Source organism: Triticum aestivum, chromosome 2A (assembly GCF_018294505.1).
Source record: "Triticum aestivum cultivar Chinese Spring chromosome 2A, IWGSC CS RefSeq v2.1, whole genome shotgun sequence".
In the NCBI taxonomy this organism is placed as follows: Eukaryota; Viridiplantae; Streptophyta; class Magnoliopsida; order Poales; family Poaceae; genus Triticum; species Triticum aestivum.
In genome coordinates, this window is record NC_057797.1 from 267551988 (window position 1) to 267624076 (window position 72089).

The following is a 72089-nucleotide window of genomic DNA, read 5'->3' on the forward strand; positions in this document are numbered from 1 at the left end:
CTCTCTAAATAGATATAAGTGAAGCAAGAGAGTTTAATTCTTTCTACAAAATATGTTCCCATGCTCTAACAAATATAAGTGAAGCAAAAGAGCATTCAACAAATGGTGGTTGTCTATGTAAAGAGAAACAAGCAATCCAAACTTCAAATGATATAAGTGAAGTACATGAAGCATTCTATAAAGCCATACTCAAAAGATATAAGTGAAGTGCAAAGAGCATTCTATAAATCAACCAAGGACTATCTCATACCAGCATGGTGCATAAAAGAAAAGAAAAAACTAAATGCAAAAGACGCTCCAAGATTGCACATATCGCATGAACGAAATGAATCGGAAAACATACCGATACTTGTTTGAAGAAAGAGGGGATGCCTTCCAGGGCATCCCCAGGCTTAGACGCTTGACTCTCCTTGAATATTTACATGGGGTGACTCTGGAATCCCCAAGCTTGAGCTCTTGCCTGTCTTCCTTCTTCTCACATCGAGACCTCGATGATCGAACACTTCATCCACACAAAACTTCAATAGAAAACTCGGTAAGATCCGTTAGTATAATAAAACAAATCACTACTCTAAGTACTATTGCAAACCAATTCATATTTTGTTTTTGCATTGTGTCTACTGTAATATAACTTTTTCGTGGCTTAATACACTAATATAAATTGATAGTTTCATCAAAACAAGCAAACTATGCATCAGAAACAGAATCTGTCTAAAACAGAACAGTCTGTAATAATCTGAACATTCACCATACTTCTGATACTTGATAAATTCTACCAAAATTAGAAAAATAAGCAATTTGTAGAGGAAGACAGTGCAAAAGAGTCAGAACCATTTGACGTTCCAGCTAAAAATGTAAAATCGCGCACTATAGCCAAAGTTTCTGTCCTGCACCGTACAAACCAACAAGCATCTAAATCATCCTAAAGGCAAACCTTGGAACATTATTTTTGTTTTGAAACTTTATAAAAGCACACAACAGAAATAAATGACTCTCTAAAACTTCCGGGTTGTCTCCCTGGCAGCGCTTTCATTAAAGCCATTAAGCTAGGCATATAGTGCTCAAGTAATGAATCCACCCGGATCCCAAGGTATATCAAAGCCAATTTTAATTAACAATGATTTAGCATTTAGTAGTGAGCACAAAGTAACATATATCATGTAACAACGAAGTCTAACTCTCTTCCTATGCATCGGCATGTCATAAAAGAACAATTCATGCACACATAGTAAAGGCAAATGCATAGTATAAACAGTTTCTTGCAATTTTGTCATATTGGAAATATAGAGAGGTGGAGATATAGTTCCTCTCTCATAATAATTGCAAGTAGGATCAGCAATCACATGCATATTATATTCATCAAAATCATCATGTGCAACGGTAAAAGGCAACCCATCAATATAATCCTTAATAAGTGCAAACTTCTCCGATATAGTGTAGTCGGTAGAATTCAAAAAGATAATAGGACTATCATGCGTGGGTGCAATAGCAACATCATGTTTAACATAAGGAACTATAGCAATTTCATCTCCATAAGCATAATTCATATTGGCATCTTGGCCACAAGCATAGCAAGCATCATCAAAAAGGGATATTTCAAAAGAATTGACGGGATCATAGCAATTATCATAGCATTCATCTATTTGTTCAACATCATAGTAATCATATATACCTCTAGCATAAGAAGCCAAGGTTTCCTTATCATTAAACTCACATGAAAAGGGAAGGTGTGGAGCCTTCATCCTAGAGAAACAAGTAATATCATAACTAAAGCATACTTGCTGAGCATACCACTTCAATATATGAATTTGACCCCATAATAGTTTCCCTTTTTGTGTCAAGCGGTAATCCCTAAAGTATTCGTGTTGATCCAATGTTAATCCCATTACATAATTGAATGGGGTTTTCTCAGGATTATTAAAGTAGTACATAATATCTTTCACATAACAGCATCGAGGGTTTTAGGAGGTTCCCCATCTCCATGAGCAGAAAGTACACCTAATTTTTTTGGTATTTCATGTTCCATATCCATAACTAAAGATAAATAACAACTGAGAACAGCAAATAAAAATTACTTAGTGATAAAGCAAACAAGCACACACGAGAATATTCACCCCATGCTATTGCTCCCTGGCAACGGCGCCAGAAAAAGGTCTTGATAACCCACAAGTATAGGGGATCGCAACAGTTTTCGATAAGTAAGAGTGTCGAACCCAACGAGGAGCTAAAGGCAGGACAAATATTCCCTCTAGTTCTATCGACCACCGATACAACTCTACGCACGCTTGATGTTCGCCTTACCTAGAACAAGTATGAAACTAGAAGTACTCTGTAGGTGTTGTTGGATAGGTTTGCAAGATAATAAAGAGTACGTAAATAAAAAGTAGGGGCTGTTTAGATAAAGAAACAATAAATTAAATATAGAGAGTGTGGAAAAGTGGTGGTAGGAGTTGTGAAATTACCACTAAGCAATTGACTACTTTACTAGACTGATAGCAAGTATTACGTGGGAGAGGCCACTGCTAGCATGTCATCCCTGACTTGGAATTCTATGCACTTATGATTGGAACTATTAGCAAGAATCCTCAACTACTAATGTTCATTAAGGTAAAACCCAATCATAGCATTAAGATATATTGGTCCCCCCTTCAATCCCGTATGCATCAATTTCTATGCTAGGTTGAAGCTTCTGTCACTCTTTCCCTCCAATACATTGTCCTATCAACATACAACTAACCTACGGTGTGACCCACACACGCAATCATATGATGGGCACCAAAGTACAGCAACATAACCACAAGAAAATTAAATCAATCATAGCAATTCATCAACCACCAATAGGACAACAAAAATCGACTCAGACATCATAGGATGGCAACACATCATTGGATAATAATATGAAGCATAAAGCACCATGTTCAAGTAGAGGGTACAACGGGTTGTGGGAGAGTGGACCGCTGTAGATAGAGGGGGGAAGGTGATGGAGATGTTGGTGAAGGTGGCGGAGGTGTTGGTGTAGATCGTGGTGATGATGATGGCCCCCGGTGGCACTTCGGTGCCACCGGAAGCGAGGGGGAGAGAGCCCCCCTCCTTCTTCTTCTTCCTTGACCTCCTCCCTAGATGGGAGAAGGGTTCCCACTCTGGTCCATGGCCTTCGTGGCACGGGATGGGCGAGAGCCCCTCCGAGATTGGATCTGTCTCTCTGTCTCTCTCTGTTTCTGCGTTCTCCCCTGGCTCTGTTTCACCGTTTCATGTATATATGGAGATCCGTAACTCCGATTGTCCTGAAACCTTTGCCGTGATTTTTTTCCGAAAATTAGCTTTCTTGCGGCAAAAGAAGAGTGTCAACTGCCTTATGGGTGGCTCATGAGGGTAGGTGGCGCGCCAGGAGGGCAGGCGCGCCCCCCTGTCTCGTGACCACCTCGGGCACCATCTCGCGTGGATTTTTCTTCCGGAATTTTCCAAATATTCCAAAAAGTATCTCCGTCCGTTTTAATCCCGTTTGGACTCCGTTTGATATGGATATTCTGCGAAACCAAAAAATGCAACAGACAGGAACTGGCACTGGGCATCGGATCAATATGTTAGTCCCAAAAATAGTATAAAAAGTTGCCAAAAGTATATGGAAGTTGTAGAATATTGGCATGGAACAATCAAAAATTATAGATACGACGGAGACGTATCATACCTACACAAACAAATAAGAACCTCGCAACCAACGTGATAAAGGGGTTGTCAATCCGTTCATGGTCACTTACGAGAGTGAGATCTGATAGAGATGATAAAATAATATTTTTGGTATTTTTATGATAAAGATAAAAATAAAGGTTGCGAAATAAAATAGATTGGAAACTTTACATGATAAAAGATAGACCCGGGGCCATAGGTTTCACCAGTGGCTTCTCTCAAGATATCATAAGTATTACGGTGGGTGAACAAATTACTGTCGAGCAATTGATAGAAAAGCGAATAATTATGAGAATATCTAGGCATGATCACGTATATAGGCATCACGTCCGTGACAAGTAGACCGACTCCTGTCTGCATCTACTACTATTACTCCACACATCGACCGCTATCTAGCATGCATCTAGAGTATTAAGTTCATAAGAATAGAGTAATGTGTTTGGTAAGATTACATGATGTAGAGGGATAGACTCAAGCTATATGATATAAACCCCATCTTTTTATCCTCGATGGCAACAATACAATACGTGTCGTTTCCCTTTCTATCACTGGGATCGAGCACCGCAAGATTGAACCCAAAGCTAAGCACTTCTCCCATTGCAAGAAAGATCAATCTAGTTGGCCAAACCAAACTGATAATTCAAAGAGAGTTGCAAAGATAACCAATCATGCATAAAATATTTCAGAGAAGAATCAAATATTGTTCATAGATAGACTTGATCATAAACCCACAATTCATCAGATCTCGACAAACAGACCGCAAAAAGAGTTACATCGAATAGATCTCCAAGAAGATCGAGGGGAACTTTGTATTGAGATCCAAAGAGAGAGAAGAAGCCATCTATCTAATAACTATGGACCCGAAGGTCTGAAGTAAACTACTCACACATCATCGGAGGGGCCATGGAGTTGATGTAGAGGCCCTCCGTAATCGATGCCCCCTCCGGCGGAGCTCCAGAAAAGGCCCCAAGATGGGATCGCTTGGGTATCGAAGGTTGCGGTGGTGGAAATAGGGTCTCGTGGTGCTCCTGGATGTTTTCAGGGTATATGAGTATAAATAGTTGCAAGAAGTAGGTTGGTTGAGCCATGAGGGGCCCACGAGGGGGAGGGCGTGCCTAGGGGGGTAGGCGCACCCACTGCCTTATGGACTCCTCGTTTGTTTCTTAACGTCCACTCCAAGTCCTCTAGATCTTGTTTGTTCCAAAAATCACGTTCCCGAAGGTTTCATTCCATTTGGATTCCGTTTGATATTCCTTTTCTACGGAACACTGAAATAGGCAAAAAAAATTAGCAATTTGCACTAGGCCTTGGGTTAATAGGTTAGTCCCAAAATTAATAAAAAAGTGTAAAATAAAGCCCATTAACATCCGAAATAGATAATATAAAAGCATGGAACAATCAAAAATTATAGATACGTTGGAGACATATCAGCTTCCGACCGAGGGACAGATTGTCCCTACCCCGGAGCCCCATGAGAGGGTAGTTTTCTGCCCCCACTTTGTCCGCGTCTAGGATTTCCACTCCACCCCTTGATCCGCGGACTGATGTCCTACTATGCGCTAGATTTCCATGATCTGGCCCCAAATTCCTTTCTCACTATCTCGGCGTTCATCGTCGTGTGTGAGGCCTTCCTCTGCATCCCCCCACTTTGGACTATGGTTGAACACCTTCAATGTGAAGCCAAAGGTGGTGGGCAGCGAACACGCTGAGTGCGGAGGCGCCATGGTGAGAAAAATTTCCAACGTCCCGTGGCCCAAAGGCACCTTCGTGGAGACTGTCAAGGGGTGGCAGAAGTTGTGGTTCTACGTCACAGAGCCCCACGACACTACCTGGGCCGCGGCTCCCGAATTCAAATCCGGGGACCCGATGCGGCTTACCTCCTTGCAAGAGAAGGGCTTGGATTGTTCTTCGTCGGACAAGAACGTCAAGCTTGTTCATGTGCTTCAGGTGATGCTAGTTCGCCGGATCCTTCCATGCCAAAGCCGAGCTTGCCAACTATGGGAGTTTGACCTGGCCGAGCAGAAGACCCTGCAACTGTTCTTCAGAACTACACACGAAGATATCTGGAAGGTGCTCTTCAAGGCCAACAAGATGTGGCCGAAGACAACCGAGGATCGTGGGCACGACCAGGCCCATCCCGCCAGTTTGGTAAGTTTTCCGTTGTTTCAAGGTGTATTCCTTACTTGCTTATTCAAGGAGGGTGTCCGAACTTCCCCATTTGTTTTTTCAGGGTTGGACGAAGAAGGCGGAGCAGATTCAGTGTGCGGCTCCGCTGCCAGAGGATCCATCCATCCCGCGTCTGACAAAGATGTTGGTTCCGACGCCCTACAAGGAGCCGGAGAAGAATGCTGAGAAGAAGGCCAAGGGGACCAGAGGTGGCCTCGGTCCCAAGGGTACTTCATACATGGTGTCCGAAGACGCCCAAACTCACTTCGCGTCGAATATGATGAGGAGGAGGAAGAGGAAGAGGAAAGCAACTCCCTCCTCCCAGAGGGGGGGGGGATGAAGAAAAGGGCGGCCTCCACAAATGTGGAGGCGGAGGCGTCCAAGAAGGGGAATGTCTCCCTCGCGGATAGCTCCGCGTGGGACGTTGACAACATCTCAGAACGGCGCCCCCGAGATAAGCATCAGTCCGAATCGTGAGTATTCAAAGACCAGACGCATTCATATATCAGCCTCTTTACTTCATTATTTTAACATGTGGAATCATGTACTTGTAGTCCGGCTCGTTCCACCCTTGAGCGATCCTCATCCTCGGGGAACTCGTTGGACCCGAAGGTGATGGACAGCGGGTCCCCTCCGACGGCCTCCTCTCCCAGGCCAATGGATGACACCGAGGTGTTGTCCCGAAGGATCCCAGACCAGGGAGAGACGTAGGAGGCCGTCAGGGTGGCGCCAGAGGGCGAGACCTCGGCCATCAGACACATGGGGGAGCAGATCCCCATGGAGACCGGCGATGGGGGCCATGTGTAGTTCGGCCCCCAGCCGAATACGATTCCGGAGACCTATACGGCCCCGAAATCAGGCAAGCAGCCTCCTTCGTCAGAAGGAGGTGTGCCTATTCCGCCGGTGACCTCTGTCCAACCAGAGGAACCGGATACTCTACTGGAAGCGCTGCGAAGTGCTTCCATCATTGAGGAACACCATACCCTTATGGGTGCGGTGATTGAGAAGATTCAGTCAGCGAAGAGCAGACTGACTGAAGCCTGCACAAGCCTTTTAACAGGCTTTGAGGTAAGCAATGCAATTTTGTGAAAAGGAAGTCACAGTATAGATAGTAGCCCCTGAGACTATGTCCGGTGTTCGGGAAGAAGAGCCGAACAGAGGATCAAATATTTTTTCGCATGAGAATAATCAGATTTTTCTATGTGAATAAGCAGGCATTGCTGCTAGCCGCAACTTCTCATGCTGCCGAAGTTTCTAGGCTGAGGCAGGGTCTGGAGCAGGCCGAGGAAGAGCTCAGTCGAGTGAAAACGCAGCTGGCTGACAAGCAGGCTATGTGATGACCTATTCAAATATAGCAAGATATGAATTGCTTGTGTTGATCATATGATAATTGGTAGGGGCTACGTTCGAGGTGGAAACCCTCAAGGCAGCACTGGCCGAAGCCTAGAAGAGGGCGGCAGATGAACAAGCCACCCACGAAAGGCACGAGGCTAGGGTCGGTGAGGTCCAGCAGGAGCTGCATGACGCCATGAAGAAATGTGAGTCCTTGGAGCACAAGAATGCGGACCAAGAGTCTGAACTTGCCAAGGCCTATCAAAGTGCACAAGAGGCCCGGGTCGAAGCCCATAGCTCCCTTTAGGAAATCTAAGAAGCCAAGAAAATTGCGGCAGGTAAGGCTTTTATTATGCAGAGTGAGTATGTGAAGAAGAGATATCTCTTGCTAACCCGGATTTGGAGTTCTCCAGGGGCGTTTGCGGATCTGCCACGCAGTGTATCTGAGGCCGCGAAATTCTTCCGAGCTGAAGAGGGGAGCTCAACGGAGAAGCTGTTCTGGTCGCAATACCTGGCGCCAGAGCATCCGGTGCCCTTTAGCGACAAGCTAAAACAGCTGGTTGAGCTGCACAGGGTGGCCGAACTAGCCATGAAGGATTTAATAATCTGGATGTGGCCTGCAGAAGCTATACCCGGCAGCTACTTCGGACTCGTGAAGTAGCTGGTGAATGCATGCCCTCGGCTTGGCGCCATCAAGAGGTCGGATTGCATAGAAGGTGCGCGAATGGCCTTCGCCCGTGTCAAGGTACAATGGGCGAAGATGGACTACGTCAAGCTCCCGACCAAAGGACCGCCCGTGGGAAAGGAACACCGCACGCCCGAGTGGTATTTTGAAGATGTTCTGAAGGGATCCCACATTTTGGTGGGGCAATGTGCTAAGGACATTATTTTTGAATGAATGCATTCATGTTATCCCGTCCTGTATGATGAAAATAAGGTTGATATGTAATATAAAGCTTTGATGTTTATTATTTAAAAGTTTTACCTCCTGTGCAGCCGTTTTATCATATCTGAGAGTTTGCCTGTCGTCGGCTTCAGCCCCCACGTAGGTAGTACAGGGGTGTTTGGGATGAATCTAAACACTCTTTATCCATGAATTTGGTCCTTGAAGGAGGTGTTTAGCGCAACGAACTAGGCAATCGGACTATGTGGCTTTATCGCCCTCACTTAGGCATAGGAGTTTGACAATAAAAATTTAGGCGCAGCCCCTAGTATCCGTACTAGTGTGTTGTAAACACCTGATCGGATAGGAACCGATTCATCGCACAATGCGGAAAAATCGCTAAAGATTTGAAACCTCCGAAGAGCTGACCGGCTCTCTGATACGTCTCCAACGTATCTATAATTTTTGATTGTTCCATGCTATTATATTATCTGTTTTGGATGTTTAATGGTCTTTAATTTACCTTTTTATATTATTTTTGGGACTAACGTACTAACCAAAGGCCGAGTGCAAATTGCTGTTTTTTTGCCTATTTCAGTGTTTCGCAGAAAAGGAATATCAAACGGAATCCAAATGGAATGAAACCTTTGGGAGAGTTATTTTTGGAACAAACGTGATCCAGGAAACTTGGAGTGGACGTCAAGAAAGAAGCAAGGAGGCCAGGAGGCAGGGAGGTGCGCCCCCACCCTTGTGGTCCCCTCGCAGCTTCAACGACGTACTTCTTCCTCCTGTATATACCCATATACCCCGAAAACATCCAGGGGCACCACGAAGCCCTATTTCCACCGCTGCAACCATTTGTCCCCGTGAGATCCCATCCTGGGGCCTTTTCTAGCGCTCTGCCGGAGGGGGAATTGATCACGGAGGGCTTCTACATCAACACCATAGCCTCTCCGATGATGTGTGAGTAGTTTAGCACAGACCTTCGTGTCCATAGTTATTAGCTATATGGCTTCTTCTCTCTCTTTGGATCTCAATACAAAGTTCTCCTCTATTCTCTTAGAGATCTATTCGATGTAATTCTTTTTGCGGTGTGTTTCTCGAGATTCGATGAATGGTGGGTTTATGATCAACATTATCTATGAACAATATTTGATTCTTCTCTGAAATATTTTATGCATGATTTAAATATCTTTGCATGTCTCTTCGAATTATCATTTTGGTTTGGCCTACTAGATTGATCGTTCTTGTAATGGGAGAAGTGCTTAGCTTTGGGTTCAATCTTGCGGTGTCCTTTCCCAGTGACAGCAGGGGCAGCAAGGCACGTATTGTATTGTTACCATCAAGGATAAAAAGATGGGGTTTATATGATATTGCTTGAGTTTATCCCTCTACATCATGTCATCTTGCTTAACGCGTTAATCTATTCTTACGAAGTTACTACTCTAGATGCATGCTGGATAGCGGTCGATGTGTGGAGTAATAGTAGTAGATGCAGAATCATTTTGGTCTACTTGTTGCAGACATCATGCCTATATACATGATCATGCGTAGATATTCTGATAACTATGCGCTTTTCTATCAATTGCTCTACAGTAATTTGTTCACCCACCGTAGAATTTGCTATCTTGAGAGAAGCCACTAGTGAAACCTATGGCCCCCGAGTCTATCTTCCATCATATTATTTTCCAATCAACTTGCTATTTCTATTACCATTTATTTTGCAAGCTTTATTTTCCAATCTATACAACAAAAATACCAAAAATATTTATCTTATTATCTCTATTAGATCTCACTCTCGTAAGTGAGCATGAAGGGATTGACAACCCCTTTATCACGTTAGCTGCGAGGTTCTTGTTTGTTTGTGAAGGTACTAGGTGACTTGTGTGTTATCTCCTACTGGATTGACACCTTGGTTCTCAAAAACTGAGGGAAATACTTACGCTACTGTGCTGCATCACCCTTTCCTCTTCAAGGGAAAACCAACGCAAGCTCAAGAGGTAGCAAGAAAGATTTCTGGCGCCGTTGCCGGGGAGGTTGCATCAAGTCAAGACATACCAAGTAACCATCACAAACTCTTATCCCTCTCATTACATTATTTTCGATTTGCCTCTCATTTTCGTCTCCCCCACTGCACCCTTGCCATTTTATTCGACCTCTTTTTCGCTCGCCACTTTTTCGTTCGCCTCTTTTTGCTTGCCTCTTGCTGCCATCATGTCTGAAACTGGGGATGTTATCGTTGATAAGGATAGTGGTAATAACATGGAAAATGTTGATGCTTTTGATTATCCTCATGAAGAATCAACTATTTCGCATACTAAAAAGTTTTAGATCGGTAGTGGTAATATTATTGGAAAAGGAGTTATTCAAGATTTCTTTACTTGTGCCAGTGCTTTACCCACTATGGGAGGGTCTATTCTTCATAGAACTAGTAGTTTTGCGGATGTTATATCTTTGCTCATAGTTGAACTTGAAAGACAATTTATTCATATGCACCCTTGCATCCAAAGGATTTTTCTAGAATTTTCCAATATCGAGCATTCTTTTGTTAAGCGAGTAGCTACCATATTTTTAGCTCATGAGTTCAGATCTATAATAAGAGAAGCCAATGAAATTTTTGCGCATTATAGGGTGGACACCGGCCATCCCCCCTCTAGAAGCAATCCTTTTTTATCAAGAAGATATAATGCGTTTACGATCTCTAGATCATGTTGCTTTTAATGAAAACCTTAGAAAAAAGGTTCCTACCGACATTCTAGTTGATAGGATTTCTGAACTTAACAATAATTTTACTATCCAGAACAATGGGTTAGGTTTTTATCTTGAACAAAAGCTCATGACTTTTTTGCCAAAAGAATGCTTATAATGATGAATTGGTTATGCAATATGAGGGGCCAAAGGAGGAATCAATACCACCCGAGCTTGATCTTGGGGACTTTTGTCCCATTAAATTTAGCCCTTTTGAATACTTTTGCTTGCCACAAAGAAAACTTGCCGCTGAATGTAGGGAGTATGAGATGAGTTTTCGCGATTTGCCTTATCATTATCATGACAATACCTAGATCTATTATTGTTTTTATGCCTAGCTAGGAGCGTTAAACGATAGCGCTTGTTGGGAGGCAACCCAATTTTATTGTTGTTTATTGCTTTTTGGTTCTGTTTAGTAATAAATAATTCATCTTGCTTCTATTTATATGTAGTTTTATGTTTTTACTTAGTGTTTGTGCCAAGTAGAACCTTTGGGAAGACTTGCGGGAAGTTTATGTGATCTTGTTGTAAAAAACAGAAACTTTAGTGCTCACAAGATTTGCTGCCATTTTTTACTGGAGAGTGAAATTAGGTTGATCTTTTTGAAGATGATTAATAGAAAAATTCCTCACGTCGACCAATTTATTTCATAATTTTTGGGATTACAAAAGTATTCGAAATCTACAGATTACTACAGACTGTTCTGTTTTTGACAGATTCTGTTTTTCATGTGTTGTTTGCTTATTTTGATGAATCTATGGCTAGTATCAGGGGGTATGAACCATAGAGAAGTTGGAATACAGTAGGTTTAACACCAATATAAATAAAGAATGAGTTCATTACAGTACCTTGAAGTGGTGGTTTGTTTTCTTATACTAACGGAGCTCATGAGATTTTCTGTTGAGTTTTGTGTTGTGAAGTTTTCAAGTTTTGGGTAAAGATTTGATGGATTTTGGAATAAAGAGTGGAAAGGGCCTAAGGTTGGGGAATCCCAAGGCACCCCAAGGTAAAATTCAAGGAAAACCAAAAGCCTAAGCTTGGGGATGCCCTGGAAGGCATCCCCTCTTTCGTCTTCGTCTATCGGTAACTTTACTTGAGGCCATATTTTTGTTCACCACATGATATGTGTTTTGCTTGGAGCGTCTTGTATGATTTGAGACTTTTATTTTTAGTTTAACACAATCTTCCAGGCTGTACACACATTTTGGGAGAGACACACATGAATCGGAATTTATTAGAATACTCTATGTGCTTGACTTATATCTTTTGAGCTAGAAAATTTTGCTCTAGTGCTTCACTTATATCTTTTAGAGCACGGTGGTTGTTTTATTTTATAGAAATTATTGATCTCTCATGTTTCACTTATATTATTTTGAGAGTCTTATAAAACAGCATGGTAATTTGCTTTGGCTATAAAATTAGTTTGAATATAATAGGCATCCAAGATGGGTATAATAAAAACTATCATAAGAAGTGCATTGAATACTATGAGAAGTTTGATACTTGATGATTGTTTTGAGATATAATGATGGTGATATTAGAGTCGTGCTAGTTGAGTAGTTTTGGATTTGAGAAATACTTGTGTTAAAGTTTGTGATTTCCGTAGCATGCACGTATGGTGAACTGTTATGTGATGAAGTCAGAGCATGATTTATTTATTGATTGTCTTCCTTATGAGTGGCGGTCGGGGACGAGCGATCGTCTTTTCCTACCAATCTACCCCCCTAGGATCATGTGCATAGTACTTTGTTTCGATACTCTCACCCTTCCACCATTGCTAGCCTCTTTAGTACCACGCAACTTTCGCCAGTACCATAAACCCACCAATTACCTTCCTCAAAACAGCCACCATACCTACCAATTATGGCATTTCCATAGCCATTCGGAGATATATTTCCATGCAACTTACCACCATTCCGTTTATTATGACACACTTCATCATTGTCATATTTCTTTGCATGATCATGTAGTTGACATCATATTTGTGGCAAAGCCACCTTTATAATTCAGTCATACATGTCACTCATGAGTCATTGCACATCCCGGTACACCGCCGGAGGCATTCACATAGAGTCATATTTTGTTCTAAGTATCCAGTTGTAATTTTTTGAGTTGTAAGTAAATAAAACTCTGATAATCATCATTATTAGAGCATTTTCCCAAGTGAGGAAAGGATGATGGAGACTATGATTCCCCCACAACTCGGGATGAGACTCCGGACAAAATATAAAGAAAAAAAGAGAGAAAGGCCATAAAAAGAGAAGGCCCAAAAAATGAGAGAAAAAGAGATAAGGGACAATGCTACTATCCTTTTACCACACTTGTGCTTCAAAGTAGCACCATGATCTTCATGATAGAGATCTCCTATGTTGTCACTTCCATATACTAGTGGGAATTTTACATTACAGAACTAGGATTGTATATTCCGATGATGGGCTTCCTCAAAATGCCTTAGGTCTTCGTGAGCAAGCAAGTTGGATGCACACCCACTTAGTGTCTTGTTGAGCTTTCATACACTTATAGCTCTAGTGCATTCTTTGCATGGCAATCCCTACTCACTCATATTGATATCTATTGATGGGCATCTCCATAGCCCGTTGATACGCCTAGTTGATGTGAGACTGTCTTCTCCTTTTGGTCTTCTCCACAACCACCATTCTATTCCACCTATAGTGCTATGCAAGGTTGTCAGAATCGCGATTCTATTGTACGATTCTACGACTTTACGATCCAAACTAACCCCTCCGATTCTACGACTTTAGTCTCTAGAATCTACGCTTCTACGATCCTGGTAGTGAAGATTCTACGATTTGCGATCCTACCATCGGAGCTCCGATTCAATTCAGAATCACGATTCTGACAACCTTGGTGCTATGTCCATGGCTCACACTCATATATTGCGTGAAGATTGAAAAAGTTTGAGAACACTAGAAGTATGAAACAATTGCTTGGCTTGTTATCGGGGTTGTGCATGATGTGAGTATTTTGTGTGGTGAAGATAGAGCATAGCCAGACTATATGATTTCGTAGGGATAACTTTGTTTGGCCATGTTATTTTGAGAAGACATGATTGCTTTGTTAGTATGCTTGAAGTATTATTATTTTTATGTCAATATTAAACTTTTGTATTTAATCTTTCGGATCTGAACCTTCATGCCACAATAACGAAAATTACATTGACAATTATGCTAGGTAGCATTCCACATCAAAAATTCTGTTTTTATCATTTACCTACTCGAGGACTAGAAGGAATTAAGCTTGGGGATGCTTGATACGTCTCCAACGTATCTAAAATTTTTGATTGTTCCATGCCATTATATTATCTGATTTGGATGTTTAATGGGCTTTAATTTACCATTTTATATTATTTTTGGGACTAACCTACTAACCAAAGGCCCGGTGCAAATTGTTGTTTTTTGCCTATTTTAGTGTTTCGCAGAAAAGGAATATCAAACAGAATCCAAATGGAATGAAACCTTCGGGAGAGTTATTTTTGGAATAAACGTTATCGAGGAGACTCAGAGTGGACATCAAGAAAGAATCGAGGAGGCCATGAGGTAGGGAGGCGCGCCCAGGGGGTAGGCGCCCCCGCCCTAGGACCCTCGCAGCTCCACTAACGTACTTCTTCCTCCTATATCACTACAAAAAAATACACTTCCGTGATGATATGTGTTTGTCACAATAGGTCACGTTTTTTTGTCATGCATGTACATCCGTGACAAATTTATGATAGAATCAAGATAGTCATACCTGTGATGTCGTAGAAGTGTTCCATTACATTACCAAAATTATCATCACGGAAGTGTCCACTTCCATGACGATAAATCGCGCGTCACAGAAGTGCTTTCGTCAAGGGTGACCGATACGTTGCATCCACCGTAACGGAACGCCATTAAGATATCGGGTCGGGTTTTGGATCCGATAACCCGTTAATAGCCTCGACCAATGGGGATTTTCCACGTGTAAAATCATCATTGGCTGGAGGAAACACGTGTCGGCTCATCGTCGGGACAGATGGCATCCACTCATTGGACATAAGGCGCCTATGATACGTTGACATGTCACGGCCCAATAGAGGCCCATTGCTGTGAAAAGGCCGGCCCGTTTGACTTGGTCAAAAGGTGGCGGGCTGGCCCACGGAAAGCCTGTTAACGGCCTGTTCGCATATAGCCCATTTACAGCCCGCTAATCCAAGGCCTGTTACGCCCTATCCGAATTAGGCCCAGTAGCGTCATTTGGGCCATCCAATATGATTCCAGCCCGTTTTCACTTCTGGCCCATGTATGGCCCATGACGTCTTTCGGCCCATATGAGGCCCTATGTAACTCTTGGCCTATTAACGGCCCGTGGTGAAACTAGCCCGTAATGAACAGTGTATCACTTTACACCCATTAACAGCCCATGGTGAAACTGGCCCGTAATGAACAGTGTTTCACTTTATACCCATTAACGGCCCGTTATTCCGTTGGGCCGTCTCCAGCCCATGTTATCTTTCGGCCTTCTCAGAGCCCATTTATTCTTGGGCTCTGTCGGTGTCAAAACCGGCAGATCTCGGGTAGGGGGTCCCGAACTGTGCGTCAAGGCCGGATGGTAACAGGAGACAAGGGACATGATGTTTTTACCCAGGTTCGGGCCCTCTCGATGGAGGTAATACCCTACTCCTGCTTGATTAATATTGATGATATGGGTAGTACAAGAGTAGATCTACCACGAGATCAAGGAGGCTAAACCCTAGAAGCTAGCCTATGGTATGATTGTAGTATATGAAGTTGATGTCCTACACACTACAACCCTCCGGTTTATATAGACACCGGATAGGGTTAGGGTTACACAGAGTCGGTTACAATGGTAGGAGATCTTGAATATCCGCATCGCCAAGCTTGCTTTCCACGCCAAGGAAAGTCCCATCCGGACACGGGACGAAGTCTTCAATCTTGTATCTTCATAGTCCTGGAGTCCGGCTGAAGGTATAGTCCAGCTACCCGAACACCCCCTAATCCAGGACTCCCTCAGTAGCCCCTGAACCAGGCTTCAATGTCGACGAGTCCGGCACACATATTGTCTTCGGCATTGCAAGGCGGGTTCCTCCTCCAAGTCCTTCATAGAAGATTGTAAACACCAAGAGTAGTGTTCGGCTCTGCAAAATAAGTTTCCACATATTGCCATAGAGAGAATAATATTAACACAAATCAAATCTGCTGACGTATTCCGCAGTGCGTCATCACACTACGGCCAAGTCCTTTACTCGAATCGTTTTTACTTTTCCACCTTAGCACGTTTTGCGAGGCGGTTTCCTTGGCATGTCTTGTCAAAGCAGAGATCGTGTACCCCTTTTACAGGATTCTCATCAATACGGACGTGGGTAACCCGACCGCGCCATTTATCACGGCGCTTGGGAGGCAAGCGAGTTTTACTAGGCTGGTGGGGACGCACAACCGCATCCGCCCATATAAGGGGATAAGGATCCACCTTTTTACCTACGCCTTCTTCCTCCTTTGCCTATCCATCTCCTGCGCACTTGAGCTCCAGCGCCCAAGCCCGCACTTCCCACCTCAACCTTCTCCAGCAATATCCGGAGCGGGAGGCAAGTGGATGGTCTCCTCCGCCACGGAGGGCCAAGTCAAGAAGCTAAGGAAGGCCGGATACCTGTCTAAGGACATCGCGCACCGGCTTCCCGAAAAGGGGTAGCTTCTCCCCACCCCAAGGGCCCATGAGAGGGTAGTATTTCTTCCCCACTTCCTCCACGGACTGGGTTTTCCACTCCACCCATTTTTCCGGGGGCTCATGTTCTACTACGGCCTGGATTTCCACGATCTGGCCCCGAACTTCATCCTCAACATCTCGACGTTTATCGTCATGTGCGAGGCTTTCCTCCGCGTCCGCCCTCATTTCGGCCTCTGGCTCAAGACCTTCAACGTCAAGCCCAAGGTGGTGCGCGGCAGCCAGGCGGAGTGCGGAGGCGCCATGGCGGGCAAGATGGCCAATGTCCTATGGTTCGAGGGCTCTTTTGTGGAGACCCTAAAGGGGTGGCAATCCGGGTGGTTTTACATCACCGAGCCACGCGATCCGAAATGGATCGCAGCCCCCGAGTTCTGATCCGGACCCCCCACGCGGCTTATGTCCTGGAAAGAGACGGGCCTGTCATGGGGTGACGAAAAAGAGGTGACCGGATTGCAAACATGCATCCAGTCCCTGGTGAACAATACAATCCGACTTGTTAATGTAATCCAGGTTATGCTCGTCCGCCGGATCCTCCCGTGCCAACAACGGGATTTTAATCTGTGGGAGTTCGACCGGGCGCAGCACCAAACCCTTAGCAGGCTCTTTGACACGACGTACGAAGATGCCTGGAAGGTGCTATTCAAGGGCACCGAGGCTCCCACATCCGCTTCCGAGGACCGCGGATACAGCTCGCAGCATCACGCTAGCAAGGTAAGCTACCTTCACCTTTTACAGGATGTTGAGCTTTTTTCATAGTTTGACTCTATGCGGGATCTAAACTCCCTTACCTTTGACAGGCTTGGCGGGCGATATCCAGAACGATTAACTATCCGGCTCCGCTGCGCGAAGACCCAGCCCCAGCTCTACTAGTGAAGCTGCTGGTTCCGGCGCCTTATGTGGTGCCGGAGAAGAAGGCCAAGAAGAAAAAGACCACGGGGACTCGAAAGAGTGCCCGTAACGTGGTGGTGTCGGACTCGTCATCTGACGAGTCCGAGACGCCCTCTTCCCATGAAAACGAGGAGGAGGAAGAAGAAAACTCTCCCCCCCCCAGCGGAGGGAGGAGAGAAGAGGAAGGCCGCCCCAATGGGGGAGGCCGAGGGGTCTAGGAAAAGGAAGACCCCTCCGCCGGACTACTCCCCCGACGCCGAAGAGGGCGGAGAGGAGTGGCCAAACAGGGCCAAGCGTCCGGTGAAATCGTAAGTTCGGATATCAGAGTAACTCATGATGTTCCTTTGTTGCACAGCTTTCCTTAATGTCGAACGTAATCATGCAGCCCGCCCTGGGCCGAATTCAACGAATCGTCGGGCGGCTCCCTGGAATCATCGGACGTGAACTCAGTTCCGCCCGCTGTCTCCCCCCGCACTGCAAACGACGCCAAAGTGGCATCGCGACAAGCTCCGGGGCAGGAGGAGGTGGTCCCGGAGGAGCCGCAAGGCAACCTCCCGGACTCCAGGATTGAAGGGAATAAGGCCCCCCAGGGCTCCAAGTCCGGCTTTGTGCCGGACACCGTGCCAGGATCTTCCACAGTTCCGGACCGCGGTAGGCGAACTCCTTCCAAGAGGAGCAAGCCTTCTGAGCCGGCGGCCTCCGTCCAACCGGAGGTGCCGGACAATCTGCTGGAGGTGCTTGACGGCGCCTCCATCGACGAGGGGCACCGTACTATTATGAGTACGGTGATCCAGAAGGTTCGGTCCGCCCAAAGCAGACTGACTGAAGCTTGTGCTAGCCTTCTAACAGGCTTCAAGGTAAGTAAAAATATGTAAAAATATTACCGCATAGACAGTAGCCCCTGATGCTCTGTTTGGTGTTCGGAAAGAAAAGCTGAATAGAGGATCTATTAAATATTGCAGGAGTCTAGCAAAAAAAGAGTCAATATGCGTATGCAGGCTTCGCTGCTATCCACCGCCGCACTGACTGCGGAGGTGGGTATCCTGAAGCAGGACCTCGAGCGGACCGAGCAAGAGCTCGGCCTTCCCAAGCGGCAGCTCGAGGAGAAAGAAGGTAAGAAATACCTTACAGAGAAAGTGCCTATAAAAAGGCGTGATTGAAAAATAAATAACAGGATTGTGCTGCTTATTGTAGGGGCCACGACTGAGGTGGCGACCCTTAAGCAGGCGTTGTCTGAGGCCAAAAAGAAAACTGCCGTGGAGCGCACCAAGCGAGACAGACTTGGGACTCAGGTCGGCGAGGTGCAGCAAGAGCTTCAGGCTCTCATGAAAAAATATGAGAGTTTGGAGCTTGAGTCAAAGGCGCAAGCATCCAAGCTTGCAAAGGCCCTTGAGACTGCCAGGTCTACCAAGGCCGAAGCCCAAAAGGCCCTCCAAAAGTTGGAGGAGATGAGGAAGATAGCAGCGGGTAAGGCATTCTTTATGCAAAGCAGAAATATAAAAGTAAACTACTTGTTACTTACCCGAATCCGGAGCTCTCTAGGGGCATTCGTAGATCTTCCCCGCAGCGTATCCGACGCCGCTGCATTCTACCGAGATGAAGAGGGCAGCTCGACACAGAAGGTGTTCTGGTCTCAGTATTCTGAGGCCGGACACCCTGTGCCCTTGAGCGACCAGCTGAACCAGCTGGTCGAGCTCCACAAGGTGGCCGAACAGGCCATGAAGGGATTCATAGTTCGGCTGTGGCCCGGAGAGGCCCTTCCTGGGAGCTATTTCGGGCTAGTGCGGCGGCTGGTGGAGGCCTGTCCGAGGCTCGAGGTCATCAAGCGCTCCGTCTGCATCGAAGGTGCCCGTCGGGCCCTTGCCCGTGCAAAGGTGCACTGGGGTAAGCTGGACGGTGAGAAGCTTGTGAAGGACGGGCCGCCGCCGGGGAAGGAGCATCGCAAGCCCGAGAACTACTACAAGGATGTTCTTGCAGGTGCCCGCCTTGTGGCGGATGAATGTACCAAGGATGTGATTTTTGAATGAACTCGCTCGTGTTTATCCTGTGCGCTGAAAACTTGTTCATATGCGCTAAGCAATGCTTATTGAATTTAAAATATTACTTTCTGTGCGGCCGTTTATCAAAAATTGAGAGATGGCCAGTCGTCGGCTTCTGCCCCCATGCCACTAGTGCTGGGGTGTTCGGGATAAACCTGAGCGCTCTTTTCCCATAGTTGGGTCCTTCGAGGGAGGCGCTCAGCACAACGAACCAGGCAATCGGACTATAATGCTTGAACACTCTCACTTAGCCATAGAACTCTATAATTTTAAATTTCGGCGAAGCCCCTAGTTCGGAAGACCGAGTTCGGGATGCTATCCACACCTTGGCCGAACAAAGCCAGCTCCTCGCTCGAAGCGGCATAAGTCTTTAGGGACTCAAAAACCTCTCGAACAGCGACCGGTCTCTCGCCTCATCATGACAGTCAGTTTTAGCTTTCTCCACTGAGGTGCTTAACCCAGCTGAACCGGGGCACAATCGCAGTGGTTCTCCTAGTGCTACCTTAGCCGATATAGCGGAACGTAAGGCACCAAAACATAGGAGCCAGGCAAACCCAACTATTGACCCAAATCATGATTTGGAGCCGATGCATATAGTGCTATAAGTTCGGGGTGCCGCACTTGTGAAAGTGTACGGACTTCTCACACCATAATGAGGGGTACTGAAGCCCCTGGCGTGTTTGCCGTACCATGGTGTACGGGTGCAATCATGTTATTTAATAAACATATATGTGAAAAGAGGATAATGCAAAAAATAGACAAAAAGCTATGCATTGTTTATAGAGAGGCTATTTATCAAAGCCGAACGATACAAATAGTGCGATAAGCAAAAAGATATTGGACTATTTAACATGTCCTGACCAGGGGCAGGCCGCGGAATTGTATTCAAAACAGGTATACTTCTCGTAACAGAGACCACCTGGGAGTTCCATAATGCGGCATGGCTTGTCTGCCTCCCTGGATCTTGCATCGTTTGTGCGGCAGTCGAATTGCCGAACAGGTCGTCCGAAGTATGGAGTCCTAAAAGTAAGAAAAAATTAAAAAAAAGAATCCGGCAGCCCCTAGTACGTTTTAAGCCGTATTTTGGGCGTGCCATTATTGTGCCCCTTCCCCTGTGCCCATGGTATTTCAAGGGCGTAATTATGTACGCGAGGCACTGGTTTCGCTATGTAGCGAGAGCTGGGGTTGGGGCCGCATTGCTACGCTTGTTCAGAGCGTGCCAGGCGGTCCTGCTGTGGGTTACTCCGGGCGCGCTTGGCAGTGTCTGGCTTTTTAACGGCCGGACAGGAGAATTGCCTAAGAAGGCTACTTTCTACTCCCGCTGCGAGAGCCGCCTTGTGCTCCTCCGTACGGAGGGAGCGTTCGGTGTTTCCGTTGACCATGATTACTCCTCGAGGGCCTGGCATCTTGAGCTTGAGATATGCGTAGTGCGGCACCGCATTGAACTTTGTGAATGCGGTTCGTCCGAGCAGGGCGTGATAGCCACTGCGAAACAGGACTACATCGAAGATTAACTCTTCGCTTCGGAAATTGTCCGGGGATCCGAAGACCACGTCAAGTGTTAATGAGCCTGTACAGTTGGCTTCTACACCTGGTATAACGCCTTTAAAGGTTGTTTTTGTGGGCTTAATCCTTGAGGGATCTATGCCCATTTTCCGCACTGTATCCTGGTAAAGCAGGTTCAGGCTACTGCCGCCGTCCATGAGGACTCTTGTGAGATGAAATCCGTCGATGATTGGGTCGAGAACCAATGCGGCGAAGCCACCATGACGGATGCTAGTGGGATGGTCCCTTCGATCAAAAGTGATCGGGCAGGAGGACCATGGGTTGAACTTTGGGGTGACTGGCTCCATCGCGTATACGTCCCGTAGCGCACGCTTCCGCTCCCTCTTGGGAATGTGGGTTGCGTATATCATGTTCACCGTCCGCACTTGTGGGGGAAAGCCCTTCTGTCCATTGTTGTTCGGCGGCCTGGGCTCCTCCTCGTCGTCGCTGTGCAGCCCCTTGTCTTTGTTTTCGGCTCTTAACTTGCCTGCCTGCTTGAACACCCAACAATCCCTGTTAGTGTGATTGGCTGGCCTTTCGGGGGTGCCATGTATCTGGCACAAGCGGTCGAGTATTCGGTCCAAACTGGACGGGCCCTGAGTATTCTTTTTGAATGGCTTTTTCCGCTGACCGGATTTATAGCCTCTGAATCCGGCATTGACTGCGTGTCTTCATTGCTGTCGCTGCTAACGCGGCGTTTTTGCTTATTCCGACGTGTCCTGCCACTTTTGTCCTTGGTATCCGAATTACCAGGGTTCTTTGATAAGTTGTTACTGCGAGCTAGCCAGCTGTCTTCTCCCGCGCAAAAGCGGGTCATGAGTGTCGTGAGGGCTGCCATAGATTTCGGCTTTTCCTGTCCCAGGTGCCGGGCAAGCCACTCGTCGCGGATGTTATGCTTGAAGGCTGCTAGGGCCTCTGCGTCCGGACAGTCGACTATCTGGTTTTTCTTTGTTAGGAACCGTGTCCAGAATTGCCTGGCCGATTCCTCTGGCTGCTGAATTATGTGGCTTAAGTCGTCGGCATCCGGTGGTCACACGTAAGTGCCCTGGAAGTTGTCGAGGAATGCGGCTTCCAGGTCCTCCCAAGAACTGATTGAGTCTGCTAGCAAGCTGTTAAGCCAATGCCGGGCCGGTCCTTTAAGTTTGAGCGGGAGGTATTTGATGGCGTGTAGATCATCGCCGCGTGCCATGTGGATGTGAAGGAGATAATCCTCGATCCATACCGCCGGATCTATTGTGCCATCATATGATTCGATGTTTATGGGTTTGAAACCCTCTGGGATTTTATGATCCATTACTTCATCCATTAACCATAGTGGGTGTGCGGCGCCTCTGTACTGGGCTATATCACGACGCAGCTCGGAAGAGCTATGTCTGTTGTGTTCGGCTCGGCCGGATTTGTTGTATCCGGAATGAAGATCATCGTCACGTGCCGTAGGGCGCCTGCGCGATCCGTAGATCGATCTTGTTTGTCTTGCCTTATCCTCCAGTACGTCTCGTAGGTCTGGCGCATTTTCCCATGCCTTAGTTGAGCGGCGTCGGGGCATGGCTTGGGTGGAGGGCCGAGAGGCTTCTCTGTCGCGGTCGCGAGGTGGCCGGTCTTCCATGCCGTGCGCTGGTCATGTAGGTGCTTCCTCCTCTGATCGGGGTAGCGGCCTGCGCTTTGGGTAACTCTTGGAGGGGCGTTCGAGTTCATACTCTTCAGCCGCAAGGAATTTAGTCCATCTGTCAGCTAGCAAATCTTGTTCAGCTCTAAGCTGCTGCTGCTTTTTCTCGAGGCTACTTGCCGTGGCTAAAAGCCTGCGTTTGAAACGCTCTTGTTCGGCGGGGTCTGATGGTACGACGAATTCGTCGTCATCGAGGCTTGCCTCGTCTTCGGAGGGAGGCATATAGTTATCATCCTCGACCTCTCGGTCTGCCGCTCTCTCATGAGGGCTGGCTTCTCCATCTTCCTGTGCCGAATCTTGCTGGGGTGGGTGTTCTTTGGCGCTATCCGGGGTAGTATTATCTCCCGTGCCGGAATCACCGTTTTTGCTTTGGCGGGATTTAGGGCGGCGCCGCTGACGCTGGCGCTTTGGCTGTTTCTTGGAGGTGTCATCCCCCGCTGTTCCATCGCCATCTCCATCTTTTGGAGTATCCACCATATATATGTCATATGACGAGGTGGCCTTCCAGCGCCCTACAGGTGCTGGTTCCTGTTCGTCTCCTACATCGTCGTCCATACCGTCGATGTCTTCGGAGCCGAAGTCAAGCATGTCGGTTAAATTGTTGACAGTGGCTACAAAGTGGGTGGTGGGTGGGCTTTGAACTTCTTCATCGTCCGTATCCCATCCTCGCTGACCGTAATCCGGCCCGGGCTCTCCTGATAAAGAGAGAGACTTGAGAGAATTCAGGATGTCGCCAAAAGGTGAGTGCTGAAAGATGTCCACAGCGGTGAACTCCATTATCGGCGCCCAATCGGATTCGATTGGCCGGGGCGCGGGGGGTTCGGAGTCTGGGGAGGAGTCCGGATCCTCGGAGTCACGGGTCATGCAGAGTACGGGGCTGGCATTCGGCTCGATCGCCTTTGAGATCACAGCCCCCGATGTGACGTCCAACTGCTCATCCTCGATTGGCGCAATAGGCTCCGAGTTAGGGGTCGGAACTGGTGCGTGTGTGGCCTCCAGGACACTGTCCGCAGGCAGAGCTAGATCATGCCCCTCGAGATAGTGCGGTGCGCTTGGCCGTGGCTCGAACCCGTTGAAGATCAAGTCTCCGCGGATGTCAGCCATGTAGTTTAAGCTTCCAAACCTGACTTGATGGCCAGGGGCGTAGCTTCCGATCTGCTCCAGGTGGCCAAGCGAATTGGCCTGCAGTGTGAAGCCGCCGAAGATGAAGATCTGTCCGGGGAGAAAAGTCTCACCATGGACCTCATCGTTGTTGATGATCAAGGGAGCCATTGGGCGTAAAGGCGAAGACACAGAGGAACTCTCAATGAAAGCACCAATGTCGGTGTCAAAACCGGCGGATCTCGGCTAGGGGGTCCCGAACTGTGCGTCAAGGCCGGATGGTAACAGGAGACAAGGGACACGATGTTTTTACCCAGGTTCGGGCCCTCTCGATGGAGGTAATACCCTACTCCTGCTTTATTAATATTGATGATATGGGTAGTACAAGAGTAGATCTACCACGAGATCAAGGAGGCTAAACCCTAGAAGCTAGCCTATGGTATGATTGTTGTATACGGAGTTGATGTCCTACGGACTACAACCCTCTGGTTTATATAGACACCGGATAGGGTTAGGGGTACACATAGTCGATTACAATGGTAGGAGATCTTGAATATTCGCATCGCCAAGCTTGCCTTCCACGCCAAGGAAAGTCCCATCCGGACACGGGACGGAGTCTTCAATCTTGTATCTTCATAGTCCTGGAGTCCGGTTGAAGGTATAGTCCGGCTACCCGGACACCCCCTAATCCAGGACTCCCTCAGGCTCATTTCCAACATTCGTTTACTTACGGCCCGTTATTGTCATTTTCTGCTTGTGGGCCAAATTCAGCCTGTGGTTATAGTCGGCCCGCTTGTGGTCCGTTAATACATTGGGCCGTTTTCATAGCGTCATCAAATACGGCCTATTAACGATGGCTCGTTATGGTCGGCCCATGAATGGACGATTCCAACTCTAGACCATTTACGGCCAGAATGCGGTCTGTTTGGCCCATGTTTGGCCAATCGATCATGCGGCCCGTATAAGGCCCATTGATGATACGGCCCGTAGAAGGCCCATTCATGATACGGCCCGCAGAAGGCCCATTGTTTCTATGGCCCGTAGAAGGCCCACTGTTTCTACGGCCCGTAGAAGGCCCACTGTTTATACGGCCCGTAGAAGGCCCACTATTTCTACGGTCCGTAGGAGGCCCAGTGTCACTACAGTAAATATTAGCCCATTGTTATTGTGGCCTAGTTTAAAAAAATAGGTTATTGCAACCACTAGCAAACCGCAGAAAAAGAACTGCACTGACTACAAGCAAACAAATAAACAAGACAACAAGGAAATAAATAAGCAAGCAACTTACACTAGGCTATAACGGCTATTACACATATTACATCCACTGGGCATCAAAGTTCGCCACCAGTGCAAATATAGGGAATACAACAGCATATAAACGCCGCAGCAAAACAAGTCCAGAACTGAAACCACTTTAGAAGAGCTCAAGAAACAATATCCTGGGTACCCATAATGCTGGCAAGATGCTAAGCAAGCTTATTAACTTTCTCTTGTTTGGCGCTTAAGTCCTCCAGCGCTTGCTGTTGCACCAGAAAGTATGCATCTGAATTCTGCAGGGACTTCCTCAGTCCTTCGGCTTCCTGTCGCATAACATCTAATCGATGCCTTTCAACTTGAAGTTGAGAGTCAATAAGCTGAACTAATTCAAGCAATGAGTTAGAAGAGCTGGTGCCAGCAATGGTAGCCAGTAACTAAAACACTACATCAAGACAGGACTTTGGGGTTGTCTCGGTGTCTTCAATATAGTTTTTATCATCTTTCTTGGAGACCAACATGGATGTCTCACTATCTTGAACCTTATATGCATTACTTCCTTTACCATTGCATAACAGGGTACTCTTCTCCAATATTGTATCCGCTTTCTAAAAGAGAAACAAACAAACACATCTCAGGTTTACAATGTAGTATATGAAACTCATTTTGGTAAACTAGTTCAGTAGTAAGGTGGACAGGATAACAACATGAAACAAACATATATCTATGTAGTATGGTCACTGTATGGTCTATATCATTCTAGTTTATGTTGCCAAATCAAGATAGATACAGTTCGAATCATATCTATTTAAGACAAAGCAGCATAGACAGAATATAAGTGTGGGAAACTACACAGCAATAACAACACTTGTAATGTGCATGGCATGAGAACATAACTATTTATTCAATTGAAAGTGAAATCAACACAGAGCAAGTTACAACAGAAAACAGCCAAACACGATGAAGAAACATGTTTAAAACATACCTGTTGCGCCATTGGAGTTTCAGTTGCATCCTTCAAATTTGAAATTAGTTGGTATCAGTAAATACAGTGATGCAAGAGCAAAGTAGTATGAACCATAGCTACGGAACCTGACCTGAGAACAATTCTTCTTCTGCTTTAAGCGTTGACTTCGGGTTCGGAGTGGTGGTCCTCGTGATTTGGGCAATGCAGTTGCCTTACTAACTGCTCGTGTTTGGGTGGTCTGTGGTGGAGACGGTGCTGTGTCAACGGGAACTGGTTGTCTATCTGCTGGGGTTGGGGTTAGAAGGGGTGTAGCTGGTTCTCTGTCCAAGTGGGTAGGGGTACAATCTGCATGAGTGTGGGTTATGTGTGGTGGGTCTGGTTCCTCGGCAAGTACAACCGTGGTTCTATCTACATTGACAAGTAGCACGATCTTTTCTGAAGACCGTGTTTTTACTCCCACAGATACTGCCATCACTCCCTCCAATTGAAATGGCTGATAAGCAAGAAAAGTAATTGAATGTACAGACATTGTAAGATAGACAGGTGCAATGGATAGTAGGGAAGAAAACAGGGCATGAAATAATTCACATTTATGTTGTCTAAGCAAATAGAATAGCATGACATGATTTCACATATATGATGGCTAATTAAACAGGATAGCATGACACAATTTCACATGTATGATGGCTAACTAAACAGGATAGAATGACATACTTCAAAATATGATGACTATGTAAACAAGATGACATGATATAACTATACGATGTGTCTATTAAAGTGGTTGGCATGCCAAAAATCACAAACATGCCATCGATGGAAACATGATGGCATGATATAATTCACGGATAGAATGACATAATTTAAATATGATGACTATGTAAACAGGATGAGATGATATAACTATATTATGTCTTTAGAAAATGGGTTGGCATGCCATAATTCAGATACATGCTGTCTATGTATACATCATGGCATGACATAATTCAAATATGTGATTTATATACTAAGGAAGTGAGCAGAGGGCAATCGCATATATGATGTGTCAACTAAGGAGATGGCATTCAATATTGTGTATATGATGTAAAAACTAAGCATTGCAATACAACATATGCATTATATGAGTAATATAACCCTGCCAAGTTTGAGCATACACCTCAGGGGGATAATAGGATTGGTCATCTGCCTCTGAATCCTCCTCTGAAGAGCTATCTGTAACCAGCAGGATATCTGCTTCAGCAGGTAGCATTGTCTGCTCTGAAGACCTTGTTTTCACTCCAGATTTCTCCATCACCAATTCAAATGGCTGATGCACAGGTAGAGAAGTTGAATATACAAACATTGTCGACAAAAGCAATGAGAAATACAAAAAAAGGACGCCATGATATAATTCACATATATGACGCCTGCCTAAACAACATGGCATTGCATAATTCACATACATAATGCCTTGCAACAAGATAACATTGCATAATTCACATATATAATGTCTTGCAACAAGATGGCATTGCATAATTCACACAAAACAAGTGGAAATATGGTAATTAGACACTAAACAGGTGGCATTGACACAAAGCATGTCTAAACTAAGCAAATGACATAGCAATACAAGATACCATACGCACGATATGAGCAACATAACCCTGCCAAGTTAGGGCATGCACCTTGTGGGGGAAATATGACTGGTCATCTGTCTCTGAATCCTCCTCTGAGGAGCTATCGGTAACCAGCAAGACATGCGCTTCGTCAGATAGCATTGTCTGCTCTGAAGACCTTGTTTCCACTCGAGTTTTTTCCATGACCATGCCAAATGGCTGATGCACAGGAAGAGGAATTGAATGTACTAAAATTGTTGACAAATTTAACACGTAATAAAAAAATGATGGCATGATATAATTCACATATAAGATGACTGGCTAACCAGGGTGGCATTGCAAAATTCACATATATGATGCCTGGCTAGACAAGATGGCATTGCATGATTCACATATACGATAAAGAAAGAAACTAAACAGATGGCATTGACACAAAGCATGTCTAAACTAAGCAGATGACATCTTTAATGTATACACTAAGCAATGCAAGGCACCATATGCATGATATTACCAACATCAGCATGCCAAGTTAGAGCGAAGACCTCATGAGGTAAATAGGAGAGGTCTTCTCCTTCTGAATCCCCCTCATAACAGTTATCTTCCTCTTGATTATGATTCGAAATGGGTGGAGGGGGGCTGCCTTTGCGCCCACCATGGAAAGACGTCTGCATGAAATTTTATTGCCATGCAAGGCTCGTCTCTTTTGCTCTACATGATCAGTTTCATCGTGTACAATAACTGGCATGCATAGGAATAAAACATAGTGAGATTATGTAAGGAGTGCATGCACAAATCCAGAGTGATGGTAGCAAACTATGGATAGACCCAAAAACAATGATAGCAGGCAGATAATAGCTTTAGTTAAAAATACAGATAATGGCTCCTTTAATGTTTGTTTGCACCCAACATGAAACTCATAGTAGACACCGGAGATTAACCAGATAGTAGACAGATAGTACTGATTGCTGCCCCAATATGTACCCCACAACCATTTAAAAACTCAAGTTTCAGCATTAGTTTGGACCTGACTCGGAGTCTAATAGGTGAACACGACGATAATGTAGCATGTCATCATATTAAGCAACACACAAGTAAGCAGACACGGAAGAGTGCGACCTCTCTTGCGGACCCGTGTAGTCCTCAAGGTCATCTACTCAGTTGATGATGGTAATGCAGTTGCCGTGCCTGCCGGCGGCAGGGAAGAAGATCTGAGGCGGCGAAATACAGTCTGGAGAGCGGATCCCTGCTGTGGTGAACCCTTCCGTCGTTGGAGCAGCTGAGCTGGGGTGGAACACAGCGCCGCAGGAGCATGACAAACCACACAAGGTTTTCTTTGACACATATCTGTAATAGAATTAATTGAGTAAGGGCTTGTTTGAATTTGAGGATTCTAACAATGCAGGGATAGGAAATAGTCAGGAATAGGATAGGAATGCACCTGCAAAACAGAGAATTTAAAAACATAGGATTTCTCCCAATCTGGGTGTTTGATTCACAACAATTGGAAGATCAAAGGATGCAAAAAAGTATGGTGAGATTAAGTCAAACCACAAGAAAATGTACGGTTATAATGCTATTATGCAACTATCTCTTAGTCTTGTGCTTGATGAATAGGAATATGAAAAGGAGGAGAAGTGGAAATTAGAATTCCTACGGTTTTTCTTTCAAGGAGACACTAAAGGAACAAATCCTACAGTTTTCCTTTGCTCCTTTGCACCAAATTCATGAAAAGTAGTACCATAGGAAACTTTCCAATTCCGATGTTTTTCATTCACTTTATCTTTCATACTAGCTCAACTTCCAGGCCCATCGACAAATGCACAGCTCAAACGCGGATAGCTAAGTTGCCTGGTACCTCACTGCTTGTCATATAGTAGGATAAAATAATAGTATTCCCGTTACTACGAGTGCTCAGTGGACAATATATATAACATGTAGAGTAAAAAAGAGCTGCAACAAGTGTACAACCTCTTTGGCGAAGCCAAGTCGATCTCAGCGTGATGGGGTTGGCCGATGATGATGCTCCGACTGACTTGGCTGTCGGAGGAGGGGAAGAAGAACTTAGGCGTCTGGAGATGGAGCCCGTGGTACTGCTCGCTATGATGGAGGGTTTCGTTGTTGGAGCAACTCCGGTGAGTTGTACGACGCCGAGGATGAAGCAGGACAAGAGAGACAATGAACAACGTTAACCTGAGTGGAATTCTAATAGCATCTGCAATACATGACGTAAATACATAACCACAAAGTGCTAGATGTAAAAAAAATCAGCCGCTCATCTCTGAACTTAACTGTCGAAACTGAATTTAACTCTCGAAACTGAACTTAACTATTGAAACTGAACTTAACTGTTGAAACTGAATTTTGCTGTCGAATCTGAACACACTAGCAAGGTGAGGCTACACGTCGGTCGACTGACTTTTTCATCTCTGGTCATTTGATTTTGCAGCCGTTGGATACAAAATCAAGGGCCTGCGGTTCATCTTCAACCTCCACCCGCCTGAGTCAGCCAGACAGTAGCCCCGCCGCCCGCGGCCGGTGGTGCGCCACCCTGCCCGCCCCGAAAACACTCCCCACCGCCGTTCCGCCGCCGCCCCGGCCATCCCTCTAGCCCCCCCCCCGTGCCGAGCTTTTTCTCCTGCAATCCCCACACCACCGCCCCGCCAACGCCCTGCCACCACCGGTGACCACCGCCCCCATCCTAAACCCTAAGATAGATAGTGGGGTACCTCTCCGGCGAGCCCCCCTCCCCGCTGCGGCTGGTTCTTCCTTCACCCCGGCGGCATTAGAGTGAAGTGTAGCTAAATTGTAGTAGCATCACAAGCAAGAGCAACAGCGAGAGCAGCAACGCGAGCAAGAGCAATAGCAAGAGCATACCAGACAGGGGACCGAGAGCAAGAGCAGAGCAGCAGCGCGAGCGAGAGCTAAAGCAGCAGTAGGTCCTATTGATGTGGACGTCGCCGCCGAGGGAGCAACGCTGCGGAGGAAGTGGCCGGCGACTCCGCCATGGATGGAGCCGCACCGTGTCAGCTCGGGACCGAGCGCCGGCAACGCCGTGATATTGAATCAAGAAGAAAATGCGGCGATTAGTGTACAACCTCTTTGGTGGCGCCGATTAGGCCGCAACTTCATCCGAGGAAACGGTGATGATGATACTCTTCCAGTGGTGCAGGTGAAGACGGCGGTGTGGAAATGGAGGTGGCGAGAAAGACGAGGGGAACGTCGGGGCAGCTCCTTGGAGGTGGAGGACGAGGTGGCTGAACCGGCGGGACGATGAGATCGATGACGGATCCTCATCCGGTACGATGGATGAGGGACCTTGAGGTGTTGCTGTGGATGACGTCGTCGGGGAAGAGGCTCCGGCTGGGTGGCGGATGGAGCAGGGTGTGGGGTTTCGTCGCGGGTTTTCGCAACCTCGGTTTATGAATGGGTGGGCGGATGGGATGGCAATGGGGAACCATGGCTTAGAGACGCTCTTGTCCAAAATGTGGGGTAAATTACAAAAGTACCCCCACCGATTTGAGGCGGTTCTTTCGATTTAGGGGTACCATGGGCATTTCATGTGTCGGGATTTCACAGGAGGTGGGAGTTTTCGCGCGCGTTGTAATTTCGGAATAGCAAGGCGCGGGTTGAGATGGAGGGAGTTGTCGGAGCACAACGAGACAACGATATATCTTAAATATTTCGGGCTAACAAGGCGCGGGTTAAAGAGGTGGGAGTTTCGCAGCACGATAGATAGAGACACTAGCTTGAATTTTCGGCGTAAGAAGACACTAGCTTAACGTGTACCCAAAAAAAGACAATTTGCACCTCAACACGCACAACACACACACAAACACCATTTAGACTAGAGTAAGGTACACGTGCATTGCACACATCAGATTTGGCAGCCAAATTATGAATAAATACCACATTATAGCATGCAAGCTTTGAGTCATATATGCATGATGTAGATGTTCATTTAATTCTTATAGTTCATTTCATTCAAAATCATCTAGTTTTTATAAGAAAGCTAATCTATTTTAAGATTCACGGAATTGTGCGTCGTAAGACATAAAGTAAAAACAAATAATGGCAAATCATGTAGAAAAACATTTGGGCAATTATGATACGGAAGATTCTAGAACAAATAAGAAGTGCTTGTGTTTTGATGTTTGTGCATTATGCTTAAGTTCAACCATGGAGTCTTCTAGATTATACATGTGGCGAAATCTGGTGGAATATAGATGATATCCAAAGGCCAGTAGTGCTCCAATTTGCCATCTTTGGACCATCCGATTCGCCTCATCCAACGACCATCTTTCAAAGTTAAAGTTACCCGCACACAATAAAAAAAATATATAAAATATAATATATATATATATATATATATATATTGGGGTATAGATATAGATATGTGATGCAAAAGCCGCCCATCATCTCCAATTAGAATAGTGTGTCCATGCACGGATGCGACGTGGCCAAATGATGTCTGCCGTCGGTATCTCGACTTCAAATCAGTCTGACCTTGTTCAATGTGTATACATTACAACATGCTCGTTTCCAAACCACACCGCGCAGATCTCCGTTATATTCATGCATGCATGGGTTTCAAACATCAGGATCTCTTATTCAAATATTTGAATTCAACTTTACATTGATTGTGACCTCACCTATTCAGCTATTCTTTTACACCCACACAGTAGTCTTCTCTTTATAATTGTACCACTAACTTTCTCTCGTGCATGCATGCACACACACTACCAGTCGGCATTATCGATCGCACGCATGCAATCTTTTTCTTCAGGTCAGTCTCCCATGAAGGCACACACTAACACACATCCCCATCTCCATCATATCGGGTATTCTTTATCTCTCACGCGTGCATGCACAACGATTGATGTTCCTCTATGTATGTGTGTATATAGCTAGGTCTTTCATAGTTTCCCACACAAACCGATCAATCGATATATCCAGTGAGGTCTCACCCTCTTTCCCACGTCCACATCAATCAATCTATACCTCTCTATATAGGAGTAACATATATAGCTAATACACCCACATTAACATATATACAAGATGATCCAAGCAAAACACATATCATGTGGTGAATAAAAAAATAGCTCCAAGTAAAGTTACCAATGGATGAAGACGAAAGAGGGGATGCCTTCTAGGGCATCCCCAAGCTTAGGCTTTTGTTTGTCCTAGGATTTTACCTTGGGGTGCCTTGGGCACCCCAAATCTTAGGCTCTTGCCTCTCCTTGTTCCATAATCCATCAAATCTTTAGCCAAAACTTGAAAACTTCACAACACAAAACTTAGAAGAAAATCTCGTGAGCTCCGTTAGTAAAAGAAAACAAATCACCACTTCAAGGTACTGTAATGAACTCATTATTTATTTATATTGGTGTTAAACCTACTGTATTCCAACTTTTCTATGGTTCATAAACTCTATTACTAGCCATAGATTCATCAAAATAAGCAAACAACACACGAAAAACAGAATCTGTCAAAAACAGAACAGTCTGTAGTAATCTGTAGGTTTCGAATACTTCTTGAACACAAAAAATTCTAAAATAAATTTCTGGACGTGAGGAATTTATCTATTAATCATCTTAAAAAAGAATTAACTAAATAGCGCTCTCCAGTAAAACATGGCAGCAAATCTCGTGAGCACTAAAGTTTCTGTTTTTTACAGCAAGATCGCAAAGACTTTCCCCAAGTCTTCCCAAAGGTTCTACTTGGAACAAACAGTAATTAAAAGCATAAAACCACATATATACATAGGCTAGATGAATTATTTATTGAATAACATCAAATAAAAATATTGGGTTGTCTCCCGACATGCGCTTTTCTTTAAAGCCTTATGGCTAGGCATAAGATTTCAACGATGCTCACATGAAAGACAAGAATTGAAGCACAAAGAGAGCATCATAAAATACGTGACAAACACATCTAAGTATAACATAATTCCTATGCATAGGCATATTATAGGCAAACAAATTATCAAGGCAAGAAAAAACTAGCATATGCAAGGGAGCGGAAAGAAACAATAGCAATCTCAAGATAACGAGAGGTAATTTAGTAACATGAAAATTTCTACCACCATATTTTGCTCTCTCATAATAATTCAATGTAGGATCATAATCACATTCAACAATATATCTATCACAAAACATATTCTTAACACGATCCACATGTATGCAAAGTTGACATCTTCCAAAATAGTGGGATTAACATTAACTAAAGTCATGACCTCTCGAAACCCACTTTTATCAAAAACTTCATTAGATTGAACATTCTCCAAATATGTGGGATCTCAAGTTGACACTCTTCCAAACCCACTTTCAATATTATTGCAAACATTATTATCAATCTCATATTCATGATGGGGCTTAAATAAATTTTCAAGATCAAAATAAGAATTGCCCCAATCATGATCATTGCAACAAGTAGTAGACATAGCAAAAATACAATCCCCAAGCTTAGGGGTTTGCATATTATAAGCACAATTGACATTAATAGAATTTATATTATCATCATTTCAATCATGCTTTTTATTCAAAGAACCAACGTGAATCACTCCATAAAGTACTTCATCACAATTTTCAGATTCACGAATTTCAAGCAAAACTTCATAAAGGTAATCTAGTGCACAAAACTCAATAGCAATTGGTTCATCATAATTGGATCTCTTAAAAAGATTAGCAAGTGGATGAGGATCCATAGATCTTAGGTTCTCTGTTTATCAATAAATAAACAACTATTCCAACCAAACGAGCAAACAAGCCAAGTAAGAAATCGAATCAAACGAAAAGACGAACAGAAGAAGGGTGAATAAAATGGGAAAGGTGAAGTGGGGGAGAGGAAAATGAGAGGCAAATGGAAAATAATGTAATGCAAGGGATAAGAGTTTATGATAGGTACTTGCTAAGTCTTGACTTGTGCGTAGACTCCCGGGCAACGGCGCTAGAAATCCTTCTTGCTACCTCTTGAGCAATGCGTTGGTTTTCCCTTGAAGGGAAAGGGTGATGAAGCAAACTAGTGTAAGTATTTCCCTCAGTTGTTGAGAACCAAGGTATCAATCTAGTAGGAGGCCCCATGCAAGTCCCTTGTACCTTGATAACCCACAAGTATAGGGGATCGCAACAGTTTTCGGTAAGTAAGAGTGTCGAACCCAACGAGGAGCTAAAGGTAGGACAAATATTCCGTCTAGTTCTATCGACCACCGATACAACTCTACGCACGCTTCACGTTCGCTTTACCTAGAACAAGTATGAAACTAGAAGTACTTTGTAGGTGTTGTTGGATAGGTTTGCAAGATAAGAAAGAGGACGTAAATAAAAAGTAGGGGATGTTTAGATAAATAAACAATAAATTAAATATAGCGAGTGTGAAAAAGTGGTGGTAGGAGTTGTGAAATTACCCCTAAGTAATTGACTAGTTTACTAGACTAATAGCAAGTATTATGTGGCAGAGGCCACTGCTAGCATGTCATCCCTGACTTGGAATTCTATGCACTTATGATTGGAACTATTAGCAAGCATCCGCAACTACTAATGTTCATTAAGGTAAAACCCAACCATAGCATTAAGATATATTGGTCCCCCTTCAATCCCGTATGCATCAATTTCAATGCTAGGTTGAATCTTCTGTCACTCTTGCCCTCTAATACATAGTCCTATCAACATACAACTAACCCTAGGGTGTGATCCACGCGCGCAATCATATGATGGGCACCAAAGTATAGCAACATAACCACAAGCAAATTAAATCAATCATAGCAATTCACCAACCACCGATAGGACAATGAAAATCTACTCAGACATAATAGGATAGCAATACATCCTTGGATAATAATATGAAGCATAAAGCACCATGTTCAAGTAGAGGGTACAGATGGTTCCGGGAGAGTGGACCGCTGTAGATAGAGGGGGGAAGGTGATGGAGATGTTGGTGAAGATGGCGGAGGTGTTGGTGTAGATCGCAGTGATGATGCTGGCCCCCGGTGGCACTCCGGTGCCACCGGAAGCGAGGGGGAAAGAGCCCCCCTCCTTCTTCTTCTTCCTTGACCTCCTCCCTAGATGGGAGAAGGGTTTCCCCTCTGGTCCATGGCCTCCATGGCACGGGAGGAGCGAGAGCCCTTCCGAGATTGGATCTGTCTCTCTGTCTCTCTCTATTTCTGCGTTCTCCCTGGCTCTGTTTCACCGTTTCGTGTATATATGGAGATCCGTAACTCCGATTGGCCTGAAACCTTCGCCGTGATTTTTTTTCCCGAAAATTAGTTTTCTTGCGGCAAAAGAAGAGCGTCAACCGCCTTACGGGTGGCTCACGAGGGTAGGGGGCGCACCCCCTGCCTCGTGACCACCTCGAGCCCCGTCTTGCGTGGATTTTTCTTCCCGAATTTTCCAAATATTCCAAAAAGTATCTCCGTACGTTTTTATCCCGTTTGGACTCCGTTTGATATGGATATTCTGCGAAACCAAGAACACGCAACAGACATGAACTGGCACTGGGCACTGGATCAATATGTTAGTCCCAAAAATAGTATAAAAAGTAGCCAAAAGTATATGAAAGTTGTAGAATATTGGCATGGAACAATCAAAAATTATAGATACGTTGGAGACGTATCAACATCCCCAAGCTTAATTCCCGCTCATCCTCGAGTAGGTCAATGATAAAAAGATAATTTTTGATGTGGAATGCTACCTAGCATAATCTTGATCATATGTATAATCATGTCATGAATATTAATACACGAGTGATTCAAAGCAATAGTCTATCATTTGACATAAAAACAATAATACTTCAAGCTTACTAATAAAGCAATCATGTCTTTTCAAAATAACAAGGCCAAAGAAATTTATCCCTACAAAATCATATAGTCTAGCTATGCTCTATCTTCACCACACAAAATACTCACATCATGCACAACCCCGATGACAAGCCAAGCAATTGTTTCATACTTTTGATGTTCTCAAACCATTTCAACTTTCACGCAATACATGAGCGTGAGCCATGGACATAGCACTATAGGTGGAATAGAATGGTGGTTGGGGAGAAGACAAAAAGGAGGAGATAGTCTCACATCAACTAGGTGTATCAAAGAGCTATGGAGATGCCCATCAATAGATATCAATGTGAGTGAGTAGGGATTGCCATGCAACGGATGCACTAGAGGTATAAGTATATGAAAGCTCAAATTGAAACTAAGTGGGTGTGCATCCAACCTGCTTGCTCATGAAGACCTAGGGCATTTGAGGAAGCCCATCGTTGGAATATACAAGCCAAGTTCTATAATGAAAATTCCCACTAGTATATGAAAGTGATAACTCAAGATACTCTCTATATGAAGAACATGGTGCCACTTTTAAGCACAAGTGTGGTAAAAGGATAGTAACATTGCCCCTTCTCTCTTTTTCTCTCATTTTTGGTAGGCTTCTTTGGCCTCTCTCTCTTTTTTGGGGGGGCGCTTCTTTGGCCACTTTTATTTTGATAACCTCACATGGGACAATGTTCTAATAATGATGATCATCACACTTTTATTTACTTACAACTCAATATTACAACTCGATATCTAGAACAAAGATATGACTCTATATGAATGCCTCCGGTGGTGTACCGGGATGTGCAATGATCTAGCATAGGAATGACATAAAAACCGGACAAGCCATGAAAACATCATGCTAGCTATCTTACGATCATGCAAAGCAATATGACAATGAATGCTCGGAATGGCTATGGAAATGCCATGATAGGTAGGTATGGTGGCTGTTTTGAGGAAGGTATATGGTGGGTTTATGGTACCGGCGAAAGTTGCGCGGTACTAGAGAGTCTAGCAATGATGGAAGGGTGAGAGTGCATATAATCCATGGACTCAACATTAGTCATAAAGAACTCACATACTTATTGCAAAAATATATTAGTCATCGAAACAAAGTACTACGCGCATGCTCCTAGGGGGATAGATTGGTAGGAAAAGACCATCGCTCGTCCCCGACCACCACTCATAAGGAAGACAATCAATAAATACCTCATGCTCCAACTTTGTTACATAACCATTCACCATACGTGCATGCTACGGGAATCACAAACCTCAACACAAGTATTTCTACAATTCACAACTACCCACTAGCATGACTCTAATATCACCATATTTATATCGCAAAACTATTGCAAGGAATCAAACATATCATATTCAGTGATCTACAAGTTTTATGTAGGATTTTATGACTAACCATGTGAATGACCAATTCCTGCCATCTCTCTAAATAGATATAAGTGAAGCAAGAGAGTTTAATTCGTTCTACAAAAGATGTGCCCGTGACCTAACAAATATAAGTGAAGAAAAAGAGCATTCAACAAATGGCGGTTGTCTATGTAAAGAGAAACAGGCAATCCAAACTTCAAATGATATAAGTGAAGTACATGAAGCATTCTATAAAGCCATACTCAAAAGATATAAGTGAAGTGCAAAGAGCATTCTTTAAATCAACCAAGGACTATCTCATACCAGCATGGTGCATTAAAGAAAAGAAAAAACTAAATGCAAAAGACGCTCCAAGATTGCACATATCGCATGAACGAAACGAATCGGAAAACATACCGATATTTGTTTGAAGAAAGAGGGGATGCCTTCCGGGGCATCCCCAAGCTTAGGCGCTTGAGTCTCCTTGAATATTTACATGGGGTGCCTCGGGCATCCCCAAGCTTGAGCTCTTGCCTCTCTTCCTTCTTCTCACATCGAGACCTTCTCGATCATCGAACACTTCATCCACACAAAACTTCAACAGAAAACTCGGTAAGATCCGTTAGTATAATAAAACAAATCACTACTCTAAGTACTTCTGCAAACCAATTCATATTTTGTTTTTGCATTGTGTATACTGTAATATAACTTTTTCGTGGCTTAATACACTAATATAAATTGATAGTTTCATCAAAACAAGCAAACTATGCATCAAAAACAGAATCTGTCTAAGACAGAACAGTCTGTAATAATCTGAACACTCACCATACTTCTGATACTTGAAAAATTCTACCAAAATTAGGAAAAATAAGCAATTTGTAGAGGAAGACAGTGCAAAAGAATCAGAACCATTTGACGTTCCAGCTAAAAATGTAAAATCGCGCACTATAGCCAAAGTTTCAGTCGTGCACCGTACAAACCATCAAGCAAATGTAAACATCCTAAAGGCAAACCTTGTCACATTATTTTTATTTCTAACTTTATAAAAGCACACAACAGAAATAAATGACTCTCTAAAACTTCCGGTTGTCTCCCTGGCAGCGCTTTCTTTAAAGCCATTAAGCTAGGCATATAGTGCTCAAGTAATGAATCCACCCGGATCCCAAGGTATATCAAAGCCAATTTAAATTAACAATGATTTAGCATTTAGTAGTGAGCACAAAGTAACATATATCATGTAACAACGAAGTCTAACTCTCTTCCTATGCATCAGCATGTCATAAAAGAACAATTCATGCACACATAGTAAAGGCAAATGCATAGTATAAACAGTTTCTTGCAAGTTTGTCATATTGGAAATATAGAGAGGTGGAGATATAGTTCCTCTCTCATAATAATTGCAAGTAGGAGCAGCAATCACATGCATATTATATTCATCAAAATCATCATGTGCAACAGTAAAAGGCAACCCATCAATATAATCCTTAATAAGTGCAAAGTTCTCCGATATAGTGTAGTCGGGAGAATTCAAAAAGATAATAGGACTATCATGCGTGGGTGCAATAGCAACAATTTCATGTTTAACATAAGGAACTATAGCAAGTTCATCTCCATAAGCATAATTCATATCGGCATATTGGCCACAAGCATAGCAAGCATCATCAAAAAGGGATATTTCAAAAGAATCGACGGGATCATAGCAATTATCATAGCATTCATCTATTTGTTCCACATCATAGTAATCATATATACCTCTAGCATAAGAAGCCAAGGTTTCATTATCATTAAACTCACATGAAAAGGGAAGGTGTGGAGCCTTCATCCTAGAGCAAGAAGTAATATCATAACTCAAGCATACTTGCCGAGCATACCACTTCAATATATGAATTTGATCCCATAATAGTTTCCCTTTTTGTGTCAAGCGGTAATCCCTAAAGTATTCGTGTTGATCCAATGTTAATCCCATTACATAATTGAATGGGGTTTTCTCAGGATTATTAAAGTAGTACATAATATCTTTCACATAACCAGCATCGAGGGTTTTAGGAGGTTCCCCATCTCCATGAGCAAAAAGTACACCTAATTTTTTTGGTATTTCGTGTTCCATATCCATAAATAAAGATAAATAACAACTAAGAACAGCAAATAAAAATTACTTAGCGATAAAGCAAACAAGCACACACGAGAATATTCACCCCATGCTATTGCTCCCTGGCAACGACGCTAGAAAAAGGTCTTGATAACCCACAAGTATAGGGGATCACAACAGTTTTCGATAAGTAAGAGTGTCGAACCCAATGAGGAGCTAAAGACAGGACAAATATTCCCTCTAGTTCTATCGACCATCGATACAACTCTACACACGCTTGACGTCCGCCTTACCTAGAACAAGTATGAAACTAGAAGTACTTTGTAGCTGTTGTTGGATAGGTTTGCAAGATAATAAAGAGTACGCAAATAAAAAGTAGGGACTGTTTAGATAAAGAAACAATAAATTAAATATAGCGAGTGTGGAAAAGTGGTGGTAGGAGTTGTGAAATTACCCCTAAGCAATTGACTACTTTACTAGACTGATAGCAAGTATTATGTGGGAGAGGCCACTGCTAGCATGTCATCCCTGACTTGGAATTCTATGCACTTATGATTGGAACTATTAGTAAGCATCCGCAACTACTAATGTTCATTAAGGTAAAACCCAATCATAGCATTAAGATATATTGGTCCCCCTTCAATCCCGTATGCATCAATTTCTATGCTAGGTTGAAGCTTCTGTCACTCTTTCCCTCCAATACATTGTCCTATCAACATACAACTAACAATAGGGTGTGATCCATGCACGCAATCATATGATGGGCACCAAAGTACAACAACATAACCAGAAGCAAATTAAATCAATCATAGCAATTCATCAACCACCGATAGGACAACGAAAATCGACTCAGACATCATAGGATGGCAACACATCATTGGATAATAATATGAAGCATAAAGCACCATGTTCAAGTAGAGGGTACATCGGGTTGCGGGAGAGTGGACCGCTGTAGATAGAGGGGGAAGGTGATGGAGATGTTGGTGAAGGTGGCAGAGGTGTTGGTGTAGATCGTGGTGATGATGATGGCCCCCAGTGGCACTTCGGTGCCACCGGAAGCGAGGGGGAGAGAGCCCCCAGCCTTCTTCTTCTTCCTTGACCTCCTCCCTAGATGGGAGAAGGGTTTCCACTCTGGTCCATGGCCTTCGTGGCACGGGAGGGGCGAGAGCCCCTACGAGATTGGATCTGTCTCTCTGTCTCTCTCTGTTTTTGAGTTCTCCCCTGGCTTTGTTTCACCGTTTCGTGTATATATGGAGATCCGTAATTCCGATTGTCCTGAAACCTTCGCCGTGATTTTTTCCCGAAAATTAGCTTTCTTGCGGAAAAAGAAGAGTGTCAACCGCCTTACGGGTGGCTCACGAGGGTAGGTGGCGCGCCCAGGAGGGCAGGCGCGCCCCCTGCCTCCTGACCACCTCGGGCACCATCTCGCGTTGATTTTTCTTCCGGAATTTTCCAAATATTCCAAAAAGTATCTCTGTCCGTTTTTATCCCGTTTAGACTCTGTTTGATATGGATATTCTGCGAAACCAAAAACATGCAACAGACAAGAACTGGCACTGGGCACTGGATCAATATGTTAGTCCCAAAAATAGTATAAAAAGTTGCCAAAAGTATATGAAAGTTGTAGAATATTGGCATGGAACAATCAAAAATTATAGATACGACGGAGACGTATCATACCTACACAAACAAATAAGAACCTTGCAACCAACGTGATAAAGGGGTTGTCAATCCGTTCACGGTCACTTACGAGAGTGAGATCTGATAGAGATGATAAAATAATATTTTTGGTATTTTTATGATAAAGATAAAATAAAGGTTGCGAAATAAAATAGATTGGAAACTTTACATGATAAAAGATAGACCCGGAGGCCATAGGTTTCACCAGTGGCTTCTCTCAAGATAGCATAAGTATTACGGTGGGTGAACAAATTACTGTCGAGCAATTGATAGAAAACCGAATAATTATGAGAATATCTAGGCATGATCATGTATATAGGCATCATGTCCGTGACAAGTAGACCAACTCCTGTCTGCATCTACTACTTTTACTCCACACATCGACCGCTATCTAGCATGCATCTAGAGTATTAAGTTCATTAGAACAGAGTAACGTGTTAGGTAAGATTACATGATGTAGAGGGATAAACTCAAGCAATATGATATAAACCCCATCTTTTTATCCTCGATGGCAACAATACAATACGTGTCGTTTCCCTTTCTGTCACTAGGATCGAGCACCGCAAGATTGAACCCAAAGCTAAGCACTTCTCCCATTGCAAGAAAGATCAATCTAGTTGGCCAAACCAAACTGATAATTCGAAGAGAGTTGCAAAGAAAACCAATCATGCATAAAATATTTCAGAGAAGAATCAAATATTGTTCATAGATAGACTTGATCATAAACCCACAATTCATCAGATCTCGACAAACAGACCGCAAAAAGAGTTACATCGAATAGATCTCCAAGAAGATCGAGGGGAACTTTGTATTGAGATCCAAAGAGAGAGAAGAAGCCATCTATCTAATAACTATGGACCCGAAGGTCTGAAGTAAACTACTCACACATCATCGGAGGGGCCATGGAGTTGATGTAGAGGCCCTCCGTAATCGACGCCCCCTCCGGCGGAGCTCCGAAAAAGGCCCCAAGATGGGATCTCTTGGGTATCGAAGGTTGCGGTGGTGGAAATAGGGTTTCATGGTGCTCCTGGATGTTTTCAGGGTATATGAGTATAAATAGTTGCAAGAAGTAGGTTGGTTGAGCCATGAGGGGCCCACGAGGGGGAGGGCGTGCCCAGGGGGTAGGCGCACCCCCTGCCTTATGGACTCCTCGTTTGTTTCTTAACATCCACTCCAAGTCCTCTAGATCACGTTTGTTCCAAAAATCACGTTCCCGAAGGTTTCATTCCATTTGGATTCCGTTTGATATTCCTTTTCTGTGGAACACTGAAATAGGCACACAAAAATAGCAATTTGCACTAGGCCTTGGGCTAATAGGTTAGTCCCAAAATAATATAAAAGTGTAAAATAAAGCCCATTAACATCCAAAATAGATAATATAAAAGCATGGAACAATCAAAAATTATAGATACGTTGGAGATGTATCAGCTTCCGACCGAGGGACAGATCGTCCCTACCCCGGAGCCCCATGAGAGGGTAGTTTTCTGCCCCCACTTTGTTCGCGGGCTAGGATTTCCACTCCACCCCTTTATCCGCGGACTCATGTTCTACTATGGGCTAGATTTCCATGATCTGGCCCCAAATTCCTTCCTCACTATCTCGGCGTTCATCGTCGTGTGTGAGGCCTTCCTCTGCATCCCCCCACATTGTACTATGGTTGAACACCTTCAATGTGAAGCCAAAGGTGGTGGGCAGCGAACACGCTGAGTGCGGAGGTACCATGGTAGAAATATTTCCAACGTCCCGTGGCCCAAAGGCACCTTCGTGGAGACTGTTAAGGGGTGGCAGAAGTTGTGGTTCTACGTCACAGAGCCCCACGACACTACCTGGGCCGCGGCTCCCGAATTCAAATCCAGGGCCCCGATGCGGCTTACCTCCTTGCAAGAGAAGGGCTTGGATTGGTCTTTGTCGGACGAGCTGACAGCGCTCCAGTCGCGCATCAGGAGCATGGTGGACAAGAATGTCAATCTTGTTGATGTGATTCATGTGATGCTAGTTCGCCAGATCCTTCCATGCCAAAGCCGGGCTTGCCACCTATGGGAGTTCGACCCGGCCGAGCAGAAGACCCTGCAACTGTTCTTCAGAACTACACACGAAGATATCTGGAAGGTGCTCTTCAAGGCCAACACGATGTGGCCGAAGACAATTGAGGATCGTGGGCACGACCAGGCCCATCCCGCCAGTTCGGTAAGTTTTCCGTTGTTTCAAGGTGTATTCCTTACTTTATTATTCAAGGAGGCTGTCCGAACTTCCCCATTTGTTTTTTTAGGGTTGGACGAAGAAGGCGGAGCAGATTTAGTGTCCGGCTCCACTGCCCGAGGATCCATCCTCCCGCGTCTGACAAAGATGCTGGTTCCAGCGCCCTACAAGGCGCCGGAGAAGAATGCCGAGAAGAAGGCCAAGGGGACCAGAGGTGGCCTCAGTCCCAATGGTACTTCATACATGGTGTCCGAAGACGCCCAAACTCACTTCGCCGTCGAATATGACGAGGAGGAGGAAGAGGAAGAGGAAAGCAACTCCCCCCTCCCGGAGGGGGAATGAAGAAAAGGGCGGTCTCCACAAATCTGGAGGCGGAGGCGTCCAAGAAGGGGAAGGTCTCCCTCGCGGATAGCTCCACGTGGGACGTCGACAACATCTCAGAACGGCGAGCCCCAGATAAGCATCAGTCCGAATCGTGAGTATTCAAAGACCAGACGCATTCATATATCAGCCTCATTACTTCATTATTTTAACATGTGGAATCATGTACTTGCAGTTCGGCTTGTTCCAGCCTTGAGCGATCCTCTTCTTCGGGGAACTCGCTGGACCCGAAGGTGATGGATAGCGGGTCCCCTCCGACGGCCTCCTCTCCCAGGCTAATGGATGACACCGAGGTGTTGTCCCGAAGGATCCCAGACTAGGGAGAGACGCAGGAGGCCGTCAGGATGGCGCTAGAGGGCGAGACCTCGGCCATCAGACACATGGGGGAGCAGATCCCCATGGAGACCGGCGATGGGGGCCATGTCCAGTTCGGCCCCCAGCCGAATACGATTCCGGAGACCTATACAGCTCCAAAATCCAGCAAGCAGCCTCCTTCGTCAGAAGGAGGTGTGCCTATTCCGCCGGTGACCTCTGTCCAACCAGAGGAACCGGATACTCTATTGGAAGCGCTGCGAAGTGCTTCCATCATTGAGGAACACCGTACCCTTATGGGTGCGGTGATTGAGAAGATTCAGTCAGCGAAGAGCAGACTGACCGAAGCCTGCACAAGCCTTTTAACAGGCTTTGAGGTAAGCAATGCAATTTTGTGAAAAGGAAGTCACAGTATAGATAGTAGCCCCTCAGACTATGTCCGGTGTTCGGAAAGAAGAGCCGAATAGAGGATCAAATATATTTTTCGCATGAGACTAATCAGATTTGTCTATGTGAATAAGCAGGCATCGCTGCTAGCCGCAACTTCTCATGCTGCCGAAGTTTCTAGGCTGAGGCAGGGTCTGGAGTAGGCCGAGGAAGAGCTCGGCCGAGTGAAAAAGCAGCTGGCTGACAAGCAGGCTATGTGAGGACCTATTCAAATATAGCAAGATATGAATTGCTTGTGTTGATCGTATGATAATTGATAGGGGCTGCGTTCGAGGTGGAAACCCTCAAGGCAGCACTGGCCGAAGCCCAGAAGAGGGCGGCAGATGAACAAGCCACCCGCAAAAGGCACGAGGCCAGGGTCGGTGAGGTCCAGCAGGAGCTGCATGACGCCATGAAGAAATGTGAGTCCTTGGAGCACAAGAATGCAAACCAAGAGTCTGAACTTGCCAGGGCCTATCAAACTGCAAAAGAGGCCCGGGCGAAGCCCAGAGCTCCCTTTAGGAAATCCAAGAGGCCAAGAAAATTGCGGCAGGTAAGGCTTTTATTATGCAGAGCGAGTATGTGAAGAAGAGATATCTCTTGCTAACCCAGATTTGGAGTTCTCCAGGGGCGTTTGCGGATCTGCCATGCAGTGTATCTGAGGCTGCGGAATTCTTCCGAGCCGAAGAGGGGAGCTCAACGGAGAAGTTGTTCTGGTCGCAATACCTTGCGCCAGAACATTCGGTACCCTTTAGCGATGAGCTAAAACAGCTGGTTGAGCTGCACAGGGTGGCCAAACTAGCCATGAAGGATTTAATAATCCGGCTGCCCGACAGCTACTTTGGACTCGTGAAGTAGCTGGTGAATGCATGCCCTCGACTTGGCGCCATCAAGCGTTCGAATTGCATAGAAGGTGCGCGAATGGCATTCGCCCATGTCAAGGTACAATGGGCGAAGATGGACTCCGTCAAGCTCCCGACCAAAGGAGCGCCCACGGAAAAGGAACACCGCACACCCGAGCGGTATTTTGAAGATGTTCTGAAGGGATCCCGCATTGTGGTGGGGCAATGTGCTAAGGACATTATTTTTGAATGAATACATTCATGTTATCCCGTCCTGTATGATGAAAATAAGGTTGATATGTAATATAAAGCTTTGATGTTTATTATTTAAAAGTTTTACCTCCTGTGCGGCCGTTTTATCATATCTAAGAGTTGGCCTGTCGTCGGCTTCAGCCCCCACGTAGGTAGTACAGGGGTGTTTGGGATGAATCTAAACACTCTTTATCCATGAATTTGGTCCTTGAAGGAGGTGTTTAGCGCAACGAACTAGGCAATCGGACAATGTTTCTTTATCACCCTCACTTAGCCATAGGAGTTTGACAATAAAAATTTAGGCGCAGCCCCAAGTATCCGTACTAGTGTGTTGTAAACACCTGATCGGATAGGAACCGGTTCATCGCACAATGCGGAAAAATCGCTAAAGATTTGAAACCTCCAAAGAGCTGACCGGCTCTCTGATACGTCTCCAACGTATCTATAATTTTTGATTGTTCCATGCTATTATATTATCTGTTTTGGATGTTTAATGGGCTTTAATTTACCTTTTTATATTATTTTTGGGACTAACCTACTAACTAAAGGCCGAGTGCAAATTGCTGTTTTTTTGCCTATTTCAGTGTTTCGCAGAAAAGGAATTTCAAACGGAATGAAACCTTCGGGAGAGTTATTTTTGGAACAAACGTGATCCAGGAGACTTGGAGTGGACATCAAGAAAGAAGCGAGGAGGCCAGGAGGCAGGGAGGCGCGCCCCCACCCTTGTGGTCCCCTCGCAACTTCACCGACGTACTTCTTCCTCCTATATATACCCATATACCCTGAAAACATCCAGGGGCACCACGAAGCCCTATTTCCACCGCTACAACCTTCTGTCCCCATGAGATCCCATCCTGGGGCCTTTTCTAGCGCTCTGCCAGAGGGGGAATCGATCATGGAGGGCTTCTACATCAACACCATAGCCTCTTCGATGATGTGTGAGTAGTTTAGCACAGACCTTCGTGTCCATGGTTATTAGCTATATGGCTTCTTCTCTCTCTTTGGATCTCAATACAAAGTTTTCCTCTATTCTCTTGGAGATCTATTCGATGTAATTCTTTTTGCGGTGTGTTTCTCGAGATCCGATGAATGGTGGGTTTATGATCAACATTATCTATGAACAATATTTGATTCTTCTCTGAAATATTTTATGCATGATTTAAATATCTTTGCATGTATCTTGGAATTATCAGTTTGGTTTGGCCTACTATATTGATCATTCTTGTAATGGGAGAAGTGCTTAGCTTTGGGTTCAATCTTGCGGTGTCCTTTCCCAGTGACAGCAGGGGCAGCAAGTCACGTATTGTATTGTTGCCATCCAGGATAAAAAGATGAGGTTTATATCATATTGCTTGAGTTTATCCCTCTACATCATGTCATCTTGCTTAATGCGTTAATCTATTCTTACGAAGTTAGTACTCTAGATGCATGCTGGATAGCAGTCGATGTGTGGAGTAATAGTAGTAGATGCAGAATCATTTTGGTCTACTTGTCGCAGACGTCATGCCTATATACATGATCATGCCTAGATATTCTGATAACTATGCGCTTTTCTATCAATTGCTCGACAGTAATTTGTTCACCCACCATAGAATTTGCTATCTTGAGAGAAGCCACTAATGAAACCTATGGCCCCCGAGTCTATCTTCCATCATATTATTTTCCAATCAACTTGCTATTTCTATTACCGTTTATTTTGCAATCTTTATTTTCCAATCTATACAACAAAAATACCAAAAATATTTATCTTATTATCTCTATCAGATCTCACTCTCGTAAGTGAGCATGAAGGGATTGACAACCCCTTTATCGCGTTGGCTGCGAGGTTCTTGTTTGTTTGTGATGGTACTAGGTGACTTGTGTGTTATCTCCTACTGGATTGACACCTTGGTTCTCAAAAATTGAGGAAATACTTACGCTACTGTGCTGCATCACCCTTTCCTCTTCAAGGGAAAACCAATGCAAGCTCAAGAGGTAGCAAGAAGGGTTTCTGGCGCCGTTGCCAGGGAGGTTACATCAAGTCAAGACATACCAAGTAACCATCACAAACTCTTATCCCTCACATTACATTATTTTCCATTTGCCTCTCGTTTTCGTCTCCCCCACTCCACCCTTGCCATTTTATTCCACCTCTTTTTCGCTCGCCTCTTTTTCGTTCGCCTCTTTTTGCTTGCCTCTTGCTGCCATCATGTCTGAAATTGGGGATGTTATCGTTGATAAGGATAGTGGTAATAACATGGAAAATGTTGATGCTTTTGATTATCCTCATGAAGAATCAACTATTTCGCATACTAAAAAGTTTCAGATTGGTAGTGGTAATATTATTGGAAAAGGAGTTATTCAAGATTTCTTTACTTGTGCAAGTGCTTTACCCACTATGGGAGGGTCTATTCTTCATAGAACTAGTAGTTTTGCGGATGTTATATCTTTGCTCATAGTTGAACTTGAAAGACAATTTATTCATATGCACCCTTGCATCCAAAGGATTTTTCTAGAATTTTCCAATATCGAGCATTCTTTTGTTAAGTGAGCAGCTACCATATTTTTAGCTCATGAGTTCAGATCTATAATAAGATAAGCCAATGAAATTTTTGCGCATTATAGGGTGGACACAGGTCGTCCCCCCTCTAGAAGCAATCCTTTTTTATCAAGAAGATATAATGCGTTTATGATCTCTAGATCATGTTGCTTTTAATGAAAACCTTAGAAAAAAGGTTCCTACCGACGTTCTAGTTGACAGGATTTCTGAACTTAACAATAATTTTACTATCCAGAACAACGGGTTAGGTTTTTATCTTGAACAAAAGCTCATGACTTTTTGCCAAAAGAATGCTTATAATGATGAATTGGTTATGCAGTATGAGGGGCCAAAGGAGGAATCAATACCTCCCGAGCTTGATCTTGGGGACTTTTGTCCCATTAAATTTAGCCCTTTTGATTAATTTTGCTTGCCACAAAGAAAACTTGCCGCTGAACGCAGGGAGTATGAGATGAGTATTCGCGATTTGCCTTATCATTATCATGACAATACCTAGATCTATTATTGTTTTTATGCCTAGCTAGGAGCGTTAAACGATAGCGCTTGTTGGGAGGCAACCCAATTTTATTGTTGTTTATTTCTTTTTGGTTCTGTTTAGTAATAAATAATTCATCTTGCTTCTGTTTATATGTAGTTTTATGCTTTTACTTAGTGTTTGTGCCAAGTAGAACCTTTGGGAAGACTTGGGGGAATTTATGTGATCTTGTTGTAATAAACAGAAACTTTAGTGCTCAAAAGATTTGCTGCCATTTTTTACTGGAGAGTGAAATTAGGTTGATTCTTTTTGAAGATGATTAATAGAAAAATTCCTCACGTCGACGAATTTATTTCATAATTTTTGGGATTACAAAAGTATTCGAAACCTACAGATTACTACAGACTGTTCTGTTTTTGACAGATTCTGTTTTTCGTGTGTTGTTTGCTTATTTTGATGAATCTATGGCTACTATCGGGGGGTATGAACCATAGAGAAGTTGGAATACAGTAGGTTTAACACCAATATAAATAAAGAATGGGTTCATTACAGTACCTTGAAGTGGTGGTTTGTTTTCTTATACTAACGGAGCTCATGAGATTTTCTGTTGAGTTTTGTGTTGTGAAGTTTTCAAGTTTTGGGTAAAGATTTGATGTATTTTGGAATAAAGAGTGGAAAGGGCCTAAGATTGGGGAATCCCAAGGCACCCCAAGGTAAAATTCAAGGACAACCAAAAGCCTAAGCTTGGGGATGCCCTGGAAGGCATCCCCTCTTTCGTCTTCGTCTATCGGTAACTTTACTTGAGGCCATATTTTTGTTCATCAGATGCTATGTGTTTTGCTTGGAGCGTCTTGTATGATTTGAGTCTTTGATTTTTAGTTTAACACAATCATCCAGGCTGTACACACATTTTGGGAGAGACACACATGAATCAGAATTTATTAGAATACTCTATGTGCTTGACTTATATCTTTTGAGCTAGAAAATTTTGCTCTAGAGCTTCACTTATATCTTTTAGAGCACGGTGGTTGTTTTATTTTATAGAAATGATTGATCTCTCATGCTTCACTTATATTATTTTGAGAGTCTTATAAAACAGCATGGTAATTTTCTTTGGCTATAAAATTAGTCTGAATATAATAGGCATCCAAGATGGGTGTAATAAAAACTATCATAAGAAGTGCATTGAATACTATGAGAAGTTTGATACTTGATGATTGTTTTGAGATATAATGATGGTGATATTAGAGTCATGCTAGTTGAGTAGTTGTGGATTTTAGAAATACTTGTGTTAAAGTTTGTGATTCCCGTAGCATGCACGTATGGTGAACCGTTATGTCATGAAGTCGGAGCATGATTTATTTATTGATTGTCTTCCTTATGAGTGGCGGCCGGGGACGAGCGATGGTGTTTTCCTACCAATCTATCCCCCTAGGAGCGTGTGCGTAGTACTTTGTTTCGATACTCTCACCCTTCCACCATTTCTAGCCTCTTTAGTACCGCGCAACTTTCGCCGGTACCATAAACCCACCAATTACCTTCCTCAAAACAGCCACCATACCTACCAATTATGGAATTTCCATAGCCATTCGGAGATATATTTCCATGCAACTTACCACCATTCCGTTTATTATGACACACTTCATCATTGTCATATTGCTTTGCATGATCATGTAGTTGACATCATATTTGTGGCAAAGCCACCTTTATAATTCATTCATACATGTCACTAATGAGTCATTGCACATCCCGGTACACCACCGGAGGCATTCACATAGAGTCATATTTTGTTCTAAGTATCCAGTTGTAATTTTTTGAGTTGTAAGTAAATAAAACTGTGATGATCATCATTATTAGAGCATTTTCCCTAGTGAGGAAAGGATGATGGAGACTATGATTCCCCCACAACTCGGGATGAGACTCCGGACAACATATAAAGAAAAGAAAAAGAGAAAGGCCATAAAAAGAGAAGGCCCAAAAAATGAGAGAAAAAGAGATAAGGGACAATGCTACTATCCTTTTACCACACTTGTGCTTCAAAGTAGCACCATGGTCTTCATGATAGAGAGTCTCCTATGTTGTCACTTCCATATACTAGTGGGAATTTTACATTACAGAACTTGGATTGTATATTCCAATGATGGGCTTCCTCAAAATGCCTTAGGTCTTCGTGAGCAAGCAAGTTGGATGCACACCCACTTAGTGTCTTGTTGAGCTTGCATACACTTATAGCTCTAGTGCATTCTTTGCATGGCAATCCCTACTCACTCATATTGATATCTATTGATGGGCATCTCCATAGCCCGTTGATACGCCTAGTTGATGTGAGACTATCTTCTCCTTTTTGTCTTCTCCACAACCACCATTCTATTCCACCTATAGTGCTATGTCCATGGTTCACGCTCATATACTGCGTGAAGATTGAAAAAGTTTGAGAACACTAGAAGTATGAAACAATTGCTTGGCTTGTTATCGGGGTTGTGTATGATGTGAGTATTTTGTGTGGTGAAGATAGAGCATAGCGAGACTATATGATTTCGTAAGGATAACTTTCTTTGGCCATGTTATTTTGAGAATATGTGACACTCCAAAAAAATTTTTATTTAATTTTCAACAAAAACCTTGTTGGTTTTCAAGAAGGTCATTTAATCTCTTCCAAAGTTTTCTCTCTCAAAACTTTTTCCCTTGGCAAGGATTTTATTTTTGGTATCTTCTTCAACTCTGGTGTTTGATTATTAAAAACCTTTCTTCTGATTGTTCCCTTCTCAAATATATTTTTGGAATTTATTTATTTTCTTTAAAAAGGAACCCTATGAGTTTTGGGGCTTCTCTTATTTTGAAACCACCCATGGTTTTACCATGTCTCTTGTGGTAAATCCTCCCAATACCCCTCCCTCCACTTTGGGGCAGTCCAAACTTTCTATTCCAACAAGTCCAACCCATTTTTGGATTTTATTTCGTTTACTCTATTCCCCAAAACAATTCTGTCAATTATTTTAAGCCTAGATGATTTACAAAGGAAGTACCAAATTTCCTTTGAGTTTTGGTCTCAAACCAACTCCTCTGGATCCATCAAGATCCACTCTTCTTATTTTCAAAATTTTCAAGTTTCAACCTCTGCAAGTTTGGACCAGATTTGTCAAATTTGGTGAAATTCATATCTCCTCTTCTCCAAAAATTCTACCAAAATTCAGGCAGCCCCCAGATGCAATGAGAGGCCACCCCACCAAAAATCAGCTCAAGGAAAATTCCCCACATGCCAAAATCATTTCATCGAACACTTGGTCGGCACTGTTACTGTGCACTTTCAGAAAATTCAGAGTTTCAGAGAAATTCAGTGTCGTTTTTCGTCAGAGTGTTGTCACCAATCAACAGTGCGCCCTGGCGCGTTGCGCACGGCCTCTCCTCCCTGGCCAGAGCACTGCACGCCCTCTTGGACGGGTGCAGGTGTCGGTGGTGGCGAGCATCGCCGACGCCGGCAGGTTCTGCAGTGGCAGAGCCACCCATGGCGGCCAACGAGAGCCCGTGCCCGCTCGCTACGCCGTCCGACGCCGCCCATCGCTCCCTTGCCCTCCGCGTGGCCTCATGCACGCCAGCGCACCCTGCAGCACCGTCGCTGTGGCCCGGCAAGCACAGGGCGCGCCCTCTGCCGCCGACGGGCCCGCGCCGCCCCGTTCCGTCGAACCCACCCAAAGCACCTAATCCGAACTTGTTTAGCGCCTAAACGGAACTAGAGGAACTCCATGTTGACGCCCAACTCCCTAAACTCCCCGACCAAGCTCTACACCGCTGTAACCATCGCCGGAGATCTCCGTTCACGGCCACCGCCTCAGATTTCCTATAAAAAGGGGCCCCGAGCTTGCCCTCAAGCACGCACCACCACTACACCCCACCAGGACCTCGCCAAGCCACTAGGAGGACCTCGAGGAGGTCTCCTCCCCCAACTCTGGCCGCCCCGATCCGCCTCGGCCACCAGCTCGATCCACTCTGGTGAGGCCATCCCCGCCGCCCAAACCTCGTCAGTAGTCTCATCGAGCACCCAGTGATCTAACCCAGGCTTCAATTTGACCTCCACAGCCCTCCCCGACGAGATCCAACTCCACCCGAGCCGCTGTCCGCCGGAGCAAGGACCGCCGTTGATGTGGTGCTCGCCGATGACCACCACCACCACCCACCGACGCGGAAGGACATGCTGAGCATGTAGGTACTCTCTGATCCTCCTAACTCGCTGTGGATCACTGCCGGCGACCACCGCAGCTCTCGGGCGCCGACGAGCTCTGTTTCTTCCCCGTTTGAAATTTCAAACCTGACGAGTGGGACCCCCCCGTCAGCCTCTCTTTTCTTTTAAATGAAACGTTTTCTGAAAGCGTCTTCTGCCAAAGTACGTCTCCCCTCTGGGCCGGCGTATTCTCAAACGAAACGTCTTCTGTTTTATAAAATGAACCCTAAGAAGTTTCTGTTTCATTATGGAAAGGTCCCTGGATTAAAACCCTTATAACTTTTAAACACAAAATGATTTTTGATTGATTCTTTTTTTGTCCTCTTTAAATTTTTGTCTAGTTTTTTATCATATTTATTTGAAAAATATTTGGAATTTCTTTTGTGCACCTCACGGTATTTACGTTAGCGCGTATGTTTCTTTATACCATAGATACCGAAGGAGGTGACGGAACCGCGAACTTCACCGAGTTAGGCTCCGACTACTCTGAGCCAGGCAAGCATGTTTGAACTTTTGATATGATGAGTGTCTTTGGCATGTTTGCATTAAGTAGTTTCATGGCATGATTATGAGCATCTCGATGAATGTCATATTACATGCAAAGTTGAGGTAAGTGAGTTTCGAAAATCCATAAGTTGTTGGATATGAGTTTGCATGGCCATGTGATGGCATGAGAATGGGTAAGATGGCAGTGTTGTAGCATGCCAGTCTTATGCCAAACTATTTGACTCCAGTGTCAACATGAATCAGTCCAGTTTCCATCTGTTTTCCCTTCCTGTACTACCACATGTTTTCCGCAAGGGATATGGCTTAGTAAGTTGGAAACCGCTTTCCTGGTACACACCAAATCGAGAGTCCGTGATGAGGGTTCCATGGCCCTGGATTAAAGCCAGTCATCCGGTTAGGGGGCATGGGCGTTTCCGGTTGGGACCGAGAGGGGGGCACCCCTTAGAGCGTGCGTATATAAATTTGGTCCCATGCTATTCGAGATTGTGATCTCCCCGTCTCAAAGTTTTTCTTGAACGCTATCAAGGGTGATTCCTGGCATCGTGAGGTGGGATGGGTGTGTACTGGTTAGATGTGTTTCTGCCGAAATACCGTAAACGGAACTAGTCCTTCGTGACTACGGAAATCCGTTGGCTATGGGTAATTTAGTACAAACTCTGCAGAGTCAAAAATCCTTTGAATCATCTTATCCATGTCCAAGTAATGTGTTCAACTTATATTTTCAAGTGTCTGTCTCAGTGACAAAAAAAACTCTGGTGAACCGCATGAGTGTTAAGTCCGGTTAAATGTTTATTCTTGTGGATGGACTAACCCGTTTATTATTGTGTGTTGAATATTTCTTATGAGTATTATATCTTTGTGAATTTATCAGATATGAATAAGGAAATTTAAGCCCTTTCTGTGATGTCGCTCAGATGTCCGACTGTGGCACGCTTGTTATTTACTCTCAATATAAGCCCTTTCTGTGTTGTCGCTCAGACGTCCAACTGTGGCACACTTGTTATTTACTTTCAATATAAGCCCTTTCGGTAATGTCGCTCAGACGTCCGACTGTGGCATGCTTATTATTTACTTTCGATATAAGCCCTTTCTGTGATGTCGCTCAGATGTCCGACTGTGGCACGCTTGTTATTTACTTGCGATATAAGCCCTTTCTGCGATGTCGTTCCGACGTCCGACTGTGGCACGCATGTCATTTACTTTTCAATATAAGCCCTTTACATGGTGTCGCTTAGACGCCTGACTGCGGCATGATTATTTATTTGTTCACCCTTCGAGGCGTTGCTCCAGACACCCGATCAGTTTTCAGTTGTTTTTTTGTTGGGATTTTGGGAAGACTACCACCCAACTCCCTTTTTATTTAGCATGCTGTGCCATTATTTACTAAATCGAATGTGCATTACTAATTACTCATGACGCATTCATGCATGCATTTGTTATATCTTATGTCCGAACTGTCTTGCGAGTACTTTCAAAGTACTCACCTGGCTTGTTGATTTGGCCAGATGTTGACGAAGGCGATCTCATGGATGAAGAGTTCGATAGCGAGTCCGACGCCTAGGGGAGTCCCAGTCAGTCTCGAGTGATCCTGGATTTGGTTACTGTATTATATCCGCTTCCGCTACCCGAATAAATTCATTGAGCCTCACCTCGACGCTCGATGAGCTGCCAGTTTAGGAGTCGTGTTATCCACTCCACTATGATATTCCACCACCACTTTTATCTCGAGTCAGTAGTATGCCACCACACCATTGTGTCATATCCGCCATTAGGTATAATTATTGGCGTGCTTGTAATAATTTGTTGAGCAGCCTTAGCTCGACCCTTTAATATATTATATGCTACTGGATTACTGTATCAAGAATTTTGTCTACCGGTAAGGAGGATTTTTCCTCATACTGGACTCAAAAGATCAGCTTCTCAATAAACATTTTATTGGAAAACCGGTCATGACATAAGACATGATTGCTTTGTTAGTATGCTTGAAGTATTATTATTTTTATGTCAATATTAAACTTTTGTATTTAATCTTTCGGATCTGAACCTTCATGCCACAATAACGAAAATTACATTGACAATTATGCTAGGTAGCATTCCACATCAAAAATTCTGTTTTTATCATTTACCTACTCGAGGACGAGGAGGAATTAAGCTTGGGGATGCTTGATACGTCTCCAACGTATCTAAATTTTTTTATTGTTCCATGCCATTATATTATCTGTTTTGGATGTTTAATGGGCTTTAATTAACCTTTTTATATTATTTTTGGGACTAACCTACTAACCAAAGGCCCAGTGCAAATTGTTGTTTTTTGCCTATTTCAGTGTTTCGCAGAAAAGGAATATCAAACAGAATCCAAACGGAATGAAACCTTCGGGGGAGTTATTTTTGGAACAAACGTGATTGAGGAGACTCGGAGTGGACATCAAGAAAGAATCGAGGAGGCCATGAGGCAGGGAGGCGCGCCCATGGGGTAGGCGCGGCCCCGCCCTGGGCCCCTCGCAGCTCCACCGACGTACTTCTTCCTCCTATATCACTACAAAAAAATACACTTCCGTGATGATACGTGTTTGTCACAGTAGGTCTCGTTTTTTTGCCAAGCATGTACATCCATGACAAATTTATGACAGAATCAAGATAGTCATACCTGTGATGTCGTAGAAGTGTTCCATTACATTACCAAAATTATCATCACGGAAGTGTCCACTTCCATGACGATAAATCACGTGTCACAGAAGTGCTTTCGTCAAGGGTGACCGACACGTGGCATCCACCGTAACGGAACGCCATTAAGCTATCGGATCAGGTTTTGGATCCGATAACCCGTTAACAGCCCCGATCAATGGGGATTTTCCACGTGTAAAATCATCATTGGCTGGAGCAAACATGTGTCGGCTCATCGTCGGGACAGATGGCATCCACTCATTGGACAGAAGGCGCCTATGATACGTTGACATGTGGCACGGCCCAACAGAGGCCCATTCCTATGAAAAGGCCGACCCGTTTGACTTGGTCAAAAGGTGGCGGGCTGGCCCATGGAAAGCCTGTTAATGGCCTGTTCACATATAGCCCATTTACAACCCGCTAACCCAAGGCCTGTTACGCCCTATTCGAATTAGGCCCAGTAGCGTCATCTGGGCCATCCAATATGATTCCAGCCCGTTTTCACTTCTGGCCCATGTATGGCCCATGACGTCTTTCAGCTCATATGAGGCCCTATGTAACTCTTGGCCTATTAACGGCCCATGGTGAAACTGGCCCGTAATGAACAGTGTATCACTTTACACCCATTAACAGCCCGTGGTGAAACTGGCCCGTAATGAACAGTGTTTCACTTTATACCCATTAACGGCCCATTATTCCGTTGGGCCGTCTCCAGCCAATGTTATCTTTCGGCCTTCTCAGAGCCCATTTATTCTTGGGCTCATTTCCAACATTCGTTTACTTATGGCCCGTTACTGTCATTTTCTGCTTGTGGGCCAAATTCAACCTGTGGTTACAGTCGGCCCGTTTGTGGTCCATTAATACATTGGGCCGTTTTCATAGCGTCATCAAATACGGCCTATTAACGATGGCTCATTATGGTCGGCCCATGAACGGACGATTCCAACTCTAGCCCATTTACGGCCAGAATGCGGTCTGTTTGGCCCATGTTTGGCCAATCGATCATGCGGCCCGTATAAGGCCCATTGATGATACGGCTCGTAGAAGGCCCATTGATGATACGGCCCATAGAAGGCCCATTATTTCTACGGCCCATAGAAGGCCCACTGTTTCTACGGCCCGTAGAAGGCCCACTGTTTATATGGCCCGTAGAAGGCCCACTGTTTCTATGGTCCGTAGGAGGCCCAGTGTCACTACAGTAAATATTAGCCCATGGTTATTGTGGCCTAGTTTTAAAAAATAGGTTATTGCAACAACTAGCAAACCACAGAAAAAGAACTGCACTGACCACAAGCAAACAAATAAACAAGACAACAAGGAAATAAATAAGCAAGCAACTTACACTAGGCTATAACGGCTATTACACATATTACATCCACTCGGCATCAAAGTTCGCCACCAGTGTAAATATAGGGAACACAACAGCATATAAACACCGCAGCAAAACAAGTCCAGAACTGAAACCACTTCAGAAGAGCTCAAGAAACAATATCCTGGGTACCCATAATGCTGGCAAGATGCTTAGCAAGCTTATTAACTTTCTCTTGTTTGGCGCTTAAGTCCTCCAGCGCTTGCTATTGCACCAGAAAGTATGCATCTAAATTCTGCAGGGACTTCCTTAGTCCTTCGGCTTCCTGTCGCATAACATCTGATCGATGCCTTTCAACTTGAAGTTGAGAGTCAAGAAGCCGAACTAATTCAAGCAATGAGTTCGAAGAGCTGGTGCCAGCAGTGGTAGCCAGTAACTCGAACACTACATCAAGACAGGACTTTGGGGTTGTCTCAGTGTCTTCAATATAGTTTTTATCATCTTTCTTGGAGACCAACAAGGATGTCTCACTATCTTGAACCTTATCTGCATTACTTCCTTTACCATTGCATAACAGGGTACTCTTCTCCAATATTTTATCCGCGTTCTAAAAGAGAAACAAACAAACACATCTCAGGTTTACAATGTAGTATATGAAACTCATTTTGGTAAACCAGTTCAGTAGTAAGGTGGACAGGATAACAGCATGAAACAAACATATATCTATGTAGTATGGTCACTGTATGGTCTATATCATTCTAGTTTATGTTGCCAAATCAAGATAGATATAGTTCGAATCATATCTATTTAAGACAAAGCAGCATAGACAGAATATAAGTGTGGGAAACTACACAGCAATAACAACACTTGTAATGTGCATGGCATGAGAACATAAATGTTTATTCAATTGAAAGTGAAATCAACACAGAGCAAGTTACAACAGCAAACAGCCAAACACGATGAAGAAACAGGTTTAAAACATACCTGTTGCACCATTGGAGTTTCAATTGCATCCTTCAAATTTGAAATTAGTTGGTATCAGTAAATATAGTGAAGCAAGAGCAAAGTAGTATGAACCATAGCTACGGAACCTGACCTGAGAACAATTCTTCTTCTGCTTTAAGCGTCGACTTCGGGTTCGGAGTGGTGGTCCTCGTGATTTGGGCACTGCAGTTGCCTTACTAACTGCTCGTGTTTGGGTGGTCTGTGGTGGAGATGGTGATGTGTCAACGGGAACTAGTTGTCTATCTGCTGGGGTTGGGGTTAGAAGGGGTGTAGCTGGTTCGCTGTCCAACTGGGTAGGGGTAGAATCTGCATGAGTGTGGGTTATGTGTGGTGGGGCTGGTTCTTCGGCAAGTACAACCGTGGTTCTATCTACATCGACAGGTAGCACGATCTTTTCTAAAGACCGTGTTTTTACTCCCACAGATACTGCCATCACTCCCTCCAATTGAAATGGCTGATAAGCAAGAAAAGTAATTGAGTGTACAGACATTGAAAGATAGACAGGTGCAATGGATAGTAGGGAAAGAAAACAGGGCATGAAATAATTCACATTTATGTTTTCTAAGAAAATAGAATAGCAGGACATAATTTCACATATATGATGGCTAATTAAACATGATAGCATGACACAATTTCACATGTATGATGGCTAACTAAACATGATAGAATGACATACTTCAAAATATGATGACTATGTAAACAGGATGATGTGATATAACTATACGATGTGTCTATTAAAGTGGTTGGCATGCCAAAAATCACAAACATGCCATCGATGGAAACATGATGGCATGATATAATTCACGGATAGAATGACATAATTTAAATATGATGACTATGTAAACAGGATGAGATGATATAACTATATTATGTCTTTAGAAAATTGGTTGGCATGCCATAATTCAGATACATGCTGTCTATGTAAACATCATGGCATGACATAATTCAAATATATGATTTATATACTAAGGAAGTGAGGAGAGGGAAATCGCATATATGATGTGTCAACTAAAGAGATGGCATTCAATATTGTGTATATGATGTAAAAACTAAGCATTGCAATACAACATATGCATTATATGAGTAATATAACCCTGCCAAGTTTGAGCATACACCTCAGGGGGATAATAGGATTGGTCATCTGCCTCTGAATCCTCCTCTGAAGAGCTATCTGTAACTAGCAGGATATTTGCTTCAGCAGGTTGCATTGTCTGCTCTGAAGACCTTGTTTTCACTCCAGATTTCTCCATCACCAATTCAAATGGCTGATGCACAGGAAGAGCAGTTGAATATACAAACATTGTTGACAAAAGCAATGAGAAATACAAAAAAAGGACAGCATGATATAATTCACATATATGACGCTTGCCTAAACAGCATGGCATTGCACAATTCACATACATAATGCCTTGCAACAAGATAACATTGCATAATTCACATATATAATGTCTTGCAACAAGATGGCATTGCATAATTCACACAAAACAAGTGGAAATATGGTAATTAGACACTAAACAGGTGGCATTCACACAAAGCATGTCTAAACTAAGCAAATGACATAGCAATGCAAGATACCATACACATGATATGAGCAACATAACCCTGCCAAGTTAGGGCATGCACCTCGTGGGGGAAATATGACTGGTCATCTGTCTCTGCATCCTCCTTTGAGGAGCTATCGGTAACCAGCAAGACATGCGCTTTGTCAGATAGCATTGTCTGCTCTGAAGACCTTGTTTCCACTCTAGTTTTTTCCATGACTGTGCCAAATGGATGATGCACAGGAAGAGGAATTGAATGTACTAAAATTGTTGACAAATTTAACACGTAATAAAAAAATGATGGCATGATATAATTCACATATAAGATGACTGGCTAACCAGGGCGGCATTGCAAAATTCACATATATGATGCCTGGCTAGGCAAGATGGCATTGCATGATTCACATATACGATAAAGAAACTAAACAGATGGCATAGACACAAAGCATGTCTAAACTAAGCAGATGACATCTTTAATGTATACAGTAAGTAATGCAAGGCACCATATGCATGATATTACCAACATCAGCATGCCAAGTTAGAGCAAAGACCTCATGGGGTAAATAGGAGTGGTCTTCTCCTTCTGAATCCCCCTCATAACAGTTATCTTCCTCTTGATTATGATCTGAAATGGGTGGAGGGGGGCTGCCTTTGCGCCCATCATGGAACAACGTCTGCATGAAATTTTATTGCCACGTAAGGCTCGTCTCTTTTGCTCTACATGATCAGTTCCATCGTGTACAATAACTGGCATCCATAGGAATAAAACATAGTGAGATTATGTAAGGAGTGCATGCACAAATCCAGAGTGATGGTAGCAAACTGTGGATAGAACCAAAACCAATGATAGCAGGCAGATAATAGCTTTAGTTAAAAAATACAGATAATGGCTCCTTTAATGTTTGTTTGCACCCAACATGAAACTCATAGTAGACACCGGAGATTAACCAGATAGTAGACAGATAGTACTAATTGCTGCCCCAATATGTACCCCACAACCATTTAAAAACTCAAGTTTCAGCATTAGTTTGCACCTGACTCGGAGTCTAATAGGTGAACACGACGATAATGTAGCATGTCATCATATTAAGCGACACATTTGTAAGCAGACACGGAAGAGTGCGACCTCTCTTGCGGACCCGTGTAGTCCTCAAGGTCATCTGCTTAGTTGATGATGGTAATGCAGTTGCCATGCCTGCCCACGGCGGGGAAGAAGATCTGAGGCGGCGAAAGACAGTCTGGAGAGCGGATCCCTGCTGTGGTGAACCCTTCCATCGTTGGAGCAGCTGAGCTGGGGTGGAACACAGCGCCGCAGGAGCAGGAGAAACCACACAAGGTTTTCTTTGACACATATCTGTAACAGAATTAATTGAGTAAGGGCTTGTTTGAATTTGAGGATTCTAGCAACGCAGGGATAGGAAATAGTCAGGAATAGGATAGGAATGCATGTGCAAAACAGAGTTTTTAAAAACACATGATTTCTCCCAATCTGGGTGTTTGATTCACAACAATTGGAAGATCACAGGATGCAAAAAAGTATGGTGAGATTAAGTCAAACCACAAGAAAATGTACGGTTATAATGCTATTATGCAACTATCTCTTAGTCTTGTGTTTGATGAATAGGAATATGAAAATGAGGAGAAGTGGAAATTAGAATTCCTACGGTTTTTCTTTCAAGGAGACACTAAAGGAACAAATCCTACAGTTTTCCTTTGCTCCTTTGCACCAAATTCATGAAAAGTAGTACCATAGGAAACTTTCCAATTCCGATGTTTTTCATTCACTTTTCCTTTCAAGCACTGGCGATTCTAGTAGGCAGGCTTGAGCAAGGAAAATCCTACACTAAAAAATGTTTTTGTGCTACTTCTATTGCTTTGGACCCAGGCCACTGCGATACTAGATCAACTTCCAGGCCCATCGACAAATGCACAGCTCAAACGTGCAAAGATAAATAATGATGGCGTTCAAGAGAGTCCATCACGGATAGCTAAGTTGTCTGGTACCTCACTGCTTGTCATATAGTAGGATAAAATAATCGTATTTCTCATTACTACGAGTGCTCAGTGGACAATATATATAACATGTAGAGTAAAAAAGAGATGTAACAAGTGTACAACCTCTTTGGCGAAGCCAAGTCGATCTCAACGTGATGGGGTTGGCCGGTGAGGATGCTCCGACTGACTTGGCTGTCGGAGGAGGGGAAGAAGATCTTAGGCGTCTGGAGATGGAGCCCGAGGTACTGCTCCGCTGTGATGGAGGGTTTCATCGTTGGAGAAGCTCTGGTGAGTTGTACGACGCCGAGGCTGAAGCAGGACAAGAGAGACAACGAACAATGTTAACCTGAGTGGATTTCTAATAGCATCTGCAATACATGACGTAAATACATAACCACAAACTTCTAGATGTAAAATACATCAGCCGATCATCTCTGAACTTAACTGTCGAAACTGAATTTAACTGTCGAAACTGAACTTAACTGTCGAAACTGAACTTAACTTTCGATACTGAATTTTGCCGTCGAATCTGAACACACTAGCAAGGTGAGGCTACACGTCGGTCGACTGACTTTTTCATCTCTGGTCAGTCGATTTTGCAGTCGTTGGATACGAAATCAAGGGCCGGTGGTTCATCTTCAACCTTCACCCCCCTGAGCCGGCCAAACAGCAGCCCCCCGCCGCCCGCGGCCGGCGGTGCGCCACCCCGCCCGCCCCGAAAACACACCCCACCGCCGGTCCGCCGCTGCCGCGGCCATCCCTCTAGGCCCCCCGTGCCGAGCTTTTTCTCCGGTGATCCCCACACCACCGCCCCGCCAACGCCCCGCCACCGCGGGCGACCACCGCCAACCCTAAGATAGATAGTGGGGTACCTCTCCGGCGAGCCCCCCTCCCGGCTGCGGCTGGTTCTTCCTTCACCCCGGCGGCATCAGAGTGAAGTGTAGCTAAATTGTAGTAGCATCACAAGAAAGAGCAAGAGTGAGAGCAGCAACGCGAGCAAGAGCAATAGCAAGAGTAGACCAGACAGGGGACCGAGAGCAAGAGCAGAGCAGCAGCGCGAGCGACAGCTAAAGCAGCAGTAGGTCCTAATGATGTGGACGTCGCCGCCGAGGGAGCGACGCCGTGGAGGAAGTGGCCGACAACGCCGCCATGGATGGAGCCGCACCGTGTCGGCTCGGGACCGAGCGCCGGTAGCGCCGTGATATTGAATCAAGAAGAAAATGTGGCGATTAGTGTACAACCTCTTTGGTGGCGCTGATTAGGCTGCAACTTCATCCCAGGAAACGATGATGATGATGCTCTTCCGGTGGTGTAGGTGAAGACGGCGGTGTGGAAATGGAGGTGGCACGAAAGACGAGGGGAACATCGGCGCAGCTCCTTGGAGGTGGAGGACGGGGTGGCTGAACCGGTGGGACAGTGAGATCGATGACGGATCCTCATCTAGTACGATGGATGAGGGACCTCGAGGTGTTGCTGTGGACGACGTTGTCGGGGAAGAGGCTCCGACTGGGTGGCGGATGGATCAGGGTGTGTGGTTTCGTCGCGGGTTTTCGCGGCCTCGGTGTACGAATGGGTGGGACGATGGGATGGCAGTGGGGAACCATGGCTTAGAGACGCGCTTGTCTGAAATGTGGGGTAAGTTACGAAAGTACCCCCACCGATTTAAGGCGGTTCTTTCGATTCAGGGGTACCATGGGCATTTCGCGTGTCGGGATTTCACAGGAGGTGGGAATTTTCGCGCGTGTTGTAATTTCGGAATAGCAAGGCGCGGGTTGAGATGGAGGGAGTTGTCGGAGCACAATGAGACAACAATATATCTTAAATATTTCAAGCTAACAAGGCACGGGTTGAAGAGGCGGGAGTTTCGGAGCACGATAGACAGAGACGCTAGCTTGAATTTTTGGCACAAGAAGGCGCGGCTTGAAATTTCGGAAGAACAAGCTTAACGTGTACCAAAAAAAGACAATTTCACTAGTAGAAAATGGAGCTTTAGCGCCGGTTCGTAAGGGCCTTTAGTGCCGGTTCCATAACCGGCACTAGGGGGTGGGCACTAAAGCCCCCCCCCTTTAGTACCGGTTCGGCACGAACCGGCACTAAAGTGCCACCACGTGGCGTGAGCTCGCGCCCTGGTATGGGGGACCTTTAGTACCGGTTGGTGTTACCAACCGGTACTAAAGGTTTTTTTTTGATTTTTTTTCGAAAATTTTGGAATTTTTTTGGATTTGTTTTATTTTTAATTTTTCTGAATTATTTGATGATTTAGTCTCTAATCACCTCTCTTAACTGCTCAAGTGTGGATCACTCATTCCAAATCGCCTGACTTCCCGGCCGGTCACCTATCCTCTCACTCCCTCAGCCTGAGCATGCTTAACTTCGGAGTTCTATTCCCCCTACATTCCAAGTCTGCACTTGTTGTTTTCCTGACAAATGTAAGCTGTCAATCCTATTAACCCTCAGCAGTTTAGCTTGAGCATTAGGTCACACATTTCACCGTTTGAGTTTGAAACTATTATTCTAAAAAACAGTAATTATTTAGTAACACTAATATTTCTTGAATAAGTTTGACCATAGTTTGACCACAGTTTGACCATAGTTTGACCATGGTTTGACCAGATTTGACCAAAATTTAGAAAATTGAAATAATTATTTAGTAATACTATTATTCTTGAATAATTATGTAGTAACATTAATACTTCTTGAATAAGTAGTTAGACCAGATTTAACCAATTTTTTTTAAAACTGAAATTTGACCATATCTTTTTTTCGTTTTGGAATCTGAGGATTCTAAAAAATTGCAAACAGGCCGTAGGCAGTCTCCATCGGATGCGTATTTTCGTGCTGAATTTTTTGATATATTATACGTTTTTTTCCGACATTGTATGCAAAAGTTATAGCCGTTTTATATTTTCCCTACACTTTTTGCAAAACATGTCCAAATTTAAGTTTTCAAATTTTCCTAACTAGTAGATGTAGTAATATAATTACCTCTCGAAGGATTTTATTTTTGAAGTTTTTATCATTTTCTTTTGATTTTTTCAGAACTGAAATGGGACACACGGGGGGGGGGGGGTAGAGTTTGAAAATCGCCCTATAGTGCCGGTTTGTGTCACAAACCGGTACTATAGGTCAGACCCCTTTAGTACCGGTTCGTGGCACAAGCTGGTACTAAAGGTTAGCCCTTTAGTACCGGTTTGTGACACGAACCGGTACTAATGGTGATCGTGGGGCCCCGGCCTGACGCCAGCCTGCCATCAACCCTTTAGTACCGGTTCGTGGCACGAACCGGTACTAAAGGTTCAACACGAACCGGCATTAATGTATAGCCGTTCGAACTGGCACTAATGCACACATTAGTGCCGGCTCAAATTCAAACCGGCACTAATGTGCTTCACGTTTGACCATTTTTCTACTAGTGTTTCCACCTCAACACGCACAACACACACACAAACACCATTTAGACTAGAGTAAGGTACACGTGCATTGCACACATCAGATTTGGCAGCCAAATTATGAATAAATACCACATTATAGCATGAAAGCTTTGAGTCATATATGCATGATGTAGATGTTCGTTTAATTCTTATAGTTCATTTCATTCAAAATCACCTAGTTTTTATAAGAAAGCTAATCTATTTTAAGATTCATGGAATTGTGCGTCGTAAGACATAAAGTAAAAACAAATAATGGCAAATCATGTAGAAAAACATTTGGGAAATTATGATACGGAATATTCTAGAACAAATAAGAAGTGCTTGTGTTTTGATGTTTGTGCATTATGCTTAAGTTCAACCATGGAGTCTTCTAGATTATACATGTGGCGAAATCTGGTGGAATCTAGATGATATCCAAAGGCCAGTAGTGCTCCAATTTGCCATCTTTGGACCATCCGATTCGCCTCATCCAACAACCATCTTTCAAAGTTAAAGTTACCCACACACAATAAAAAAAAATATAAAATATAATATATATATATATATATATTGGGGTATAGATATAGATATGTGATGCAAAAGCCGCCCATCATCTCCAATTAGAATAGTGTGTCCATGCACGGATGCGACTTGGCCAAATGATGTCTGCCATCGGCATCTCAACTTCAAATCAGTCTGACCTTGTTCAATGTGTATACATTACAACATGCTCGTTTCCAAACCACACCACGCAGATCTCCATTATATTCATGCATGCATGGGTTTCAAACATCAGGATCTCTTATTCAAATATTTGAATTCAACTTTACATTGATTGTGACCTCACCTATTCAGCTATTCTTTTACACCCACACAGTAGTCTTCTCTTTATAATTGTACCACTAACTTTCTCTCGTACATGCATGCACACACACTACCAGTCGGCATTATCGATCGCACGCATGCAATCTTTTTCTTCAGGTCGGTCTCCCATGAAGGCACACACCAACACACATCCCCCTCTCCATCATATCGGGCGTTCTTTATCTCTCACGCATGCATGCACAACGATTGATGTTCCTCTATGTATGTGTGTATATTGCTAGGTCTTTCATTGTTTCCCACACAAACCGATCAATCGATATATCCAGTGAGGTCTCACCCTCTTTCCCACGTCCACATCGATCAATCTATACCTCTCTATATAGGATTAACATATATAGCTAATACACCCACATTAATTATGTATCCAACGTCCCCCTCTCATCATCCATGTCTTCCGCTTCATCTCTCAGACGCGTGCACAATGGCGAAGACAGGGGGCAGTAAGGGACCTGCCCCCTCCCCCCTAACATCACTATATATCAAGGCTAATATGAATGTGATCATTAGACAATTACTGCTAAAAATGGTTTAAGTTCATGAATTGACCCTCCTCGTCAAGGATTAGCAATGCTTGGCCCCCTAGCTCATTTATTTTTCATGGCTCCACCACTGAACGCATCAGCGCATGTGTTCGCCCCTCTCTCTAAATATCAAGCTCGCACTTGTGCATTCCTTCATAGTCTCCCTCCACTCGGCCCCTCGCACCATCTTCTAGCCCCCCACCGGATTTTGCCACATGTACAATCTAGCAGACTCCATGGTTGAACTTAAGCATAATGCACAAACCTCAAAACAACAGTGGTTCTCTTTTGTTCTAGAATCTTCCATATCATAACTACCCAAACTTTTTTCTAGTTGAATTGCCATTATTTGTTTTTACTTTATGCTTTACAACGCACAATTCCATGAATCATAAAATAGATTAAGGGCTTCTTTGATTCAAAGGATTCTCAAAGGAATTTTGGAGGATTCTAATCATTAGGAATTTTTCCTATCTTGGTTGTTTGATTAGTAGGATTGTAAACCATAGGAATTTTTCCATATGATTCATTTGCACTAGATTTCATAGGAAACATCCCATCCACTCAAACCTCTTTGAAAGAATTCTGCGTTTTTTCTATGCACAATCAAACACTCGTACAATCCTGTAGGATTCAAGACGACATTCCACTATAATCCCATGTTTTTCCTATTCCCGCGTTCTTAGCTTTTTTATAAAAACTAATTGATTTTGAATGAGATGAACTATAAGAATTAAATGAAGGGCTACATCAGGCATATATGACTCAGAGCTTACATGCTATAGTGTGGTATTTATTCATAATTTGGTTGCAAAATCTGATGCGTGCAATGCACGTGTACCTTACTAGTACTTCGAGTATGTATAAAACATGTAAATTAGAATACCAATGGAACGCTACACAATGTCTCTCTTACAGTTCATGAATCCACGTGGCACATGTGTAGGCGTTGTCGCGACCTCCTTGCGTGGATTGATCACAGTGACGTGCTGCTGGTTCCAGAAGAATGTACTCGTCCTCCCTGAGCCATACTGGCGGTACATGCATGAAGCGAAGATGTGCACGCACGCCATGCACGCACTCATTCCTCGCACGCACACGCGGGTACACGGGCGGACACAATTTTGTACCAAGATCCAGCCCATGTGATAATTTGACGCGTGTAAAGTCGTTCACTTCATTGATGGTCAATTAATACAACGCATGCTAATTGAGTGGACGTGAGGGCGGAAGAAAGACATTATTACTCCACTGCGCGCATGCGAGTAGTTAAATCGTGGGTTGCTAGTAGTACTTCCATTGGTCTCCTTTGTATTTTGTGCCAATTTTTGACAGTAACATAATATTTACGCATTTGAGCAGTGTAGTACTTGAAATTTATGTTCCGCTAAACTCATCGGGAGCCGTTTCGGGCCTCGAAACCAAAACCATCAATTAATCTTTAGCTCATTCCCGTCACATTCGAAAGCCTGCTCACACCTACTAGTAGTACGTACCAAACCTGAACGTGTTCCCACTATGCAGGTATTAGTACTAGTGCTAGTACTTAGGTTATAAAAAGGGGAACTACCTAACTGAAAATCACTCTACCTTTCCTCCTCATAAGTGCTTCTTCTTCGTCCGTCGTTGCCATGGCCGGTGAGCAAAGCTCTAGGTCGAGAACTACTCATAACAAGGGAGCGGCAACCAAGGCTGCGGAAAAAAAAGAGAGGGCTCGCCGCCACACAGAGACCTCGAAAGATCTCTCACGGGCAGGCGATGGCTCCCAGGAGCGCCCTAGCCGTGGAGGCGAACATGCCGAGCTGGCAGAGCTGGAGTCGTTATCCCTCGATGACATGCTCGATCAGCTCAATAAGCAGAACGAGTTCATCCAAGGCTTGATGGAGTTGCTGAAGGAGAGCCTCGATGACATGCCCGCTGAGCTCAATCAGCAGGGGGAGTTGATCACCGGCTTGGTGATGCTGCTGAAGAAGAGCATTGCCTCGGAGAAGAAGGCGACCGGTGAAATCCTGCGACTTCGGGAGGACAATGCGAAGCTCTGCCACGAGATCGACCTGTTGAAGGAGAAGAACGCCGGCTGGAAGAAGCTGCATGAGAATAGTAGTTCCTCGATGAAGATGCTGCAAGCCCTTGCAATGGAACAGAAGGAAGAGTTGGCAAAGCTCCGCATCAAGCACCCAGCGGCTGTCAAGGTACGTAATATGGCCATGGAACAGATGATGAAGGCTCGCGTCGAGAAATGCCGCGTCATGGACACAATGATGAATATGGCGGAGGAGACGCGCAAGGAGATGGAGGTCGAGGAGGCGATGAAGAAGCAGTTACGACTCCGCGGCGAATTAGATCATTTGGGGTGATAATGTTCCTTCTTCTTTTGCTCCTATGTTTCACCTTTTGCTTTGGGTGTTTCACCGCACGTGTCACGTTCTCTGTGAGGCATGAATAGAACAATATTTTTTTGAGGGAATGAATAGAACAATGCTAACAATGAGATGACTAGCAAATTAGATCATTTTTATCGCCATATATCACTGGGCTGCCGTGTTTCGTGCTCCTCCGTCACAGGACTACTCCGGTGGAAAACTTGAGTATACCGCACGGTTCTTTGCTCCTCCTCGATCAGGTCGTCGGCGCATTTATACGAGCAGTCAAATCACAAGGCCCCGCCTTCCAACAGTAATGAGCCATCAAATCACAAAGGCCCTCGCCTCTCGTGAAACTGACCAAGCTAGACTGCCCCGCCCTCTAGCCCTTTAAAAAATGTATACTTTTGTACAACAGTGGTATCGATGGATTGCGCCATGGAGCAAAACTTGAAATTAAAAAAAAGGTGGTACATATAGAGAGCGCTCATTGCCAAATTATGCATATAGTACTATTAAAAAGGCTAGTCACAATAATGGTGTCCAGCACAACCCACCCCTCAAATAAAACTAAGAGGGTGCTTGGATACGTTTTAGTCCCATGACTAAAAGTAGTGGGACTAAAACATGCTAGCCTCACCCATTCTTGGATCCAAATACTAAAAAGGCTAAAATCAAGTTAACAAGCATTTATTATCCTCCAAACCCTCCAATCCAGAACTCGCCTGTGTTAAAGGAGAGGAGTTAAATGAGTAGAGAGAGGACTAATCCACATTTTAGTAGGGGTACCCCTGACTAAAAATTTTTAGTCTAAGGACTAGTTTTAGCCCCTCTTTAGTCAGGGGTGCTTGGAACTTTAGCCTCTTAAAGAGACATTTTAGTCAGACTAAAATAAGTCCCTTGGATCCAAGCACCCTCTAAGCATCCTGGAATTCCTTGACAAAACTAAGCACCCTGAAATTCTTTGACAACTAAACTGCTGGCTATATGATGTTGGCCATATATATTGTACGTATATAATGTGAAGAAATGAGTGGTAGTACTATACCAACTAAAAGATGAAATGTAAGAAATACTAGTATGTTCGTACTGAAGAGTTAAAGTAACGGGAAGAAACATAACATAGTTCTGCTGGGGGCTCAGCACAACACACCCCTCAAATTAAATTAAGCACACCTGAAATTAAACTTTGCAACTATTCCGGTAGACACTGCATTAGAGCCACCATGAGCAACAACACCGCCACCTTACTCGGAGTCCTCGTCCACGTCCTCGACTTCGTCCTTGTCCCTCTTCCTATTGGCCGATACTTCTTTGCTTGAATCGCACACTTGGCTGTTGCTCTTCATCCAACCCTTGTAGATATTGAAGCAAAGGTAGCCATCCATTGCAGCATAGTGGATGTGGTCTATATCTAGTACATTCCGCTGCCATGCATGACGATGAAACGTGTAATGAGGTTTCTCTAGTTTACCGTATGAAGGATGAACCATGGCTCCTGCCAGGGTCAGCATTGAAGGCTGACGAGAGGACACCAGACGATTCTTCTGGAGGTCGAAGGTGTTGCCTACAACGAGGACTATCCGACGCAGGACTTCTTTGTCGTTACCAAAGTCTACAGTAATGAATTTCACTGTTTTGTCCTTGAGGAAGTTCTTAAAATCCTGGCACTCAACATCGGCATGGCATATGTGGTAGATCAAGCAAATGTTATGTACGCAAACCTAGATCACGACAGGCTTCTTCCTCTCTTCGTCCTTTAGATCCTTCTCTCGTCCCAGGACTGTGGTGTACTCAACATCTAGCCCAGCGCCCCACTCATCATCCGAGTTTTTGAACATGCGTCTGATGCGAGAAAGGCATCCTTTCACCGTCTCGGAAGAACGGGTGTAGATGACGTCGAACTCATCACTGGTGATGGTTCTAACCTTGTACTCACCGCCGATCGTGGAGATTTGGGACGCCATGGATTTGGGAGGAGGGTTAGGATTAGTGGAACTGCCATAATGTGAATGGACGGGATGACTAGGAGCGAACCGCCGTACTATTGAAGGACGTGTGGGGACGAGTAGGAGCGAACTGCCAGCGTGCGAATGGCAGGGTAGTGGATTTCCATTCTCCCATGATACGGGCTTCCGAGAGCCCTTGGATCTAAGATTGAACGGTTGCATGCCGTGATTCTAGACCTATGGGTGAATATCCTATCCTGGAGGGTTATTCTGCAAATTTTCAGCAACTTAGCATACGACCGTTTGATCTCAGATCCAAGGGCTGCCAGCAGCCCGTATCATGGTCACGCCTACCATGACCATTGTTTCGCTCGCGCGGTCGCACCCTTGGAGATTTAACATGGTGCGTTAGGCTATCTGATGTTGGCATGTCATACATAGTCATCACTTAGTCACTCATACTGCAACAAGGTTGGCTATAAGTGTATTTTTTTACTCCTCTCTATCTCTTTCTTCGTACTCAAGGAAGAAACGGTGCTAAGCACGTGTATTTATTGCTTTTCCCAAGGTGTGGCCTCTTCCAATGAAATGGTGTTGCTAAGTTTGCTTCATTTAATTAGCTATAGACTCAAAATTATCTTTTCACCTAGGTACACGCGCTTAGCACCGTTTCTTCCTTGGGTCACCAAACTAGTCTCTCTCTTCTTGATGAACTTTCCACATCAGACTTTATGCCTATGTGGCAAGCTTAAGCACCTGTAGGAGTAAGTAA